At 40.1% G+C, this 62,630-nt stretch overlaps 1 protein-coding gene across 1 annotated transcript; it reads left to right on the top strand.

Moving 5' to 3' along the window:
- The first annotated feature begins 5,524 nt into the window (after positions 1 to 5,524).
- On the top strand, positions 5,525 to 48,887 carry EFNB2 (ephrin B2). Its single transcript, XM_033104579.1, has 5 exons — positions 5,525 to 6,302; positions 27,990 to 28,273; positions 44,403 to 44,495; positions 45,258 to 45,371; positions 46,846 to 48,887. Exons 1-5 carry the CDS (start codon positions 6,181 to 6,183, stop codon positions 47,232 to 47,234), a joined length of 1,002 nt encoding a protein of 333 aa, XP_032960470.1. The 5' UTR covers positions 5,525 to 6,180; the 3' UTR covers positions 47,235 to 48,887.
- Positions 48,888 to 62,630: the final 13,743 nt, after the last annotated feature.

Below are 62,630 nucleotides of genomic sequence, written 5' to 3'. Positions count from 1 at the left end.
ACACTTTTTTTAATGTAACTTTTTTGGTACAGATCCATTGTTCCTAAGTTGTGTATTTAAGTTTTGGGAAATGTTTATTTAAAATTGTTTTGCTATACAACTGTTCTAAACATTGTATCTAAGAGAGTAGCCTGGATTTAAAATATTTGAAATCAGCTTATGCGTGCCTTTTTTTAATTTCTTACTGCCACATATGGTGTGAAATCATAGTAAGTTGCTTAGTGACATATTGCAGTATCTGCTTGCTGTTGGAGACTCACATCAGATATTGAAATTGTTCCTGTGCCAGGCTGCAGGAAAGAGGATGTAATTGTTAATAAAATACACCCAATCTTTTCTGTGCTGCAACAATGTTTAATAATTTGTTTTCTTCATTTGTTTCACTGCCTTTGTGTACATATTATAAAAGTTCAAATTCTCTCCCAGTCTACTACTAGTTCAGATGTTTCCTAATTTATTAAATATGCCTTTATTTACAATTTGTTTTTTTAGATTATTTCTTTAATGCATTATAGAATTAACTAATGATGGTTTATTTTTATTACAGTATTTAAAATATGTAGTTACTGCCATTTATATTGTAGAGTTTGCAGAATTAAATCAGTTGTATAAACTAAAACTTTAAATTAGCTTGGTGTGAGGACTCTTTAATGGTTACAAAGAGGGGAAGGGGTTTGTATTTAAAGATTTACTGCTCCAGTTTCCCTTAAGATGTAGCAAATTAAGCTCTTTCTGTCCTCAGTTAAATACTGAGTTATTTAGTTGTGCTAGTATATGTACATAGCTTTTTTGTATGGTCATGAGTACCTTAAGAATTTACAGTGGTTTTGTACTTTTTAATTTTATGAAGTAAAATAAGCATAAAATCCTGGCTAATTGCACTCTGTCATTTCTAATGCATCATTTTATATTAAGGATCTTCCATTTGTCACTAAACTAAAATTTCTCCAAAGCTGTTACTATTAAGTAGAGATTCTGTTTTCACTTGTCTCGATTCTCTGCTCCTTTACACCCAGAACCATCCATCTGTTTTGTATTCCTGGCCATGAGAAATTCTGAAGACAGGATATCTTAATTTTTGAGACTTGCCACTCCCTCCAGGAGTCTTATGAACACTCAAATACCAGAGTGGTATTTAGTGAAAGGACCTAAAAGGATCACTGAAGATAAAACAATAGGGCCTCAATCTAGAAATCTAAAATGGGTCTTGAAAGCCTAAGCAGTTAGGCCCGGTGTTTTCATTTGTTGAATTGCCACTTAATGGTGGTCTTGATTCCTTCACCATTACCTTTGTTACTTGTAATGTTTTTTGTTTACTCATGTTTTTGTTTTTTTAAACATTTAGTTGTCCATAATCAGGGAGCTGCTAGTGGTGCAATCTAGAAGATTTACATTTACTGTTTTGCTGCACTTTACATTTTGTAGCATATTGTCCTTGATTTTCAGATAGATCACATTGCCTGATTACATAGTATGTATCTGTAGTTAGTAAAGTAACTGATTTTCAATTAGGAAACAATGGAAGGGGACACAGAAGACCCAGTATGAATGAAGATTGTGTGTGTGTGAGAGCGAGCGAGCAATCGAGAATGATTGAACTTCATAGGAAATACTTTGAGAAGAATACTGTTCTTTTCCTCAGGCTCCAGTGGTTGATCAGAGAATGTTGGAACAGTTGTCTTTTCTACGTATTTCTTTAGTCTTTCTATGCCTGAAGCCAGCAAGTTAAAAAGTAAAATCTTCAGTGACCCAGCAGTTTCAGTATCACTCAGGCAAAGGTGTATGTGTTTAACAGTGTCAGTATATATTCTAAGATTGGTACACTGTTGATGACTAAACCTGGCTCTATTAGGGTTAGAATATAATGGGTTTGTACTTTGTATACCTTTAGATAATGATTGTTTCCTAAGATTTCCAGGCTTTCACTGGGGATTACATCAATGACAAGTAACATAAGGGCTATATAATTGGAGTTGGTTCTAAGTGCTGTAGAATCTCATTGTAAAGTGGGTGCAAGAGGGAACAAAAAGGGCTTTATGGATCCATTATAAGAGATCTACCTCCTTATGACGGCTGTCTGTAATATCCCTTAGGGTTTAGAGCAGATTTTAACTTACACAGTATGTCTAAGTCCATAAAGCAGGAATACTGTTTATAGAAGTTAATTACAATTGAGTGATAAAATCAAAACTGCACAGCTAGTAGCTTTTATCTGCTTGTTTGTCTCCAAACTACCCAATCCAATTGGGAATGATGACTGGGGCTTGACTGGTCCCCTAAACCTGTTAGTTTGCAAATAAGGAAATGATGTTTCATGCCAGGTGCCCAAGCTAGTTGAAGCCATAACTATTTTTTCCACATGTGCTGCTTTTCATTAATAATGTTATAAAAGTAATGATAGATTATGAGCTAGAGATTTAAATGACTACTGTAGTGGAAAATAATGGTATTTTGGTTTCTTAAGGAATGTGTGGTCTATAAGGTATGAGTTGTCACTAAACTTCCCAAAGAGAAATTTTTTCTTTTGACCAACAGCCCAATGTAATAACTAATACTTATCCTGTTGAACTCACAAATTAGATTTAGGGTGCCTCAATGTGTAGTCTGAATTTTAGAAGCTGATAGAGGGGCAGGAGTGTATGACAAAGTTGATCTAAGGGTTTTAATGCTTGTTTCAAAAGGTCTTTCCCCGGTAAATGGAGCAAAATGTCATTTGCAGAAGAGTTCTTAAACCTTCAGTGACTTGTATGAAATAAACTGCATGCAGTGCCAGGAAACACAGGTTTAGTAGAGGCTTATGTTAAAGATGTCTTGAACTGCTTAACTAGAATTGATATATCAATGTTTAAGGAATGTGTAAGAAACAACCATAAGTTCTAAAGATCAACACATGGGAATTCAAAGGGGCAGAAACAGGTGAATTTACTTGGACAAAATTGATTTGCCCTCTTGTTTTTTAAAACTGGAATTAAACATATTTGCCACCTCATTTGACTTTTGATATGTAAATGTATGTCAATTTTTTATAATTGTCTCTGAAGCTCCAAAATTATTAATTGGACTTTTAGAAACCTCTTTAGAAACACTTTGAAGTATCTTCCTCTACTGAAACAAAATTTTATTTTTTGTTGTGGGGTTAAATTATGTGCTGGTGAAATTACAGATTTTAAAAAAATAATGTCTCCAACAATTTAATTGTAAAATGAAGTCCAAATACAAAGGAGTATTAAATCAAGGTGACTGATTCTTTTTGGTTTAGCATGCTTAAAAATTTTATTTGTCTTGTACATGACGATAGGACTTACTTTTTTGCCCGGCAGGATATATTTACAATAATAGATAAAAGTAGCTTGAGATGCTTTTAATTACTGAAATTACTATAAACAGCAGTGGACTGTTAGCATTTTGAAGTTGCTACTGTGGATGCTTTTCGCATAGTCTTTATAGCTAATTATTCCATGTTTACTGAAAGTAAGTTGAACGATAGTCACACCAAAACTATACAATAGGAATATTTTGTGTAGGATTTTACTTTTTGGTCAAATACATGCTGTTTAAAAAATGGAGACAATTTTTACACGTACGTTTACTTTTTTCCCAAGGTAAAATGCTGTGGATGTAAGAATATCTTACTAAAAATGGAAGCCAGGATTGTTTTCAGATAATGCAAATTTCCTTTATTTCCTCTGGTTTACTTGAAGAGGATGTAGGAGCTAAGAGGTCACAACTTAAGTTTCACAATATGTTTGCTAAATCTGAAATACGGTACTGAGATACTCAGTTCTTTTAAAAGATCTTTAAGTTAGCTTTAAATTTCAAATGAATTCCTGAAATGTTTTAAGCTTATTAAAATGGACTCCTTTTTGACCCTTGTGAAATTACGAATAATACTGCCTGCCCCTTTTTGTTTTGTCTTGTACATGTCTAGTCCTGGGAATCTGCCTAAGACTTCGAATCGGTTTACTGTTTTTTTCTAAAAAAATTATTTCGTAAAATTGGAGGCTTATTTAAAACTAGCAATTGCGGAATATAAAGTTGTTTTCTCTGTTCAAGATCAGCTTGGAATAATACAAATGTATTCGCCACCTCGCGTACCTTAAATAATGTTACCGATCTTAAACTAGTCTTTACAAATTTTTAACACACTCAGTGGAAATGTATTATTGTTTCAAAAAACGAGTACTTAATGCACCATAAAATCTTCAAGTTGTTATTAAAGAGTGAAAGGAAAACTAGTATCTAAACGAGATGTTTTTCACATATTCTCTCTTAAATTTAGCTTAGTGTATAATTTGGCTAAAGAAAAAATTGTAGGAATACTGCCCGCTTCGTTTAAAACATTAAATGCTGGCGTGGACAGGGTTTTTTGGTTTTTTTTAAGCATGTGGGTATACGGTATATCTTTTTTCCCCCCAAAACCAAATTATGCGTTTATACTGTGTCTTATTTCTGCTGTGTTCTCTTGGTCATTTAAGATTTTCCTTTGGACTTGGCGCGATTAGATTCGTGGGTTACTGGTTCTGGGTGGGAGACCATTGCGCTCTTGCACGCAGAAAAGTCAAGCTGGCCGCTAGTGGGCGCTGTGGGTCCATGGAAGCCGTGGACAAGGTGGCGCTTGTCCAAATCGTTCTTTGAGCAGGCACTTTACCGAGACCTCAAGTGAAGAATTCCTGCCACCTCTCCATTTGGGCGCTGTTTCTTACCGTCACCCCCAAATTCCTGGTCATCTTCGGAAGGCGTGTGTCCGGAGGCTAATTAAGGAGACGGTCCCGTGGCACGCGCGGCTGTGCCGGCGACATTTGCAACGAGAGGTGCTGCCTTCGTGGGAAGCGAGGCGCAGAGGACGCGAGGCCAGGACGTCTGCGCCCCAACGTCGTCTGCCTCGCCGGCGCCTCGTATCGGGAGTCGTTCTGCATCTCTCGGTCCTGTTGACTTAGGTCGGGTCCCTGCTGACGTTTGGTACCGAAATCAGATCTGTCTGAAACGTATCAGAGAGGCTTGGTGGGGGCAGCAAAGGGATGCGCGTGCGGGGTGTGAGCCAAACCACGAAGAGGGGCTACTTCATTTAAAGAAGGAAGACCCACGGAGAAACGCACTGCCTTGGACTCCACAGGGAAAGTTTCGCCCTTGACATTGTCCCTCTGTTGAAGTTAGGACACTTGCCGGGTGTGAAGTCGCGTGCTAAGCGCGGCAACAGCTGGCACCGTGCTGTCCCTGCTCCCCACTCGGTCGTCCCTATCAGCGTCCCCGACCCGCCGCTCGGGTGCTGCAAGGCTCTCATGCAGGCCCCTCTCCTTCGCAGACTTCCCCTACGTCGGCTCGCGCCGCCGCCAGGAGCCGGAGGCGGGGCTCACCTGTCAGCCGGCGCACCGCCTCGCCGGGCCCAATGCCGGACTGGGGCGGATGACAGATGGGCGGGGTGTCCAACCAGTGCGAGGCTGCTTCGCAGCGGACCAATAGGCTGGGCTTTGTGGGGCGGGGCCCCGCATTTATAGTGCTCTGACAGCGCGCTGGTCGCGCTGACTCTCCTCGGCAGGGGCAGCGGCGCCGGCTGGATCGAGGAGTCGCGCGCAGAGCGGGTCCGGGCGCCCTCCCCACACACAAAGGCTCGCGCGCGTCCGGCGCCCGCGGCTGAGACCTAGCCCCTCCTGCCTGCTCCGCAGGCGAGGAACCTCCAGGACTGAGGAGGCTCCCGCGCGCCTAGAGACACCCTTCGCCGCTCAGCCCTCCGGGACATGGAACCGCGCCGACGCGGCACTCGTGCGCTCGGGCCGCTGCCCGCCCCCCTGGATCTATAGTGTGAGGTGGCCCCGCTCGGAGCTCAGCGCCTGCCGCCCGCGCCTAGTCGTTTCTCCGCCTTTGTGTCTCAGCTGCGCGCCCTCCTTGCCGCCCCGCGCCCGGCATCCTGGAGCCGCACGGGAGCCGGCGGTTCGAACTGGGTCCGGCGCGGCGCCCCGGAGCCCCGAGCCCGCCGCGCCGCCGCGCCCCGCGTGTGCGCTCCCGCCTCTCGCCCTGAGGGCCCCGAGGGCAGCGCCCCCGGCCTCGGCGACCGCTGGAGCTGATCGACGCGCCCCAGAGTTGCCTGCGGTCTCCCCCTTTTCTGCCCAGTGGATTCTGGCAACCGGTCCGCACCCGGTCCCTCCGTCGCCCGGAGTGCGCGGAGCTGGGAGTGGCGTGGCCATGGCTGCGAGAAGGGACTCCGTGTGGAAGTACTGCTGGGGAGTTTTGATGGTTTTATGCAGAACTGCGATGTCCAGATCGATAGTTTTAGAGCCCATCTATTGGAATTCCTCGAACTCCAAGTAAGTGGCATCCGCGATCCCCCTCGCCACTCCGGGGTCTGCCGCGCCTCACGGTCCCTGCGGGAGGAAGGGTCGGACCGCGGAGCCTCAGCCTGTTTCTGGAACCTCGGTCCTCCTCTCCTCCCCCGCAGTTCCCCGTTCTCCGTCCCCGCCACATTTCAGTTGGTGGAGTCTCCTCGCTCGGCTTTCTAGCCGGAGCGCCAGCACTGAGGAGCCGCCTCCCCTTCTTCCCCCCATAAGCTCCCCGGCGCTAAAAAACCCTCTGGCGGCTCTGGTGCCACATCCGCAAAGGTGTCGGATGGCGATACCTGACCCTCACTTTTCGAGGACAGAAGACGGCCACAAACCGGGCTGGCCGACGCGCGGGGCTGGCGGGCTCCAGAGAGAGGCGGGGATGCTGCGCCCGGGAGCGCAGTCCGAGCCCGGTAGACGGGCGGGGGCGGCGGACCCCGGGCAGTGGGGCGCACCCCAGAGAAGGGAGCCTGTAGTCTCTGGGCCGCCTGTAGCGCCCCTGAGCCCGCGCGCCTTAGCAGAGCGCCGCCTGCCCGAGGGGGCGCGGGGAGCTCGCCAGCTCAGCCGGAGAACGGACACGGGCTCGTTCTTAGGATTCTCCGGGAGAATTCTTGCACGGCCGCCTCTCCCTTGGTTTCTAAACCTGTGCCCCCGAACTCTGTGCGGTCCCGATAGCTGACTTGGTTTTAAGGATGGTTTCTGCAAAAGCTTAAGGCCCTGCCCAGGCGACACAGCAGAAACCTTCGCGCCTGGGAAGCCTGGGCAGGAATGGGATCCTTAGATCCCATTTGCTTTTACGTATCAAATAGAGGAGCCGGGAGAAAGCCAGGCCTTCTGGAGATTAACTTCCAGTGTGAACTACCGGGGTACATTTAGAATTTAGAAAAGGCGATCCATCCCTAAAAAAGTCGTAATTAGTCGTCTGTGCACTCAGTGTTGCATATTACCTTATTTTCGGGATGAATTTTGAATCACGGCCGAAAATATTTCACAGAATAATGGAATTTTAGCCTTGGGAAACTTGGGCAAAGTATGGAGAGACATTGGCTGATTCCTGGAGTAAGCGTTGAGATCAGAAACAAAATCAATGGCCTAATTGATGTTGAGTAAGTTGGCCATGGATTTAGGAGTAAAGAGATGAGGGATTGATTTAGAAATCACATCTTAATTAAAGAATTATACCCACTCCTTTTAAAGTGGTCAGCTTCAGATTCACCAACATGCTGACCAAGAATTCCCTATTACATGGCAAGAAACGTGATAGCTGTAAATCGGATCAAACAGAAATTCAAGCACGGTGCTACTGGATGGCACTTCACAACATTGCTCATATTTAAAAGTTACTTACTGCAGCCTCCTTCCATGTAGTGTGATCTTGTATGGACATCTTTTCTTTCTTTCTTCCGTAATGTAATGATACTGTATTTGCCGAGAAAGTAGTGGCAGTGACATCTTTACACCTATACCGAATCGTGAGGCACCAGGTGGTGCCAGAAAGCGCCGGGTTCGGACCTGCTCGCAGCCGCGGGTGTCCGGGCGAGGGGGGGCGGGGAGCCTGGGCTTGGGGAGCCGGGATGAGGCCAGCCAGTGCTCTCTTTGTGCCTACAGAGGTCACTCTTCCATGCGCAATGCTCGCGGCGCTAGCGCTCACTTCTTCCCCTAGGCTGCCTGCTCTGTTCCACATTGCACTTTCACTGACGGACTGTCTTTGGAGGCTGATTTTTCCCCCATCAGTATTTAATATTTATATTTAAATCTAGTTTAAAGAAACCCCCATCAACCCCTCCAGCGTTCAGCTCTGTATATGTATCTGCATTATTAACCACTAGTTTGTGTGTATCCGAGGAACATTAGAAATACCTACTTGGAAAAAAAGGTAGAGGAATAATTCTTTCAATCTAAGGTTTCGATATTAATATCTTCTATTCCTAATGTGTTTGTGTCGTGGTGGGTGGGGAACGGGGGTGACTGATATTTACTCACCGTCCTGATGATTAGGATTAGTCTTAGAGACCTGCTGGAGGCCTGCTTTTTGAAGAAACCTGCCTCCTGTACTGCTGATGTCGCTGCTGGCAGGATTCCTTCCGTTCTCAAGAGCAGAATCTCTTTAATAGTTCTCATGATAATGACTTGCCTGGAGGACTGGATATTTGTTCCTGGAAAATGTCTACTTAAAAAAGTATGTAGCTGAATGCTAGCTTGTGATCAGAAAGATTTCTTCCCTGAGGAGTGAATAAAAACCCCTCCTGCCAAAGGGTCGCTTATTTGGGGAAGTTGGATGTTTATTTCCAGGGAAAAGTTTGTCAGTCAATGTGATATGGCAGGAAGGCAATCAAATGCATTGAAGTTTCTCATCAGTTCATATGAACTGGGGAACAATTCATTTGTAATGAAGCAACCATCAGTAATTAGATTTGTTTCATTCGGGGGGTCAGCTTTTTTAGCAGGTGGTCGACATAGGGAGCATGCAGCAGCTGTTTGGATACAGGGTCCAGAAAATCCTTTGTAAATTCACTTCTCCCTAACTACTTTAATCACACTGTCTGCTGCTCCCGTCCTTGAGGCTTATGTAGTAATTGAAAGAAGTTCTATGTACTAAAACATTAGCCCTGTTATCTTATTCACATTGCATCCGTACGCTCTCATAGATTTGGGTCAATTGTAGCCATTTAGGTTGTTTAAGCAATTTTTTTTTTTTTAACCTCTGGAGAGAATAGCAAAGTCTGGCTTTCATATGTAATTAACATTTCAGTAGAACAATTTTTTCCAAGCATGATGTTTTAGCCAAAATAAAATAGTTGTGTGTTTTTTTTTAAATATGGATTTCACTTTAGAGTGAGCGAGTTTGTATTGGTATGGTGTTCTAGAATGAATTACACAGACTTTGTTGAATATTTCAGTCAAGCATTAATTTCTTATGTCTAGAGGTGCCATTTGCTATGCACCACATACTAGTTAGTTAACAAAGCATTTTGCTTTTCCTATGTCATTTTTTCCTACATAATCCTGAATTCCTGATATTGATTGGCTTGATACAAAAGAATGGCTGGATAATATCCAGATAACCTATAACACATGGGCTTCAGCACAGTTAGACTCTGAATAAATACGGACCTGTCAGAGATTGATAAAATAAAGTACAATGGATAGTGCTGTTTAAACAGTCCATTCAATACCATATATAAGCCTGCCTGCCTTCCATTGTGTCTGAAATTCTTATTTTTGTAGGTAAACAAATGCACATTCACCACTGATTGAATAGCCCCTTGAACTATGCTCCACAGTTTGCGTTTGGGTTAATCTTGTCGGTTTTAATATAGAGAGCGAAAAAGCACAAAGCACCAGGGGTGGAATTGTTAGTGCTTTCACATCCACATTCCTCACATTTTGTCAGGATGATAAACTGTAGGTAATGGACTGTCGTTGTTCCACAGGACAACTGAGCCAGAGAGAGCACAAAGACGAGCTAAAGCAGTATCTCACAACAGCCTTCTTTCAGACGAGAAGAGAATTTATTTGGGAATCGTGTGTCAAGGGACTGCACTTTTTAACCTCAGCAATTACAGCTTCAAGCCTCAGAAATGGGAGCTGGAGGTTAAGATGATTTGTTAAGCACTTGGTTCTAAATCTTTCACAATGCGTAGCTGTTGACACTTGTCCAACCGATGCGAAAAATGCAAATGACTTCAACATTCCTAAATGTTTCTGACTCCTAGGCTAAAGTATGAGGACAGGTGAAGTAGCTGTCATCCTCAGATCAGCTTAAAAAAACAAAAAAACCCTACAGATTAGAATGGTTTCTCCATACGGAGTCAGCTGAAGAATAATGAGTATATTTTGATTAATTATCATAAAACCTCTTATCTGTAAATTTGCTGAGATAAATCCTTTGGTTGATGGATTATCATCAGCATGATCGTTACCTTCAGACGGACACTGCAATTGGAGCAACTAAATCTTTGCTACCTTGCCCTCCCCTGAAATGCTTCAGGTAGCTCCCAGGAGGTTGGGTATGACATCTACCTTTGAGCGATGTTCCCCGATGCATTCTCCTAATAGGAAACGATTTGAGATCCCAGCATGATTGTACTGACGCGTCATAGGAATGGGAGTGGCAGGGGAAAGGAAATACAGACTGTAGACCCTCATCAAGAAAGAAATATTTTTAAAGAAAGATATTTCTTTAACATTTTATGAAAACTTTATTCTTAAACTCTTCCATTGCAAATTAAACAAAAAGAAGCACTCTTCTAAGAAAAATAATGATTAAAATGGTACTCCTGGCTGCCTAATCTCTGCCTTCATTTGCTGCTGACATAAAGAGCCTGTTTTTCAGGTCACTTGTCATACATCTACATAGATTTGCTTATGAGCTCACTCTTTGTGTAGAGGAGTAGAGCCTTAAATAGGAGTGTTCAACTGTTTAAAATATTTTGATTAAAATATGCAGAACCCGTAGAACTATAAACTTCTACTTAGGAATTAGCTCTTTCAAGGAAGAGCTCCCCCCGCCACCTCACCCCTCCCGCACCACCACCTTTTTTAGGGGAGGAATTAGAATAGGGCTGGGAGAGGAATATAAGAAAAGCAAAGAAGGAACGATGGCAAATGGGACAGTGTTCCGAACAGCTTGGAAAAACTCCTGTGGCTTCATTGTCTCTCTAAAGCCAAAGAATACAAAGACATAAGCAATTCAGCCCTTCTCCCATGATGGAAAATGTAAACCGTTGACATGGCTCCCCTGTTTAACTTGTTTAATTCTCATTTTAAATTCAGCACTATACTAGCCGTGTGAACTCTGAAGATTTCTTTAGTAATCCATTTTGTAGTTCCGAATCAAAAACAAAGTGAAAGGGTCTGACACAATTTGCTTTTATTTTTAGGCAAATCAACCCTGGTCATAGTTAATAAGGGGATTACAACCCAGACTAGGTCTTTACAGATGTAATGTAAATCAAGGGCAGAGTATAAAGAAACTGATCCCTTTTGATTGAAGTATGGTAAAAAGGCATAGAGAAACTAGCAGCAGTAATCTGATTGTATGGCAATAAAACCACCATTTTCTGTCTTTCAGATAAAAATAATGTGGTAAATCCATGCAGTTCATAAGATGTAAAGGCAGATAAAGGGTGAAGCCATGGCAACATATAGATTAGCTTGATGTTGGAAATGACACGTCTCTGAAAAGGGTGTAGAAACGGAGGCCCTTGCTCCAGGCTGTTGGCTATTATGTGAGAGCCACACAGACTTAGAAACTCGGATTAGAAAGTATGAAAGCCCTACTTGTGGCCTCGGATGGTTGAAGCAGGAAAGAAAAGCTGCTCAGTTCTTGCTCATTGGTGGCGGATAATACGGCAAAGGTAGATTTCATTGACTGCCTTTTTTAGAGATTGAGATTGGGTCTGATTAAAACTTCAGATCACTGCAGTTGTTAAGGCCTGCAAGATTTTCCTTTTTAACTCCTGGCCTAACCACGGCAGCCATTCTGTAGGATTAACTGCACTTGGCGGTCCCTGCCTTAATCTATTTGGGCTTCAGGCAGGGACATGCTGGGAAGGAACAGAGACCAGAGGGAATAGGTAGGGCTGGAGTTATCCGAAAAGAAAACAGAGGCCTTTTGATTTCAGCCATCTTTCAGACCCCGAGCCATCTCACACAGAGTAGGAGAAGAAATGGTAAACATGTATTGTCCCTTTCTCTCATCCAGATAACTTTTCTCAGTTTTGTCATTCCTCCCCTGGAAAAAAATATAAAATAAAATAAATAAAAGGGGGGAATATAATTTTCATTCTAATCAGTAGTAATCCAATATGCCCAAACCAGTGGGTTCCATCTAGATAATATTTTACTCGTAAACGTGAGTCTTAGCCTTTGAGTTGAATGGGATAGGCACCCTTCATGTAAATGAAAGGATTATAAAAGTGCTGCCTAGCTTTAAAGTTAAAAACCACAACAAAATCGTCATGCTGTTGAATCTTATTGCCCCCTGTACTGAACAACCTTGTAAATAAGCTGTACTTTTGTTTTTGCCTTCCACACTTTCCATTTTAGTCATTAAACAAAATAAGCCATTGAAGCCATGATTGGATTACATGCAGAGTGACATCCAACATTGGGTCAAGCCAGAAAAGAAATATTTGCTTTATTTTTTGTTTAAGAAAAGTTTCGGCGTTTCTTTAGGAGAATCTGCACTCTTAAGACATTGACAACGCTGAAAGCTGCAAACACCCCAAGTGTCTTTCTTGATGGAGTGGCAGGCTCAAGGGGGTTCGGTCCTGTTTTCTTACTAAGAGCAACATGAGGCCTTTCTAGACTAACATTCTGTGAGTGTCTGAAGATCTTCATCAATCCTAAATATTCTATTTCAGACCCATTTCATTGACTTTATTCCTAATTCTCAAGAGAGCTGACTCGAACATCTGTTTTGGTCAGTAGATTTCTTTAATTTGTTGCCTGTTTTTCTGGACATTGTTATGTGGCTTTCATAGATGAAAAACATTTTTTAAATTATTGCACATAGACTTTTCATACCCACTGCCTGCTGCTTTACCTTCTTTTCTAACTTAATTCAGTAATCTATATCAAAAGATCCATTACACTTGTCTAGATTTATCAAAGAGAAGGGACACCCCATAATTTACAAGCTGGTCACATCCAAGCACCTTGCATTCTGCATTTGACAATGATTGCTAATGGCCCATTCAGCTAAAGTATTTGCTTGTTAACAGGGAACAGAGCATGATAAATGTCCAGCAAGCTTGCGGCCTCCTTCAGCTTTTCAAATGTAGACTGGTGCATATTTATGGCAGACAAATGACAAAAGAAGCTGCTGAATTGCCCTGGCCTCCAGCTTTCTATTCAGAACGGGGTTAAAGTGATTAAAGAAATGATGCAGGAAAGCCCTGCCAGTTGTTTACTAACCATCATCCAACGATTAGCTCTACGTTCTACCTGTGTGAACATATTTCAGAAGTGTTAGAGGTAAGGATGGTTGGATCCGGTGAACCAGTAAAAAGAATAGGTGATCAATTATGAAATGGTTTCTGTGCACGCTGAATGCCAGGTAAACACCCTGTTTCTGTTGCTCCTGCAGAAAATCAGCAGTGGGTCTTTATTTTCCTTTTCCTGTATAAATTCAGACATTTAATTCTAGTCCACACCATTTTGTGACAGGTGAGTATGTACTTGCTGATTTCAAATAAAAAACATAGTAGGAGATTGCTCCATTAAAGAAAAACAAGTTGTTTCTGCTCTTAGTAACTCTCTAAACAATATATGAAGGAAAATTGGCAGTAGTGAAGTATTAATAGCTTGCTGTTTCCTTTCTCCAGAGCATGGATGGGCAAACGTTCTAACTATACCCAGTGGTGGGCAGACATTCAGAACGCTGCGAATGGACCACCGGCGCTCTGCCTTGCTTTGAAAACGGCACAAATGCTATAGATTCTTCATGTTTTCCACATAAAATTATTAAACAATCCAGTTCATTTTTTCCATTCAAGTTCTGTTGCATCCAGTTTTGCCTCCAGTCCTTGTATCATTCGTCCAATACTTGGTAGTTAAGTCCCTTTTGTCCCCGAGGCGTTACTCTGCTTCTCATGTATGGATTACTCCTATATCACCCTAGAATAATTATGAGTGCTACCCACATTTTGAAACCAGTGTGTCAGTGTGTTTGTGTTGGAGGAAAACGCATGATTAAGACAGTCCTAAGGCTTAGGCTTGCTTGGTAGGGGTGTGTGTTTGGGGGAGTGGGTTGTAACTCCCTACTGTCTGCCCAGCCTACTGTTACTCCCCAGTCCACACGCCCCGCAGGACACCTAACCTCTGCGCACCTCAGAATGTCTGACCTGCAGAGCCAGAGTGTCTGAAATGCCCCGCTGCCAGCCTCTCTTCAGCCTCCTGTTCCAGCCTAGGAACTTGAGGCCCAGCGTGGTTCCACCACCTGATGAAGTGCTTCTGAATCTGGGTCCTTGCTCTTTCCAGCAGTTAAGCTGTGACCCGAAACATTTGCCCTGAATCAGAACTGCCTAATGAGCGATTGGGGCCAGGACAATTACACGTTTGTTCAAGGCCAGCTCAGAATGTGTCTACCTGCAGAAGAAATTTAAAAATGTCAGTTTTTACCTAACTACCAGAACTATATTTGGGGTGCATTTTAGATAAAAAGCACTCTTAACCCCTAATTCCCCCTTTGTCTATGGGAAAATGGATCTTTATTCTAATGGACTGTCTCATAAAGTTCACAGTTTCTCCTAGATGAATGCCCTCTCTTTATGACAGAGTAGATCAAACACAATTTCTTAAATGTTTTCTCTGCAAGCCTACAGCACTTTAGTTAAGTTCCTACGCCCTAGGAAGATCATTATACACTGCGCTGCCATGATTCATATGCAACTCTGAATCCCCTTTACCACTTTTTCTATCCCTAAAAGGCAGGGATGCAAATTGTTTCTTTTTGTCAGTTATTAGCTAGCATTGACATCCAGTAAGTATAAGTCAAGTGAACAGGCACAAGCCAGATGTGTATCTGTGGCTGCCCACGTTGTGTTACCATATCACCTGCTACTGGACATCTACCTTTAGACCCGCAGCTCGAGAATGTCAGGGTATCAGAATCACCTGGTGCGTTTGTTAAAACAGGATTGCTGGGCCAGACCCCAGGGCCCCAAGTCCTGAGGTCTGGGTGGGACTTGATGTTTCCATTTCTCACAAGCTCTCAGTTGACAGGCTGGTGCCTGGTCTGAGACCACACCTTGAGAACTGTTGCCCTAGGTCAACTTTTTTGGAAAACAATTCCACATTAAGTCATCATCCTCTTAAAGAGGGATATTTAAGAAATCTGTGGTCCTTGCCTCACTGCTCTGTAGCCTCCGTTCTTGCCTGTTTGGAGGCCATAAGGGAACATCTAGACCATTGATGGTGGATAATTCATTGATTTATTCAACAAGCATTTATGAACTGTGAGGTCTGTTGTTACTAGGCTCTGAGAATACAAAGAACAAGCTCTGCCCTCAAAAGATTTAAATCCTCAGGGCAGTAGAGGGAAGCCTGGTGGCAGCAAATGCATTTCATGCTGTGGTGCGTGGGAGCTGTGTGCAGTGGGAACACGGAGGAAGGGAGTGGCATTCATTCTGGAGGGATGTCCAGGAAAGCAGCCCAGGTGAGGGGAAGCCGAGTCTAAAGAGACAACAGGCATCTCTAAGCAAAGTCACGGTAGATCTCTGAAATAAAGAACACAGTCAGCAAGTCAAAGTAACAACATTTCAGCCAAGGACAGTGTGTGTCTCTCACGTGTGTATCTGGAAGCATCTGCAATTATTTCATCTGAGCAGAGCTCAAAGACAGACCCCACAAATGAAACACGTTGACTCTGTGGGACAGCTAACCCAGGGACTTCAGCCACCTTATTGATATGAGAATTAGCAGCCCTGCTTTTCAAAAGGCTTATGTTGTTAATGGAAAGGTCAGGCAATTCGATTTAGCAAAGACAGCCAGACAAACACTGTTTTAGTTTAGTTGTGAGTACATGCTTCGGAATCTGGCTGTATGAGCCCAATCCCAGGTTAGTTACTTTTTAGCTGTGTAATTTGGGGAGCAGTGTTTTCTATGTCTCTTAGTTGTCCTGTCTCTAAAATGGGGACAGTAATCTAATAGTGCTGAATAAAGCTGTAATAAAATTGTGGTCAGGATTTAAAGAGTTTTAGCTCTGTGCTTGGCACAATGAACCAATAAAGGTCAGGGATTGTTATTTAAAGTGAAGTGAATATCTGCTGTGTGCCTGGCTCCAGTTCAATTTTCCTTCTCCATACAAAAGCAAAATAAATAAAAATAAAATGTTAACAAAGATTATAAGATGGCACTTTCACCTTTCAAAGTCTCTAATGTTATATTGTAGCTTGTTTAGCTGCCAGACTTCTATCCATTCTTTAAGCCTTTTCTTCTGTGTGAAGCACCTTTTTAATTTCCCTTCTACTACCAAATTAGATACTCTCTTTGCTGCTCCCTACACCGATGCCTGGGCAGCACCGCTTTGTACATTCTATTACAGGTACAGTAAGAGATTGGGGTGTTGAATGAATACATGAATGTAACCTGTAGGGATGGGCAATGTAGCATTATTTTTTTTTTTTTGCATTAATATTACAAGATACTTCTTATTTAGAAACCTACTTACCTGGGGGACATGGTATGTTTTATTTAACAACAGTTGCGTATAGCACTTACCGTGTGCCAGATGCTATTCTAACTGCTTGACAAATGCTGACTCAGTCAACCTTCTTAGTAACCATCTGAGGGTGGTAACTTTTATGATCCCCCCATAACGCCAATGGGAAAACTAAGGCACAGACTGGTTAAATGTCTTGCCCAAAGTCCTATAGCTGTAAGTGGTGGTACAGTCTGTATTTGAATTTGATCACTCTGGTTCCAGGATCCCTCCTAATTCTCTGCCTCTCTTTCTTATGTTGTTGCATGGAATAATTAAAAATTATGTACATTAAGCATGTGTTTGCTCAAAGCAGTATATACAAGGTAGATAAAAAGAAAGTTTTGGATATAATTCTTCCCTTGTGCATCTTGATTTATAGTCTTTCCTCCAATGGGCATGCAATTCTAAATGGATCCTTTGAATCTTTCATATAGCAAGGTTCTACGCAATGGAGACAAGACAGTTGTGAAAGTATATACTATTAAGGCATGTAATAAGTTTTATTCCTTTATTAACATTTTCCTTTTCAAAATTTAAATATTTGATTGTTTCGTTGCTGGGTGAAAAAGTCAGATTTTTGAGGAGAGTTGCATTTGGTTAGATGCTGAGCGTGTGTCAAGCTAAGGAGATAGTATGACATCTTTTTTAGAGTCTAGTCACAATTAAATGCCATTTTATTTTGGATTTTGGGATCTGTGCCAGCTTCCAGCTTGTCAGAGCTGAGAAGACTCAAATCAAGTCCAGGCCTATTTCTACAGCAAACTGGGATTCTGGCTCCTTGCCTGTGGATTCATTCAGTATAGCCCATCTGGCTTTTGATGTTCTGCAAGTTTGGCGCAGTTTGTTTCAGGAAGCCGGGCGGCAAGTATTGGTGGGCCTGGGGTCCTCTTGACTCCAGAGTGAGCCTCTCCCATGGCGTTTCCCTGGGGCCGATCATCTGCTTCTACCTGGAGACCAAGCAGCCGGCTGGAGGTCTCAAACAACCACATCTTTATTCCTGTTAGAGGGCCCCAGGGCATCCTCTTATCTCCTGCTTTGTCCAGTTTTCCTTCACTTTTGTTCAGTAGCAGCCTGTTGGAATAACTTAGAATATTTAGCTTTCGGTGGGTTTTTGTTTTTGTGGGTCAAGGTAATTCCAGGCTGCTTGTGGTGACTGAGCAGGAAATAAATATATTGTCTACACAGTTACAATGGCATGCCATTCACATTTTTATAGGATACACGGTTTTGGGGTAATCTGAATCGAAGTCAGTAACACAATACGATTTTATTCCTTTTACGCATTAGCAGTGCAGACCTGGCTGTTGTGTGTAGGCTGCTTATTTCTCTTCCTTCTCTTTTCTCTGTACTCTCCGGGCTGTCACCAAGCTATGGAAGGTGCAGGATAATGTCTCCCGTCATACGCCCACCGCAGACCTATACCTGACCCTGCTCTGGAGTCCAGGAAGGAGGAAGTGTCCAGGAGGCAGCCGTTTAGGTGGTTGTAAAGTGATTACCCACAGCATTATAAATTGTGTTGCTCCACTTATTATGCTTGGCTGGCAAGAAGAATCACCTCTTACATCAAGAGAGAACTAAAATAATTTTATCTTTTCTTAAATCTTGCTTATTAAAATATTCATTCTTTATTTACACAGACACCTATTGACCAGCAATTCTGTGCAAGGCGCTAGGAGGACGGGAGCTGGGTTCCAGGGGCAAATGCCACAGGCTCGGTTCGAGAGTCACACTTCAGCTTGAGGAGCAAGCTTGGACCCTCTTGGTGTGCACCCCCTTTCTTTCAGGGCTGTTTGCCCCACCAAAGTTTCATTCACCCATAAAACATGGGTGAATTGTTTTTCTAAGTAGATAAAGTTCTTTGAAATTTAAAAAAAAAAGTGATGGGAATGAAAGGGATGGGAGGGGTTGATAGAAAAGATCCACCCAAACTCTATGTTGTGATACTGCTACTCGCTAAGATCTTAATTCCATTTCGTTGACTTGTTGAAATACCAGGCCATTCCCTGTATGAATTACGTGTGCCTTTCATCGCGGTGACTTTCCCACTCAGGTAGATGATCAAATACATCTCCACACTTATATCTAAAACAACAGAGAACCAGCTGGAAATGCCCTTTAAATTTCTTTCTATATGAAAGCCATTTTTCTTCCTGGTGCCTCACCTATAAATAACAAGAGTTCCACCTTCCTTTATAGACTCTTGCTAAAAGCATGGTTTGAAACAAGACCGTACAGGTGCAAACAAATTATAGTTGGGAAAGAAGCTTGCACTGTCTCTTGCCTCTGAGGCTTGTGAAATACTTGTTTCGATAATGGAGCCAGCATGGTCAAGCCAGCATGACAAAGGTCGGCCTTGGTGGTTCACTTTCCCACTGTGCATCACAGCATTCCAGTCTCACTGTTCACGCCCCCCAAGTTTGCTTTACCTAACTACAAAATGCATGGCATGACTTCTTTTTTTCCACAAAGTTTTCGGGGAGGGAGTGTTCAGATCAGCTAGTCTCTGTGAAAAGAAAACAATGATATCTGTGCATCACACACTTAAAATCTGACTTATGGATGAAGATACCTTGCAACTTCAGCTTGCTATAGGGTTTTTATTACAGTGACAATCATGGTGTGGATAAAAATTAAAGAATTACATGTGTTATTTTCCTGAAAGAAAAATTAAACTATGAGAATAGTACCTTTGAGCATTTAAAAATAAAGTTTTTAAATGTGTTTTGAGCATTGCCATGTTTCCCCAAAAATAAGATCTAGCCGGACAACCAGCTCTAATGCGTCTTTTGGAGCAAAAATTAGTATAAGATCCGGGTCTATAAGACTGGGTCTTATATAATATAATATAATATAAGACCTGGTCTTATATAATATAACATAATGTAAGACCGGGTCTTATATTAATTTTTGCTCCAAAGGATGCATTAGAGCTGGTTGTCCTGCTAGGTCTTATTTTCGGGGAAACACGGTATATCACAAATGAAAAAACAAGATTAACATCAAAAGGAGTCGGTTTTCATTCCATTGTGCAGCATTGTAGGCTGTGAAATTTAATATTATTTTGACTTGTATGGTAATTGTAGAGTGACAGAGGGAAATGGATTAAGTTTAAATGAAAGTGTACACAGCAGCACACACAGACTGTCACATGCAAGTTAAGGTCACTGGGCCAAGAATGGGTCCCTCTAGCTCTGTCATTGCAGTTTAGAATTTTATCAACAAAACTTTCCTTTAGACTAGTTTACTACTTTTTTCAAGTGTAGGCATAGATGAAGAGGCACAAATACTGTCTGTGGCACCTCTCCTTGAAGAGTTGTTAAACTGGTTTGTGCACCTACCTATAGGCTCACAGTGCATTTGAATTTCTGTCCTTCTCATCTTTCCCTTTCTTGAAAAGATTTTGCTTGTCATTGGTGTGAAGTTTGAAATGCACACCCCCTCCTTTTAGTTCTCGGATTTATAACACTTTAATGGTCCCAAATTCTGTAACCTGCTTTTATGCCCCTTTTCTTTTCCTTGAATAAATCAGGTTCATGTTGCAGATGATATTGGTTTTAGAAAAGTGTGAAAGAAGGGGCACCTGTGAAAACAGGCAATTGTTCCAGCACACATACACATTCGAATTAAAGCAGAAAATGTCAATTAAAGCCTCCAATTACTGCCTTATTTCTTGGAGGTGTAAAGCCACTGAGAAGATAGTGGAGCACTCACTTGAAGCTTTAAGGTAATTACTTGTTACTCCAAGCAGTGGTATTTGGTAACCTAATTCTGTATAAACTTGACACCCTATAGCTATACCCCATTATCTCTTCTGGTTTCAGAATAAGTTTGTGCAGAAACTTGTTCTGATGTGAAAGTGCAAAAGGGGGCAGTAAAGTGCTATCCACAAAAAAGGCAATTTTTTTCCCCAAGTATTTCTTAAGGCTGATATCACCGAAGTCTTTTTTGGGCCCTGCTTTTATTTATTCATTTTATAACAAACTCTTCTATTTGGGGGCATTTAGAAAATGTCTTATTAAGCTGTAGCAGCAATGTAGCATTAAATGAAAGTAATGCAAGACTGAATATCCTGCCTGTTTATGCAATGTGTCATCAAATTCACACACTCATGAATTTGTCATTCTTCCAGAGTATTTATATTCCCAAGTGCACAGAGCATTTCTGAAAGGAATCTTGGGCTTCTCTGTTAATGCCATTCTTGCTCCAGATAGATGTGGAAGGCCCAAGTGCATGGTGACGTTACGGGCCAAGGGTTTGGGCTTATCCAGAGCAATGTGCATCTTTTGTCAGGAGGTAACTGGAAAGACCAGCCAGTTCCAGCAAAGCAGCAGAGTGTTTTTCCTCATTCAGAATTTCAGACTACCACCATTTGTAAACTGACTGCTCTTCTTCCCCACAGACTTCGACATTTAATTAAAATTAAAAAGTAAAGCATTTTATGGGAAAAGTGCCTGTTTTCCAAAATGTGGCAAACTCAGAGTGTACTTAATACAGAATATTGGCTTGTGAGTAAACTGATTCTATGATATGATTTTGGTGTGTCAACTGCAAAGGTAAACTTAGTCCTAAAGCTGGGGCTCAGAACCCCTGAAATGTGAGCCGGCTCCCAGATTTGTGCGGGTCAGTGATTATGCTTAACTGTCTCCAGCTCATATTTTTCATGTGTTTGAGTGAACTCGATGTGCATTGCATACCAGTTGTTACTACAGCTTGGGTGGACTCAATGATTGATTTGTTAAATAGACCACAATTTCGACTATAATAACTTTATTTAGTTGCTTTTGAAGAAATTGCATCAAAACGTTAAAAAGTCTACCAGCTTTAAATATTTTGAGTGCTTATTGTTACAACCTGAGTTATAAAAGAATGCTCAAGAATATGATATACGAGTAGTTTGTTCTTTGAAACTGTATAAAAACAGTGTTCCAATCTGATCCCAAAAGCATTTAGTGTTTATTGCAGAAAATTCTGAAAAACACAGAAGCTAAAAATCACCTTAAGCCCACCTTCCAGTAGCCCAAAGCAGTCTCAGGTAAAGGCCTTTTGTTTGATCATCTGTGCATGTTTTCTGTGTCATCAGCAAAATAAGAAGAATTTAACATATCACATGTTGTGTATATTCTCAACTGAAATTAGCTATTTACATATAATAATCATGTACTCCAGTGATCTAATTTTGGAATGAAAGGAAAAATAAAAGCAGTTCTCCATGAGAAAAGTAATACCCATTTACTTATGAATCTGATTTTACTTGACAATTGGCTCTAGAGATAGAAGACTGGAGGGGCTTTGCCTGACCAAGTAATTTGTTTGGACACAGAAACTGGTCATTCTTGTGTTCATCTTTCTTTCTGATCTCTTTTATTCTGTGTCAGCTTGATATTTTTGCATTCGGTTTCAACATATTTATTTACCCTTGTTTATATGGTAGTTTGGCATATTTTTCAGTCATTTACTTTCGTGCATTGCTTTCCTCAGAAGAGCCAGGTCTTTCATATTTCACGTATAGTTTCACAGACTATATCAGCGTCAAGAGGCCATTCAGCAGTTTGGCTGTTCTGCTAGGATAACCTACATATTTTGGGCAACCGTGAAGAAAAATGAAAGAAATCATTGGATGTTTGTCCTGTGGTGCATGTGGTATGGTCAGGTGCAAATGCAGGAGTGGGTAGGGAAGAAAAGAGAAGCAGGGAACATGGGGCACCCACAGGGAGTGGGGCTGGGGAGTGCAATTATGGTTCCACTACACAGCTGTCCTTAAGCTTCCTATGGATCCTCTTGTTCCATCGTGATAGGTTCAGAAATCAGTGATTTACCCACCGTGAGACCTGGTCATGCAGTACTTACTGGTCAGTAGAAAAATTCAGACTTGAGATCACAGTGTGTGACGTTCTGTTCTATCAAAGAACGTTGTGTGTTATGACCACGGATCTCTTAAGTGGCTGGTTTATGCTTTAAATGCATTGTGCTATTATTTTAAACAAACATTGGTTCCTAGTGTGGGTTAAAACATTAAAGAATATAATGGCTGTGTTATAAAAATAGTTTCTGCAATGATGAATATGAACTTGAAATGTCTAATTTAGATTATTAGAGATCCAATTTAGATTATTAGATATTAATGTCTAATTTAGGTTATTAGATGGATTCAAAGTATTCCACATGGAAGTACTAGAGACTAGTTTGCAGAGTAACCTTTAAAAACTTGGGATTAAGTTCAATAGCTAATCAGAAGATAAAAATAGATCTGATATCGAATCATTTCAGGCAGGTTAACGTTGGAATCTTACTTAGGGTTTCCATTTTGTTCCACATTATACTGTCTCTATATTTGATTCAAAATCACCATGTCTATTATCATGCTTGGGAATGATTCATTGGGAAAAACCATAGGACTTGCCTGTTTCTGGTCAGCGTGCTCCACTCTAGTAACACTAGAAGGCCCTCCACTAAGAAGCACGAAGCCACCAATGTCCAGGAAGCAGTCCTGAGCCCCAGGTTCTGATGGGAGGGGAAGTTCGGCTTCCCCTTCCCAGGAAGGCAGCAGGGTGACTTCTCTGACCTTGCGTAGCCTGGCTCAGAGAGGAAACTGGTCTGGCAATGTTCTCTCTCCTGTCTAGGACATGAAGCGCTGTAAGTCTTCTTTGTTTTTTTGTTTTGTATTAAAAACCAGCAGACTTTATTAAATGACATCTCTAACCACTTTTTGTTTGGGATGTGCTTTAATAAAAACCGTCGCCTATGTGGTATGAGTTACATCTGTGGGGCTTTCCCTCTGTGCTCCTTTGGGTTACAAGATGAACATTATCTCATCACATGAAAGGAAATCTGTGTTTGACATTCACTGTGGTTAGCCAGTTTAGTAATTTAAAATTAGCCAGTTGTCACTACCATAGTTCTCCTCCTCCTTCTTCTTCCACTTCCTCTTCCTCTTCTTCTTCTTTTTTTTAACACTTCCTAGGTCAATATAGCATAAGGGTATTATTAAATATTACAAAAATATCCGAGGCCTTGATATGCTGTGTAGTCTGAACATATTAAATCTCTAAGTAATCTTGAGGTAACAAAATCCAAATGTAAATGGCCTAGCTTCAAAAATAGAACTTAAGGTTACTGACTTGATTTTAACATATGGGACACATTGGTTTCCATTTGAAAATGGTATTATTAAGAAATTCACCCTATTTTCTTTTCACTTATATTCTGCGATTCTCATAAAATGTCTGGAGTCCATCTGTAATAATTACATTGAAAACACAAGTTCGCGTAGTCAGTTTCTTTTGGTTCTTGGCCTCCTGGGGTTCACCTTTTGGTTCTTGGCCTCCTGTGGAAAGGTAGGGATACCAGATGTCCACCTCTGGGAGCTGTGGTCTCAGGTGATTACCTCGGAAGCAGCTTGATCTTTTGGGCACAACTAAGGTGCTTGGCATGAAGCTGCTACACTGTGTGATGCTCTCAAGCCTGTGTGTATATCGACTCTCTCTTGATTTTCCTTCAATTTATGGCTTATCTATGAAAAGCTCGATTTAGAAAAAAATTCATTTCACAAACCAGATTTATGCTTTAATGTAATGCAGTGAGAACTGAAAAGTGTGCAGAGAAAGACTCATGTTTGGCACAGGTGTGCCTCCGTCTGTTTTGCGTGTTATGTACGTGTGCAATGGTTAAATGAAGATAATGTGATGTGAGGTGCTTTGATCAGTGCTTAGCAAAAAATAAGTGCTCAAAAGCAGCAGTGTTTTTGTTATTAGTGGTTCTGGAGGTGGTTAATTGTCTTACATTTTTAATAGGAAGGGACTGGAGAAGACTGCCGATACTCATAAAGCTTTCCAGAGAGAACAGGCCTGAAACTCCTCTGCACTGCTCCTTGTTCTCCGGAAACACGGCCGTGCCTGGGGTGTCTGCTGGGAATCCTATCTCTGCTCTTAGCTCAGTCCTGTCCCAACTCTACGTGGTCCTAGCTTCGGAATTCTTTCCATGCCTGTACTCTGCAAATACTTGGGGGCACTTAATGGGACTTACATTAATTTGTGTATATCTTGGCTTCCATTTGTTCTTTCCTGTGTTTTCCTGTTAATACATTATTTATTGAGGACCCACCGTGTGTCAGCCCTAGGACATGCAGTATTGAATCCAGCGCACATGGCGTCTCCCTGCCCTCAGGGAGCTAGATAGTGAATTCCCAAGGATCGGTATCTTTTACTTTTTTGTCACTCAGAATCTGGCACATAATATGTGGCTTTAGTTGTTGTACTCACATTACTCTTGTTTGCTCCCATGTTGCCTTAGAAACTGTGAGTGTTCCTCGGAGGCAAAGAGGCTTCTGGGGCTCAACTGCACATAGTGGTAACAGAGGCAAGAAATCTGTGATTGAGGCTCAAAGCTCAACAGCACACTTTGTCTACTAAAAAGCCGTGCTCTCATCAATTGTGCTGACTCACCGGTGTGCTGACTGGTTTATGTCCATATGTCCATATGTGCTTCAAAAGTGAACCTCTAAAACACTCACGTACTGGGTATTTTTGTATGGATTTAAATAAAGAAGGAATAATTTTCTAAGGGACTCTTGAAACAATTACTTTTTCAGGGAAAAGGGTCAAATCCTTGCCTTACTTTTTGCCATAACATATTCTGAAAAGTCAACTGACTCTTTTCAAGCATTAGGAATGATGGGTTTTAGCGGGATTTACTTTTCATGAGCATATCAAATCCGCGTATGGAAAGTTGAGATTCTTCCCCTTCCCTTCCATTTTGATAAGCCATCCCTTGGGGTGCCGCTCCCCATACATTGCTCCCCAGTCGCTGACCCTTACCACTTTTGATGTGATTTGTGCCTTCTGAAAATATGGTCTGAAGAGATACGGTCTAAGGAGATCCTTGTAGCCACACCAGCCCATGTGTCATATGTTCTTGACCTGATTTCGTCACCCCAGCAAAAGCTATAACTCAGAGTTGGTGAGTGAAGAGCGCGTCATGAGGACTTACTTCCATGGGTGGGGAGGAAATCTCTGCTGAGTCTTTGCTTAAGCAGGAAAAAAATATATTTCATGAAGGAAACCGGATCTGGGGAGCATTTTGAATGAAGAAAGAGCTTCATGAGCCAAACTGTAGACACAGGGTGTGAAGTGGCAGAGTTCTAAGATGTGCAGAGATGATAGCTTGGGGGGGGGGGGTCAGAGACCCGACGCATGTTCTTAAAAGCAGTGACTGGATGGACAGGAAAACGGGGCTATCTGTCCGCTAAGGATTCTGATCTCTGAAACCTGGACGAACCCTTGGGACATTTGTTTGTGGTAAAAGATGATGGGTGTGAACATCAGAGCTTTGAGAGGAGGCAGGTACAGGCATCCGGGCTGCAGAGCTGGGTTGTGATTTAGGAACACTTCTAACAACAGCTAACATGTGAAGATCCTCTGTGCCAGTTATGAAAGGAGCAGATTTAGGATCGCAAATGTTTGGAGGAGTGTGGGAACCACAGGCAGGAACGGGCCTCTGGTTGTTGGATGCAGTAAAGATTTCCCAAGAAGGTTTAGGAATAAAGCCTGAGAAAGGGGATGTGTCAGGAAGGTGAGTGATGTAATTGCTGCTCACCGTATTTCATTGGTACGGACTGCCGGGCATCCTGCCCCTGCTCCTTAACCACAGAGACGCATCAGGATCACTGTTGGGGGACAGGGGTCAAGGCTGAAAAGCCTCATCCACACACATGGGGGTTCAGTCCTTCAGGCCCTCCCCCGCAGTCCTGTCTGCTCCACAAGGAAGATAGAACTGCCTGGAGAGACTGCACTCAGGAGCCGGAGGGAAGGCCTAGGGAGCCCTCTCGTCCCCTGCTGTTGAATTTTCAAAGTGTCCCCTCAGAAAACAGCAGAAATGGCCAAGAAGGTCAGAGAGAGGCTCTTACTAAGTGGTGATACTCATTTATCAAAAGTTCTGGAGAATTCTTCAAGGGTGCACACAATGTTTGTATGACATTTGTCATTGTTATTTAAAAAATAACTCATTTTGAGAAAGACTGTCAGGTGGTTCTTTTCCTTCTTCCCTTCCTTCCTCTGTTTTTGAAAGAATAAATGTCATATGTCCTTGCTAAAGAAACTCAATAAAAAAAGGAGTGGGGGGACCTCTCTCTTTGGGATTGTAAAATAACATATTCCCAAGGAAGATGACAAACCACTGTCTGCAACATGCATTTTTCCTGCCATAAAGAGTATTGTTTTTTTAATAAAAATTTATAATGAAATTTGTTATGTTCTGCGATGCTTCCTAACCAGTCTCATGCACTTTTCAGGGAACTAATACCATTCATTAGCGTAAAGTCATAACCTGGTTCCTCAGTATGGATTTGAAATTGGGGTGCCCCATTACTCTGGCTTTCTCTCAGTGAATTATGACCCATTAATCGTCATGGCTGGTGGGCTTCCCTGGTTAAATAAAGGGTTGGATTGGAAGGATTCAGACTTGATGCTTTGTTCTCTGGCTTTAATATTTTAATGAGCCTGCAAGCTTGGCTGCTTTCGGAAGAACGAGCTGGGATTTCTAAGTGTGTTGTTAGTGTTAGCACTTGTAGAAGGATGTTCATTAGGAAGCTCTTGTTTCAGTTTCTCAGAGAAACTCCCCCATTAAGAAAGATCTTTCAGCAGCGTGGCTAGAAAGAAGGAGGAAAGGGGCGGGGGGAAGCTTTTAGCTGTAAGCATTAAGGGGATATTGTATCAGTAGTCTTAGTTCTAAAGCTTTGCTTCTAAGAATTAATTGGAGCAAATACATCTCAAGGGAGGGGGGAAAAGGTTTGTGGAGCAAGGACAGTAGTTGCTGTCCTTGCAAGTCAGGGACTCTGCATCCTGCAGCTGAATCAATACTACAACTAATTATTTCTAGTTATCTTTTATGGGTTTGTAAGACATTTCTTTTGTTCACTGTAATAAAAAACCCATTGTTTGATCAGTGACTGACTAATTATGATAAGTAATTTGAAACATTCTTGATGAAACTTGTCTGTTAATTAACATCAACAGCCAATGGAAACTACCAGGACAACAAAGTATTAGTGCACCCACTGTTCCCTGGCCTTGATGCCATCTTTCTGTGGCATGCCCAATAACAAAGGCTGCCAATGGTTAAAAAATAACAAACAGGTGGGGAGGTCTGACTCACCACGGAGGAAAAGTTATTGTAAAGTTACACAAAGGAGTACTGAAATATTACAAGTGAGGGGGTGGTAAAGAAATGTCAGCAGTTTGACTGATCCTGTTGCATAGAGTAAGGAGAGTGGTTCTTTCCTTTAAAGCTTAATTCGTAAATACATCCGTCCAGTGCTGATCTGAACTAGGGCAGATTTAGTAAATAGAAGTGTGGATCTATGAAATTGTAATTTGGAATCATTGACAATGTCTGGATGTATTGTGATTATTATTCATACTGTTAACATTTATCAACTCATTGTTTTGTGATTTTTTTTTTTATGCTTTTAGATTTCTACCTGGACAAGGCCTGGTACTATACCCACAGATAGGAGACAAACTGGATATTATTTGCCCCAAAGTGGACTCTAAAACTGTTGGCCAGTATGAATATTATAAAGTTTATATGGTTGATAAAGACCAAGCAGACAGATGCACTATTAAGAAAGAAAATACCCCTCTCCTCAACTGTGCCAGACCAGATCAAGATGTAAAATTCACTATCAAGTTTCAAGAATTCAGCCCAAACCTCTGGGGTTTGGAATTTCAGAAGAACAAAGATTATTACATTATATGTAAGTATAATTCTATACATTTATTTTGTACAAAGTAGGATAAGCTACATAGGTTTGTATCAGTTTTTTCTTCCTTAATGTTATTGTGGCAAATATTTGAGAATCTTTGCTGACAATCGGTTTTTTTTTTTTTTGAAGAAACCTTAATTGAATGTGGGACCCTTTATAATAGTACTCATTAAATATAAATGTCTAAAGAGAAAAACCCTCCTAGAGTTTTTATAGTATTGAAATAAATGGATATGTATGAATTTACTCAGCATCTTTACTGACAAAAAACATTTTTAAGGACCATTGGTGAGATTTTGATGGGTAAATCTTGTGCTGTGACTTTTCTCTCCATCCATTGATCCATCTATTCATTCACTCACTCATTTAGTGTTTACTCTGTGCCAGAAACTGCCGAAGCACTAGGGATTCAACAGTAACGAGATGGTATAATGGTATCCTTTCCTTAGGAAGGCATCGGTGAAATGCGCTCCTAGGCTGGGAGGACGGGGGTTGCAGGCAAAGCACAGTTATACACGGGCACATCAAAACCAGATTTAGAAGATTAGACAAAACTTGGGTTTGCTCAGTTAATTGATTGTTTAACTTTTAAAACAATCTATATAATAATTTGATACACTATTTCAGGAACAGATATTATATATCCTTTGAGTCACCTCTGACCTGGTGTTCACTCAGGAGGCTGTAAAGTCAAATGATGCACCCCCCCTGGAGCACATGCCTACTAAGTGCAAATCACGTGCTAGCGCAAAGCCAGGGTCCTTCCAGTGCAGGCTTTTGTCACAGTGCAGTCTGGGTGACTGAGACAGTTGTTCACATCACTCAAGGAATCAAATGTTTTTTTCTTTATTTCTTTGGTTTAAAATGTTGCTCATTGCTGGGTTGGAGTCTCCAGCACTCCTCTGTTACTGTAGACTTTAGTTTGTTAGGGAATGCTGAGCTGCTGTCTGTTGACGGAGCCCTCCCGTCACTTGGGGACCAGATTGAAACTCTGGCCTCCTCAACCTACTTGCTGTTCTTTAGAGCACAGAATCAATAATTCACTGAATACTGACTTAGTGCTCCATAACATACTATTTTTTTTACTACATCAGTAATGAAAACCAAGGTGGTCATAGCCGTCTCATTATCTTGCTGTCTTGTGCTGCAAACCTGAAATGCCACAGAGATTGAAAACCTTTTTATAAGTCAATTTGATGCACTGAGAGTGGCTTAGCAAGAATAAGTAACAAAGAAAAAGGGAAAGTGGTAAATTATATATTTAAGGAATAATTATAAAACGAAAATAAAAGCATTCTGAGGGGTGAACAAGCAGATGGAGTGGCAAAGTGTACAGAGTAATAGAGGAATCTTGGAAAATATAAAATAGTTATTAGGTAAAATAAATGGAAACCTTAAACTTTAGGAAGCCTAGCAGTTTTTTTTGTGGTTTTTTTTTAAAAGACTTTTAAAGTAAGAATGTTTACCAAGGGCGCTAATATTTAGCATACCACTTATAGAGAACTGAAAGTGACTTCAGATGAATTCATTAAGAGGTTAATGCCCCAGGGTAGGGTGGGAGAAAGAAAGAATATGGGGGTTACCTGACGAGGGGATGCCCTAGAGTATCATGTGTTTCTACAGTGTTAAATGTATGTCACTAGAACTGGGGGTGCAGCCTGACTCCCCTGATTGGCTGTTCCATGAAGATCAGCCAACAGACCCAGATTCTGTCCTTTAACTTTAGTTTATGACTTCATAAAAATGGCTTTATCAATTCAAAGTTCCTACTAAGTGCCAGTGGGATTTCAGCAAACATTATGGGTTTAACCTTCAGTCTGAAGAAGTATGCAGGGAATGCAAATAAACACATTGTTCAGCAACATCTTTCTCTTTAAGGTAGTGAGCATTTAATCATAAATGATTTGGTATCAATACATGACAGGTTTGTATTTAGAAGCACAATTTAATTTGTAATTGTAATATCAATCTACACAATAATGACATTCTTATTTGTCTTTTTCTAAAAACTCATTATTAGGTCCATTAGCAGGTAGCTGGGCTGCATTGGCCTCCAGAACTCTCCTTAGAGTTTTGGTTTACCATGCAAAAATATGTGGTAGCCTGGGTAAAAGAATTTTTCTTAAAATAGCGTTAAAGGTTTCACAGTTGAACAAAATGAGAGGCTATTTAAATGCTGCCGGTTGGGTGATTGTCACAGGGCTAGGTAAAGGGCCCAGAGGTCAGAAGTGTGCTGGGAAGTCCAAGCAGACTCTCCAAAGTGAAAGACTTCCGCAACATCACAGACAACAGACATAGGAAGACATTTCAGATACTTGGGAAAATGCCGAAGCCAATTTCTCACTCACTTTACAACAAAGCTCATTGATACACAGCTTACCCTGAAAAGGAAATGAATAATGAGAAGAATGAATCTTAAAATAGTTTAAAAACTTAATGTTGACTTTCTTTGCTTCTTTAGGAATCCCAAGGCACCAAAACAAGAGATTTTAAAAAGTAACTACTTTCCACATCAAACAAACACGTTCTCTCTCTCTCTCTCTCTTTCTCTCTCTCTCTCTCACTTACACACACACACACACACACACACACACACTCACACACACACACACATGCACAGTCACATTCTACTTAAAATAGTACTATATAGGTAGTAGCATGATGAAAAGTACTCAAATTTACAAGTATATTTTTAACACTTCAAATCATCCATTCACTCTGAGGCAGTTAACAAGACTGGTATTTTTCAGTCACTACAATGTATACTACAAAGGCCTAATTTCCAATCTTACTGTCTACTTAGTGAACACCTTCATAACTGAGAGTACTAGTATGAAACTCCTCATTATTGTGTGGTGGTTTCTTTTCATGGGGAGAAAAAAGAGACATGATACTTGGGAGTAGTATTCTGTTAACCCCAGAAGGGAAGAGTTCAAATTGCCAAGGGACGGACTGACTGGTGCTGGGTCATTTCCTAGATGAGCTGATTCCAGCAGCACGGGGCCCGGAGATGGGGGATCGAGTCCCGCGGCCTGAGCTTAGCAGGGAAGTCACTTTATCTCCTCAAGTTTTAACTTCGTCTTCAGAAACTGCTCTTGTTAGTGTTGTTCGGGCTAACAGTGGAAATCTCCGGTTTCCAGCCGTGTTATATTTAGATGTATGTACACATCACCGGCTCTCTTGTTAGTGTGGCTCCTTTCCAATGGAAGTGGACAGGATCTGGTGGAAATTCTTTAAAGACATTTAATTTGATTTGTAGTGTTACCAGATTTAAAATAGAGACATCATACATTTCTGTTTTAGAAGTAAATATTAATTTTTAATTGAAAGTGTGTTTTTAAACCTAATGAGTAGCCACTGAATTTCCTTAGGAGATGACATGATAAAATGCAATGTATCCTCATTAATTCTTCTCAGAGACGGTTATTTGCTTTGACATGTGGCAAAATGATGTCTGTGGGTTTTCTGGATGTTTAGAATTGACTTTTTCAAGTGACCTTTTTTCAATGATTAGCCTTGGGCCTGATTTGCACAATAAAATGTCCTAATCTTCAATGATCCAAAGGTGGGAATGGTACAATCATTTGGTCTGAAAAAGCCCCGTTTTTTATTACATTTAGAATCTGAATTACTTTAACATCATAGTAAACATTTCACATAAATAGAGCTATTGTTATTATATCTTTAAAGTTTAAAAAGAGTTTCTGAAATAACTACCCTGTTTCCCCCAAAATAAGACCTAGCCGGACAATCAGCTCTAATGCGTCTTTTGGAGCAAAAATTAATGTAAGACCGCGTCTTATTTTACTATAAGACTGGGTCTTATATAATATAATATAATATAATATAATATAATATAATATAATATAATATAATATAATAGTATAATACCGGTCTTATATTAATTTTTGCTCCAAAAGACGCATTAGAGCTGATTGTCCGGCTAGGTCTTATTTACTGGGAAACAGTATCTGTTTTGCAGTTGCCCCTTGTCAAGGGAAGTTCTGTCTTAGTAAACACTTCAATTAATATTAGGAAGTCATTCTAAACTGTGTCTCAGCCACCATCCATATTTGTGTCATAAAATTTTCTTGTAAACACTTTCTGGGCTTGGTTTACAATTTCTTTTTAGAGGTGGTAGAGTTGAATGAGTAATTTTGGTGTGTTGGTCTTTACAACATCCACCCTTATAAAGGTTCTGCAGGTTGATTAACCAACCTTAGCATAAAGTCTTACAAAATACCTACAAAGAGGTTTTCATCACACTACCAAAATTATGTGAGTCAGAGATGGGTGAAAATGAATGCCATTGTGTTCATACTTTTGAAGTGAACAGTGGCCGTGGAGAATTGCTAGACAAAGAATGCCGCATGCTCAGAGCACCTCCTGATTTCGCTTTGTGTGGCTTTTATGTTATTTTACTTCAAATCTGCAGCCAGACATGGATTTGTGGAAAACAGTCTAAAAGTCAGCACTTCTAATGATTGTTTGATTAAAAATTGCTTTATAATGTACATGCTGCCATGTTCACAGACATGCTTCTAAAAGACATCCCTCACTTACCATGCCTCGGGACACTCTTCCTTGAGACACCACTAAATGAGTTACCATTCCTTAGGCCCTTCGTTGGTTTAATTCTCCAAAGCAATTTTTTTTTTCTTTCAGTCAGAGCATATAAAATTGGAAGGCTCCACAGTCAGCTTTGCTATTTTTCAGGCATAAATTCCACTGCTGAGCAAAATTGCAAAATAAATTAAAGCACTTGCACACAATTATAATGAAACACTATTTTTAAAGAATCAAAACAGAAGAACAGATTCCATTTCTGTATTTCTGTTGAGTGTGTCTATATATTTGTTTTCCTTTTTTCTTTCCTGTTTTTGATTTACTTATATCTGGGGAGTAGGTATGGCAAGTGGCACTAAAATATACTGAATGTACTGTAATCTCTTTCTCTAGCAAAATAGTTATGGGAGCTTTCAAATGTACTTTTGAAGTACATTTGAAGTAGACATCTTTGAGAATAAATAAGAATGTGTGGCCTCTGCAAAATGATTATATGCTTTAGTTGATTAATTATTTATATGATAAATGTCACAAAAGCTACATTTTCATCAAGTGTATTGCTATGGCTACATCAGCCTGTCACTTATGTCTTCTGACTTTGGGATGAAAATTTATGTTTGATACCTTGCATATAATTGCTGAATTCAAGCATGTAAATACATTTTTATTTTTAACCTACAACTGTCATCCTTGTAATAGAATATTCATCAGAATCTTGCTGTTTGGGGGATATACACACACACACCACTTAGAGCTACAGATTTCCGTAGTACTTGCGGAGTCTGGAGGCGGATAGACCTGGGTTCTCAAATGCCCTTTCAACAAGTTACTTTACCAGTCTTTTCCTCAATCTTTTCATCTGTAAACTGGGATGATGACGGTACCTGCCCTCTCGAGGTAGTATGCATTGAAACGGGGTACTTACACATAAAGTGCTTACTTCCATGGTTGGCACCAAATGAGTACAACTGAGGAGCTCTTTGGAGTGGGGGAGGATGTGTGAGACTGAAGATTGAAGGCAGCCTGTGCTTTCCTGCAAGCTGGGGGCGGGGAAGATGGGCTCAGAAAGTATCATTTATTTGAAAACCATCCATAAAATGAAACTCGAGAGTTTACAAGTTTCAGTAATGCTGTGTAACTTAATTATAAGATCTTCACTCTTTGTCTTCCTGGAGTGTTAATAAAAGGTCTTTTGTCCCTGGACTTCCCTTACCAAGAAACATGCATTTAAGTAGCTTTTTGTTGGTGCAGTTGCCCAAGCTTGTTAGCAGATCCTCGGTAAGACCCAAAAGAGACAGCAGCGGGAGGCGTCTTCCAAATGCATAATCATTTCTCTGTTTGCTCTTTAACTAACTGTGCTGGGGCTTTTTCTCAGTTCCCTATTACAGAAAAGAAATGCTGTTTTTATTGATAATTTCAGCAGCATCCGAATGTAGTAGAAATATTCTTCTAGAAGAAAAAAAATGTTTCCGACTTGCCTTGTCACCGAGACTAGCTGGGAAAGTACATCATTTCATTAGTCTGATAATTAGAAGCGTCATTTCTACTATTTAACATAATGTGAAATCCTTTTCTGACTCTACTGAAGGCTCTCCTGGAGTGTATCAGTAAGACTCCTTGTTGTATTTAATGTGAATAAAGCTTAAACTCTTTGCACTTAAGGAATAAAGTCTTGGCTTCTGCTTAATGGAGGTTGTGCTGAGAAACATCTGGCTCACGGGTCTGATGGAGTCGAGGCCACTGGGATATTTATCCCAGATTACTCGGGTTTAGGAGGAGAAGGCTACTGTAGAGTGAGACTCAGTTCACATTTCATGGCGTCACCTAGGCAGTAGTGACAGCTTATGTCATTTAGAGCTAGACAGAGTCCTGTGAACACTATTCCCAATTCGCAAAATAACCAACAAAAGAATGAGATGAATCTGATTCTTAAAGAGATGGGAGAGACTAAAACTTCATATGCAAAATAAGAGCAAAGCAAGAGCAGATCAGAAATGAAGATTATTTAGGGGAAAAAAAGGAATTATTTAGGGATTGCTCAGAACAAAACTGCCTTTACTGTTTCATAAAATACATCTTAATATCTCTAGCACCTCTATTTATAACTTTTTAAAAGTTCACTTACAGACTTAAATAATTGAATACTGGAGACCTACTACAAGCATGAGAGAGAACAAGTTTCTTAGTAGCCTTTAAATATTCATCTTGAAGATGAAAATTTAAAGCAAAATAAAGCACTTTAAGAAATAACCAAGAGGCATAGACAGACAAAAGATTACTTTGGGGAAAAAACCCACTTATTTATATAGCTCTTAAGAGTCACACGTTTATTTCTGTTGTTCGGAAATCTCAGGGTGGGTGTTTGATCACTTGGGGAAGTGTGGCCTCACCTCCTCTGTGTCACTTTGGAGTCTTGAAACACAGGTGATAGAGAAATTTTTATCACTGTGAGAAAACTGAAACTTAGGAAGTGTGAGTTGTTCAGTACAGTTCTCACAGCCATGAAATATCGAGGGTAAAACTCCCCCGGGGTGTCAGACCATTAGACCTGTCATTAGTTGATGACAGTGCCTCCTGGTCACCAAGCATATAAGTTCATACACGGTGAGAGGACAGTTAGTATGTATCACATCCCATACAGAGCTACACTGAAGAGAGTATATGGACATACAGTAACACACCCACAGCAATAGAGGAGAAGCTCATAGGATACTGATACCTAATGAAGCCTATGCTTGTATCAAGCATGTTGGGCCTGATGCCCTGTCCCACATTGTGTAACCAACTTCAGTAATAACTCACTTCAATCATGTGCCCCCAAGTTGACTGAAGAACATCCTACAGAGCAGGTAGAAAGGAGTAAAGGCCATTCGGAAAAGATGGTTGTAATAGCAATTTGTCAGATCTTCTGAATTTTCTTTTTCTTTTTAGATCTACTATCAATCAGTTCCATTTCCTCAATAAGACTATGTTATTTTGTTTTTTAAAAATGTTATCAAGTACTTGGAGGTCCACAATGGAAAGTTGTGGACCTAATTTAAGATAAATAGTTAAATTAGAAAAAGCAACAACAAAAAACTCCCAAATACACAAATACTGGGATTAAGAGACTGAAAATTTCATTAGCCAAGTGTAAATGCTGTGGTGTAGGTAGGTGGGTGGGTAGCTGGATGGATGGATGGGTGGATGGATGATGGATGGATAGATGGATGGATCGGCAAAACCTCTAGCAGGGGCATAATTGGTCACTTCACAGAGGAGCCTGGCTGTAAGTTGCTAAAAGACAGATGTGCATCATAAATGGCTTTTTGCGTTAGTGAGATAACCTAGTTTCATTGTTCCTGATATTAAACCAGGAGATGAAGGTATTCTTTTATTGAAGCAAACATGTGGAAAATTGCTCTGGATTCCTAGCATAGAGAACATGTCCCCTGAACGGAATAAGGTTCATGTGTAGGGCAAATTCAGACAGAGCCCTTTTTTGGGGTTCCCACTGGTGTGTAGGTGGTCAAAGCGAATAACTTCATGTCCACCTAAACTATTATGCCACGAGAGTGGCACATTTTCTCATCAGCAGTGTTGTATTCTAAACTGTCAGCAAACATTAATTCAGCCACTGGTGAAGTCCTACCACCCAGAGCTGAACTCTGCTTCAGGTGGACGTTTTCCACTTCAGTGCTGCTGTCTTGCAATTACTGCGTCATTAATATCATTGCATGCGATTAGTGACAGGAGAATGAGCAAGAGGTTCGTGGGATGTGCGCCCCCCCCACCCTGAACTTTTTACTCTGACCCTTTGCTATCTAGACATTTCCATATCTCCACAAAGATATTTTAATGACTAAGACTTAAAAACGCAGGAGTGGGCAACAGATTGTGTGCTAGAAATAATAAGCCACTCAAACACTTGCTTCTTCATATTTCGGAATATTTTCATTAGATCTTATCACTATTTGTTGACTAGGAAGTCTCATTTTTAAACATCTGAATACTTAACATTATGCTAATACAGACAGTGGAGAATTATGTTCTATCTTTAGAACTCTTACATCATTTTTCTTTTTTAATATGAGTGTGGTCATTTTATTGAAGTGGTCATCTGGCAAATATTTTTGAAACACAGTTCCTCTACTTCAGTCAGTTTTGGCCCATGTTAGCGTTGACTCTCATGCATAAAGGTAGTTATTCTTTTACTGTTGATTGTCACATTCTTACAATGTTAATTTTGTCTGAATCACTATGACAATAAGATAAACTCCCTTAAAGCATATTAAATGAAAAGCTCTTTTTGGGTTCATGTTGAATTTTTTTTTTAACCTAATGGGATATTCCACCTGCATAAAATAAATCATCATAATTTTTAGCAATAAAATCTTAAACTTAGCAGGAGATGTATTTCCTCAAGAGAATTAATTTAAAAATCAAGACAAAGTATTTCAAGCAACATTTTGAGGGGAAATAAAGTAAACCCCTCATAAATAATCTCATGTATTTAATCATGCCTCTAGTAAAAAAAAAAAAAAAAAAAAAAAAAAAAAAAAAAAAAAAAAGAGTGACAGGTAATTTATTGCCAGAACTGTTTGATCTTTCTCAGAAAAGTGTCAGGGCACTGAGCTGAGCTTGGAGGGTGCTTTTCTCAGTGATACATGTCACATAGGTGTGCACACACGTATATCTCACACACACATACACTCAACACGCATTCACTACTTCCCATCTTTTTCACTCCGGTTATATGTAATCAGTGACTTTGCAGGACTATACTATCAAAGATAAGTATGACTCGTGGCATGTTCAGTGATTGTCACTTACTTGATCTTTGTATACAGTTCTTAATGGTTAAAAGATTTTATGAGTAAGCTATGACAGAATTTCTTACGTTCTAGATGTGGTGTTTATTACTTTATATTGTTACTATTCTCTCAATAGGTTGACTTCTCTCAATGTCCAAGTCTCATATGATGTATAAGATATGAGCTATAAAATATATGAGTATATATTATATTGGTACCTTCAAGACTAGTTCTACATAGTATCCTCCTATCTCCTGTCTTTCTTAAAAGTAAAGTGGCAAAATCATGTATGTCATTAAATCTTTTAAGGAATACACAAGCACAGTTTACTATACTGATTCAAGGTTGTTACATTTTCTAAAACCCCTCTTTTTTTGCTGAACTGTCAATATAACATCCTATCATTGTTCATGATGAACGTTTGAAATTGAAGAAATAAAATTACACCGTTTTATTCAAGAACATCCATTTATATTTGATACCTGGTATCTTTAGTCATATTTTATGCTAGAATACAGGAAGGAAGGTCTAAACTGTGACTTCCTTTTTAAATTCACTTTTCCAAATTGTTCTGTCTAGTGGAGAAACTAATTGTGGGGTATAGAAGTCACTGGGCTAAGCCAGTTATTACTTCTTAATGCCTGATGTACTGCTTTAAAATTTCAAAACACAGCCATAGTGGTGTGGTTTTTAATTCAAATGATTCTTCCTATCATACTGGAGCAATGTTTCCTTAGGTAAGAAACAAACACATCCCACCTCATGAGTAGCTTTTCCAGTGTTTTGACTATGAATGCCACTAAGAGCTATCTTATCAAGTAGAAAGGTTTTGAAAAAAAATGGTTTTGTGGATATATATTTCTTTTTGAAAACATCCTTTGTGTTTTTCTTTCTTCTACGAGGCCATTGAAGTATGTGTAAAACTTTTACTCTAAAATCAGATATTATGGGATGAAATGCCATGTGATTTGAAATAATGCTGAACTTTTTTTGTTTTTTTATTTTATTACACTAAGCAAAAATAACAAGGCCCTTGGAAAGTCATGGTATATTGGTGTATTCCTCATTTCTTTCACTGTAAATCCACAGAGAAAAACACATAAAAAGGAAGAAATTAGAAGTGAATTATTCTCCTTTCTTTTGGCATGTTATACAGATGTTTCTGTTTGAGAAGTTTTTATTAGTTATAAAAAGGCATTTACTTTTTGGCATTCAGTGAACATTATCATTTCCATGTTTAGAATTTTTCTCTCTAAGTTGATATCTTTAAAGGAGAGCCATGATGCCCAAGGCATTAAATTACATTAACTTGAGTTCTAGAAATTGAATTCCTTTTTCTGTAGTACATATTTTGAATTTGCATCACACATTTGAATTTGAACTGATGTCAGGGTGCTAAGCAGATCGATCTTAGCTTCCTGGATTGTATGTTCACATTAAGTAATTATATTTTTATCAGCCTCCTTGTTTTTCAACTTACATATCTCATTCCATTCTTTTTTTCTTTTTTTAGATACTCAAAGAGTTCTTAGCACTAATAGAAAAAAACAGTAGCCTAATTTTAAAGTCCTGGCTTGACCTTCCATATTTCTCACTTGATTTTGCTTCTTTTAATTCCTAAGTTTGCCAGGTAATAGGCTTCCGGTTTTCAAGAAGACTGTATTGAGCTTAAGGAGACTGATGTACAGGGAGCTGGCCTAAGGAATCACAATAAGCAGGGCCAGCGTATGGTATAATGATGGAAAAGACTCTCACACAGAGGATGTTATTCATAGAGAATTTTCATAAAATGCTATTTGTCTCATAATCAAGAGCAAGTATGTCATGTACAGCTTTATATAAAGACCAGATTGTCATTCTTACTAGAAAACTGAACTCAGGTAGACTTCCTCACCCTGTAGACTTATTATCTGTCTCTTTCTGGTGCACTTCTTTGATGGAATTGATAAAAATACTTGCTTTTGAGTGTCCATCAACCCCCCACCGCATCTCAGCCCATCCCAATAAGCTACATTTTAAAATACTTTGAAATATCCCCCAAAGTATCAGTGTATGTTGATGTTTCATTCTTTCCATCATGACCTAAGAAGATTTCATTCTATAGATTTTGTGTATGTGTGCTGCCCTCATTGCTAACCCATATTTCAGCCCCAATGCAGGGTTGGAGTCTCCATCTGCTTAGTATATGTTATTGATATGATAGACTAAAATCCACCAAAATCCAGTGCAGCAGCTTAGCTTCCGGCGGTGCAGAGAACAACAATCAAATAAAGACATGTTAAAATGCAGTATTACTTCCTCTCCCTGGACACGGTCTAAAAAACACAGCCCAGAAATATTCTTGCCCTTTTAGTCTGCTTTACCACTGGTTCTTCTTTTCCTACTCAGATAACCAGCGTGTCACTATTCCCAGTGAGTAAGAACTGCAGATAAGTTCGTGTGCAAACTAGACTAATGGAAAACCAAAGGTGATGGCTATGTAGCTTTCAGATGTGAAGAGAACTTTTTAGCCATTGTGAACTCAAGGTACTTTTTTGCTGAGCAATGATCTCCACCCACTGGAAATCAGGCCCTAGGGGAACAATATAGTGATTTCAGTATACTCACTACATGCAATTCGATTCCCTGAAGCAAAAGCTTTTAAAAGCAGGCTATAAAACACCTGTGCATTTTTTATTCAACTTGTTTTCTAACTAGATGGAGAAACTTTTCTTGTAATTTTTAATTTTGTAAAGTTTATTTTTTCCCAGGGCCAAGGGAAAAAAAAAAAAAGTCTGGTCACTAAAAGCTTAGGTATAGCAATGTTATTTTTTTCTGTTTCTGAATCATGAAATGCTGTGTCTTCCATTTAGTAATACTGATTGTGGCAGGATTAGATAATGCTGGTAGAGAGATACAAAGAAAAACAAAGTATAATGAGATAACAATTTATTTTTCCTCTTTCTCTGTGTTAAAAATTCCCAATCCATTCCAATCAACAATAAAAATAATTGCAAAATTGTCTCCTGAAATGGAAATAAATTTTATTCTCCAGCATTAGCAATTTCTTGTTTCCCAAAGTCAGCCACTAAACCTTTTAAAGCTTCTTGGAGACTGGCTATTGCAGCAGAAATCGGAATATTAGTCTTGTGGCTTTATTTCAGAGTTCTGCTAGTAAAGAGGCACAGTCAGGACAGGACACTTTTGACTGCCGTTTCTCGAGGTTGGGGCAGGGAGACCTCTAGCATTAGAACCACAGGCCCTTCCCTCCCTGATGAGGAAGTAGGGAAGAGAGAGGTTAATTTTTACTGTGGGATCAAACATAAGTTGAAGTTACTCCAAATCATTTTATGCTAGCTATAAAGTTTACCTTCGGAAGTTTCAGTTGCTAGTAATATCTTAAAACAGGGGTTTCCATGACAACTTAGATCATTCCTAACTTAGGGCAAAAATCTTTCGTGGTGGAACATCTAACCATATTTTAAAATGTAGCCCCTTTTTATTTAATTTAATTTAATTAATTTATTTATTTGAAATGAGAAGCAAATGAATCCCTCTTTTTTTTTAAGTTTTATTAAATTTATTCGGTGACATTGGTTAGTAAAATTGTATAGGTTTCAAGTGTACATTTCTGTAATACATCATCTATATATTGCATGGTGTGTTCACCATCCAGAGTAGTTTTCCTTCCATCACCATATATTTGACCCCTTTTCCCCTCATCTACCACCACCCTCTCCCCTTACCCTCTGGTAACCACTAAACTATTGTCTGTAGCTATGAGTTTTTGTTTGTCTTGTTCGTTTGTTGCTTTCAGTTTTATATGTCACATATGAGTGAAGTCATGGTTCTCGACTTTTTCTGTCTAACTTATTTTGCTTAGCACAATAATCTCAAGATCCATCCATGTTGTCACAAATAAAATGTAGCCCCTTTTTAAATAGTCAAGTATTTGGGTAGCTGTTTTAATGATAGCAATGAATCTGTCAATATCTTCCAATAACCTTTGCAACTTCCAAGCTGACTTAAAGGGAAAAGAAACATAGTCCAGGAATGTACGGGGAAACTGTCCTCACTCACAGAGTTCTGTCCCTTGGCCTGCTCTCCCCGACACCCTCACCCTGCCCCAACGGCAGTGTCTACTGTCTAAGACCTCTACAAAGTGGCATCTATGGATTTCCCTCTATGTAATACCAGGGCTTGAAGGCTTTTTGACTCCCCAAGGAAGAAACAAAATTTCAGTTCTTAAAGATACAATGTAGTGTCATTCTCACAATTTTTCTCCTACCATCTAATAGTCTGTAGATGTTATAGATTGCAATTTAATTATGAATACTTTTAGAGTTCTTCACATTTGGGGGTTATCCAGACATCATTTTGGGTAAACCAAAGGGAATTCTGCACAAAAGTGTTGGTATTCAGAACAGGAATTGACCTACAAATTGAAATCAAAAGAAAAAGTCACTCAACTTATGTGCATTTCTTGTGCTTCCAAACTGACAAAATAGAAGTAGTCAGTCCCTCTGCAGGTGCTATTTTTAATTATATTTGCCAGTGACTCTTCTCTGCCCTGTCTTGTCTTACTCTTTCTGTTATTCCTTTATTTTTTTTCTTTCAGACTTAAATCTTTGATCTTTTTCCATCAAGATTAAAATAAATCTACATTTTTCCCTTTTTTTTGTGTGTGTGTAACACCATTCAGATCTTATTTTTATCTTATTTGTTAGCTTAGTGTTAAGCCTTTAGCAAGAAAAAGTTAGTCATTTAACTTTGAGTTTGGTACACTTTTGCATGTGGGTGCATTTCTATGTATATGAATTAGAAAATGTTAAGAATTCACTTGAATTAAGTAAACTGAAACTTTGAAACCAGCAACCAAAAAAGACATCAGTTTTCTAGTTTTTCCTGTATGAAAACACATTTTAATTTTTGGGAAAGATCAAATGAGAAAACTCAAAATAATTAAGTGCAGATTATAGTGCTGCTCTATAATTGTCCAGAAATCATGTCTGCTTATAAATATCCATACTGTTCTAAGCCTTTAAGAGAAAAGGATACTTTGGAATTTAGGCACATATTTGGAAGAGGGAAACGGGAAAGAGAAGGGTGTAGAAATGGGGAAAAGAGATGATTTTTTTTAGATTCACACTTTTTAGTATTTAAGTATTTAACTTACCTGCCAAACATTTTCTCAACAACCGGTAAGAGGATACCATCTACTTTCTACACCTCCCCCCCAACCCCCACCCCCGCCAAATTATTATGGCAACTTTCACCCAGTTTCCCAGGAGAAGTTCAGTGTCAGCAATAGCAGAAGAGTGAAATACGATTGTGAGACTGTGAACTTTAAGGAAACACGCAGATAAGCAAAGAGATATTTATACACACAAGAGGCAGCCATTGTTTTCAAGGAAAACAGTGAAAGTAAAAGTCAGTAACTCAAGAACACAAAGTCAAGTAAATAAGTGCCTTATTTCCAGCTCATGTAATTATCCATGGCATGCATATTTCTATATATGCATTGAGAATTTGTTTGTTGACCCATCAATGGAAAACAAACAGCCCGGTGAAAGAATGTCTTTCGGATTTATTTTTACCAGAAAGTCTGTCCCTTTTTCACTGCCTTTAAAAGTATAATGTTAGTAGATAAGACTCTGATAATGAAAGTAGGGGATGATTTACATTGCAGAAATGCATTATGAAACACTTCTTTCTGTTCCTTGCCCCTTGAACTTGGGAGGAATGAAGATGTCTAGCACTCTTCACCTTCTTTTCTCTTCTGGAACTTGACCTGTAATTTAAATCCTGTTCCTCAGCAAAGTACCTGGCCACCTATCTTTTTACAGCCTTAGTTACGAAGTAATTCAGAGAACTCACTATCCTAAAAGGACGGGACAATAATGTGTTTAAGTGGAGTAGAGCATAGACTGTTTAAAAAAAAAAAAATACGGAGAGTGGTCAAACGTTCTTCCTTGCTCCTTCTGTTCCTCCTGAAGTGGAAAGGGAATGAAGCTGCTGAACATGAAGAACCCTACCTTATATCCCAGTTTGCCACAGGGCCCTCACAGAGCAGTGGGATGTGTGGGTCTCCCTCTGTCCATCCAGAGTTGTCCTAAAACAGGGAGTTTGACTGAAGAGTTTGACTAAGATTGAGGTTGGTGGTAATAACACACTCCTTTCTGGTTGAGTACAAAATAAGAGGAACAAACTTCAGAATTTGAAGACCTAAATTCTAATATACTTCTTAAGCTCGAATAAGGCTGGGAAAAGAAGAAAAGGGATGTGGGAGTCTCTCTTTTAGTGTTTACAGAACTTGGATGCTTGACAAACAGGGCGCATCAAGCTAATTGTTCTTGAAGCAGGAAATCTGTAGTAGAGGAAGCAGGTGTTGTGTGATGATTACCACGTTTTGAAATTACTATATTAACTATTTTGCTCTTTTCAGTTTGACCCCAAAATAGTAAGCTTTTTGGAAGATGCTGTCCCTTTTATCTATATAGTAAGACTAAATTAGTTGATTATGAAAGAAGGCGAAAGTGCTTAAGTAAATTTGGAACCAGGTAGCATACATGCGGCAGTGTCTACAGTATCCATTTTTCTTTATTTCTTTATTTTTTTTTTTATTTTTGACTTTCAGCATCCCATACTTTCAGAAAACGTGACTAAGAGTGAATTCTTATTTTTCAAATTGTTTTCAGACATTTCATGTTCATGTAAAGTTGGCTTATTGATTTCCTGATTTTTCTTTATTTTTTTGTTTTGTCCATTTTATTTTTAATCAGCTACATCAAATGGGTCTTTGGAGGGCCTGGATAACCAGGAGGGAGGGGTGTGCCAGACAAGAGCCATGAAGATCCTCATGAAAGTTGGACAAGGTAAAGACCATCTGCTGCTTCATGAAGCCACTGTAATCTGGTTGAACCCCCCAGCTAGTGTCAGTATTGCTAACACCGCTTTCAGGCACTCTTCAGTTTAGTGTTGAAAGCAAAGCTTTTTCTGCACCTTGAGCCACTGAGATTTCGTCAAGTCAATGTGACAAACTTCTTTTATTGGAGATAGAAGTTAATGTCAGCCAGGTAGAATGTCTATTGCCATATATGTATATATATATGTGCATATATATATATATATATATATATATATATATATATATATATATATATATTCTTCTTAAAAGCAAAACACCTCTTTGGTTCAAAATTAAAATATCCAGAATGACAACTAAGATTTTTGCCATTTTGCCCATTTCTGCATCTTGACTACAGAAGACTTTTGTTTGTTGAACCTTTACACTTATAGATAACCTATTGTGCAGGAAGAACTATTCTTCTAATTAGAAATTGGTATAGCAGTCAATCAACTTGCTCAATTAAATTGAAATGTCATCTGCAATGCTCTGCCTGCCAAATGCAAGAATCCCTATAGTTTCCACAGATGGCCTCACAATCTAAACCTTTGAAATTACTAGAATAACCATTTTGTTTCAAAAGGAACATTATATTCTTGTATCTTGTAGTACTTTGCATAAAGAATCTTATGTTCGTTGCTATTCATGCCTCTTAAGATATATAGCCAGCTTCTAAAGCTAGATCTTATCAGACGTCTGTGCTGTAAGTAACCATTTGTTTTTCATATAGATTCGAGTTCTGCTGGGTCAACCAGGCATAATGATCCAACAAGACGTCCAGAACTAGAAGCTGGTACAAATGGAAGAAGCTCAACAACAAGTCCTTTTGTCAAACCAAATCCAGGTACAGCAGCATGACCTGTGTGTGTAGGTCTGTGTGCACTGTGTGTATGCTCCGCATTCCAAGAGGTAAAACGGAGTTGAAGTACTTCTACACCAGTAGGATTAGCTTGTAGTTACCGAAGTCAGGAATCATTGCTCTCAGTTAGCTGTCATCAATTACTCAGTTAGAACAAAATAATGTATTTCCACAAAAGTCCTACCTTCAAAAGGGTAGAATTCATCAGTTGTAAGTGCCAATTATTAGCACAAGTCTCTCAGACCAAAGTTATTTTCATTGGCTGACACTTTATCGTGCTGGTTGCAACACTTGCTTCAAGTCGATGTTAATGTATATGTAATTAATGTTCTAATCCCTCATGTAATTATATCTAATCCACAAAGAGCCCGATTGATCCTCTTGTACACTTTAGATGGTAACATCTTAAAGTACCGCATAGTGCCATGTGTTTCAGGTGGTTATTGTCGAAAAATCGTTTTTTTCTTTTACATTTTCAGTATAAGAGAAAATATTAAATAGATCCCTGGCAAAAGTTGAGAACGTTAGATAAAATTGGCTGTCATTTAACTTCATTTTCTTAACAGCCTTTGCACAAATAGCTGTGTATTCCTTACCATGCTAATGAATTTTTTCCATGGTAGTTGTTGAGCAGACGTCAGCAGTTTTGTATTGGGGATCTGTATGCCTGTTTGGTAGTCATGTGAAGTTAGCATCTGTAGCAAGATTCTCTCTTTCCAAGCGTCAAGGAGGGAAGTTGTTATTTCTAACTTTCAATGACAAGATGTGTCAAATTCTTGTGACAAACTGATAAATGGATAATATAATGATGCCAGGCAATTTTCTAGTGCTTAACATTTGGGTTGGCAGTCTGTTCAGCATGAGAGTTTCTACTGCCTTCCAAATACATTTTAAGTGTAAATCAAATAATACAGACGAGTTACGAGTTGAACATTTCCCCAGGCCCCACCACTCCTTTGGCGTACTTGTGCCTTTCTGCCAGTAGGCAGGGCTTGTCTTAAGAAGGCAGGCTGTTTGGGTTCCCAGGAAGCCACCAGCTCCAGAGGAAAGCAGGAGAGCAGCACAACATGTCAGCAAACATTGAGACCTAGAGAATCGGCTAGTTCCTTTTCTTCTCTCTGCTGTGGCCACAGGCCGGCTGCCATGGGTTAAAACATGAGGCAAGATCAAGGGCTGGCTGTCGCAGCCCATCCACGAGGTTGATGGATGATGATATATGAAAGGGAAACAATGTGGTTTGGGAGCAGCATGAAAATCCGACCGAGAGTCACATCTCCTTTCATATCGATTGCTGACTTCTGCCTTTAACGTTTAGCTATTAAATGAGGTAATTGGTTTGCCAAAGTCTAGCTGCCAGTTAAATCTTGGGCCGCGCTTTATTTTTCACATTTTGAAGGGCCCTAAAAGCAGCTCGTCAGCACTCAGAGCGGCGATAACTGTTCTTTCTCAACCGGTGCAGGTTCCAGCACAGACGGCAACAGTGCCGGACATTCTGGGAACAATATCCTTGGTTCCGAAGTGGCCTTATTCGCAGGGATTGCTTCAGGATGCATCATCTTCATCGTCATCATCATCACGCTGGTGGTCCTCTTGCTCAAGTACCGGCGGAGACACCGGAAGCACTCGCCGCAGCACACGGCCACCCTGTCCCTTAGCACGCTGGCCACGCCTAAGCGCAGCGGCAACAACAACGGCTCGGAGCCCAGCGACATTATCATCCCGCTGAGGACTGCAGACAGTGTCTTCTGCCCGCACTACGAGAAGGTCAGCGGGGACTATGGGCACCCGGTGTACATAGTCCAGGAGATGCCTCCGCAGAGCCCGGCGAACATTTACTACAAGGTCTGAGACTCGGCGGTGCCTTCGCTTTCCCGGAGGAAACTTACTGTCCCGCTGCCGCCAGCCCGCGGAGGGTTTGATGACCCCCTGTGTCTCGAGTGGACTGAAGCACAGCACGGGAGAGGGAACACTCCTTCTCGGAAGAGCCCTGTGGAGTTGGACAGCTTACTAGTCTGGAGCGTTTCGGCCGAGGTGAACACAGATACTCACCAACCGCTGGGAGACTCGTGTAGAAGGTGCCCGCGGGGGCTGCGGCGCTCGCCTCACACCTCTCATCCCCGAAGCCATGTGCCGCAGCCACTCAGGCCTACACCGCAGCCAGGGGGAGACAGAGTGGCTGCTGGAGGAGAGGGAGCCCGGAGCCTCCTGGGCAGGTGCCGGCTCCTGTCTCGGGTGTGTGCCCCTCGACTTGTCGCACAGACCTCTGGCTAAGTGGGGCTTTTAAGAGCTCTCGCTTTTAGTCCTCACTGTTGCACACTCCTCCTGTTATCCAGGGCTCTACAGTACTTCACATGAGATTTCCTCACGCCACACTCTGCATCACTAATGGAACATTAATGTTTGGGGTCTCCTACTCCATCCATTTGCAACAACAGCTACAGTTGAATGGGTAACACATTTATAGAAATTACGTTTGCTAATAAGGAGCCTTCCAGCCAGACGCTAGGCTGTCAGCTGAGGAAGACTAGGAGTTGGCGGAAGCGGGTGGGACGCGGGAAAGGGCTGTCTGCAAATGTGGTTCCATGCTGCTGCCTCTGAAACAGAAAGTTGGGAAGGGACAAAGAGAACCGGCTGAGGTGGCGCAGCGCTTCGGTTTTGCTAAGATTTTAAGAGGCAAGTAGGAGACACAACAGCACACAGTGGATCAGGGTGCATTTGAAGGAATTCAATCTTATTAAATAGCAACGTGCAGGAAAAAACGCAGTCCCTCTTCGCTGGGTGGAACAAAGGGGCATTGTTCGTAAAGGAACGGGCTTGGAGAGGGACGGGAGAAAGCAGGCCGCTGGGGGTAGGTTCCGGCAGGACTGTTGTGGTACTGGCAATAAGATGTACAGCTCCCAAACTGGAGGGAAGTCGGGCTGCTTTGGATGATGTTTAAAGCAGACTCAGCTGCTATACTTATCACATTTTATTAAACACAGGGAAAGCATTTAGGAGAATAGCAGAGAGCCAAATCTGACCTAGAAGTTTAAAAGCCAAAGGTCAAACAGGCTGTAATTCCATCATCATTGATGTTATTAATGAATTCTCATATATAAAAGGTAGGTCAGATTCCCCTGTCCCCCAATGCCCCTTTCCCGCCCTCCTCCCCAATCGAGCCTTACGACACTTTGGTTTATGGTGGTGCTGTCCCGGCCGAGGGCCGCGGGGTAGGTACTGAGCGAGGCCGCCGCGCGTGCGCCGGTGCTCCGTGTCAAGGTGAAGCACATATGGCAAACCCCTTAGATCCTTAAGATGGAGATAAATTATGATGTCGAGGGGGAAGAAGGAGGATAGGACGTATTTATAATAGGTATATAGAACACAAGGGATATAAAGTGAAAGATTTTTACTAATATATATTTTAAGATTGCACACAATACACACCAGAAGATGTGAAATTCATTTGTGGCAATTAAGTGGTCCCAACGCTCAGTGCTTTGAGAAAAAAAAAAAAGAAAAAGAAATTGGACAGCTACTTCTGGGAAAAACAACATCACTCCAAAAATAACAATAAGGAGAGCAAATACAAAAATAACCAAGTCCTCTGAAGGCATCTCACGTAACTGTAGACTAGGAAATGCAAGCCCCAAATACCAGGAAATCGATGTTACTGCATCATATAGTTAACAATGACAAGATGTTCCGGCATGTATTTTCTGTGTTGTGTTTTCCCTTGCCTTACGGCTGAAGTGTTCGCTAGAATCCACCGGGTCACACGGAGGGGGTTTCAGCTGAGAGTTGGGCTTGAGCTCCCTCCTCCTCCCTCCCCGCTCCCCAGCCCCTCCCTTTTGGGAAACTAAACGAGTAAACAGGAAACCTACTTTTTATGTGCTATGCAAAATAGACATCTTTAACATAGTCCTGTTACTATGGTAACACTTTGCTTTCTGAATTGGGAGAAAAAAATGTAGCAACAGCATTTTAAGGTTCTCGAACCTCTAATGAATACCTGCAAAAATGAGTTGCAACAGAAATTATTCTTCTCTATTTCCTGAACCTGAAAATGATGTTGGTCCAAAGTGCGTGTGTGTATGTGTGAGTGGGTGTGTGGTATACATGTGTACATATATGTATAATATATATCTACAATATATATTATATATATCTATATCATATTTCTGTGGAGGGTTGCCATGGTGACCAGCCACAGTACATATGTAATTCTTTCCATCACCCCAACCTTCTCCTTTATGTGCATTCAGACAAGATTTTCTTGTAAGCCATCAAAAATTACCTTTAGGATGGGGGAGAGGGGTGAGAGGGGAAAAATGGGAAACAGTCTGATTTTAATGAAATCAAATGTGTGTATCATTGGTTGGCTACATTTTGGTTATATGCTAAACTGTGAAAAATCAGATGAATTGATGAAGAGTTACCTGCAACCAATCGAAAAGTGTTCTGTGCGTCTGTTTTGTGTCTGGTGCAGAATATGACAATCTACCAACTGTCCCTTTATTTGAAGTTGGTTCAGCTTTGGAAAGTTACTGTAAATGCCTTGCTTGTGTTATCATCCCTAGTCACCTGACTTTGGAATTTGCACCATAATGTTTAAGTGAAGATGCTGTAAATAGGTTCAGATTTTACTGTATATGGATTTGGGGTGTTACAGTAGCCTTATTCACCTTTTTAATAAAAATACACATGAAAACAAGACAGAAATGGCTTTTCTTACCCAGATTGTGTACATAGAGCAATGTTGGTTTTTTATAAAGTCTAAGCAAGATGTTTTGTATAAAATCTGAATTTTGCAATGTATTTAGCTACAGCTTGTTAAACGGCAGTGTCATTCCCCTTTGCACTGTAATGAGGAAAAAAATGGTATAAAAGGTTGCCAAATTGCTGCATATTTGTGCCGTAATTATGTACCATGAATATTTATTTAAAATTTCGTTGTCCAATTTGTAAGTAACACAGTATTATGCTTGAGTTATAAATATTTTTCTTTCTTTGTTTTATTTTCATAGCCTGTCATAGGTTTTCGATCTGCTTTAGTTCCACATTGCAGTTAGCCCCCAGAAAATGAAATCCGTGAAGTCACATTCCACGTCTGTTTCCAACTGAATTTGTTCTTAAAAAAATAAAATATTTTTTTCCTATGGAAAAAATGCCTTCAAAGTATTTTCCTTTTCTTCTTCTTTCCTTTTGTTTTTCTTTTCTTTTCGTTTGTTACTTTAAGTTGCCTTCTCCTTCCCTAATTCTCTATCATTAGTCATGCACCGCCTTCTTCCCGTGGGCATTTCTGTGCCCATTTTCCAAATCAGGACATGTACATAACGTGAGTGCTAGTCTTGCAAAGAGTCGTGATCCCATTGGTTTCCTCATAAAACTGTTGAACTCACATTTCACAAAGAATGCTTTACCATAAAGTTTTAGAAAGTCCTAATCATCCTGAACAGAAAATGTCTCTGGTTTCACCAGGATTGCACGGTCTGAATAGTGACCTGCAAAGTGAGCTGTGAGAGGAAAAGGATGGAAACACACCTTTGTTATCTCAACACTTGATCCAGATCTATCTAGTTTCCATTCAAGCAAAGCATTTTGCTATCAACAGCTTCATTTTTCTTCACGAAATAATCCCAAGAGGAAGGAAAAAGTCAAATGTTCTTTGTGAGAATGTAACATTGATAAAAGCATGTTTTGTGAAACTGGATTGAGGCAAGCCAGAGGCCAGCCGTGAATTTAACCACACTTTCAATGCTGGCCTTCCTGGGAAAGGTGACTGGACACTTGGAGGGCTGCGAGTGGTTTCCCTTGCTCTCGTGGGCTTTGAGGTCTTAAGACTGAGGTCACAAGACTTCCCTCCCTCAGGGAAGATCTTGCCTGCAGGACTGGAGGGTAGCAAACTAATCATGGCAGAGGCAGCTACTAGTTACAAGAAAGTATTCAGATCTCTATCTACATTCTTTCAGGTTAATCCTTACCACAAGGAGTGAGGTATTTTAGGAAGGGTAAGAAAGGCCCCTGAAGTGAAGAAGCGATCCAGAAAGATTTCTGGGCCCGAATGACTTGCCCAAGATCTTAGTTCTAGGAAGAATTTATACGTTTCAAAAGCTCCCCAGGAGATTCTCATAAAAGGCTGGTTTTGGAAGCAGGGATCTCTGCTGCATTTGCTTAGCACACTATTTGTACCAAAGAAAAGTTTGTCAAATAAATGCTCTCAAAAAAAAAAAAAAAAAATCCTCCAGAGGTCCACAGTTGTAGTTGATGCTAGAATAGTACTTTACTCCAGCTTTTTATTCCGCTGCATCCAACTAACTGCCCCTCCACTGCAAGTTCAAGTGTAGTGGCACAATTTATAGCCACGTCATTAAGCTGAATGCTCTACCCCGTATACCAAGATCACTAATGATTAGTCTGGCTAAAAGAAAAGAACAACTGCCAGGTATTGCATTTTCAGCTTTTACGTTGTGGCCTCTATTACTATTTTAGTTATCAAATACAGTGTCATTTTTTTCCACTTTGTTTTTGAAACCATGTTTTCCAAAATCAAGTAAGCCAAACTCAATGAAAAGACAACAAACAGGAAAATAGGCGCAGCTGTTCTTTCCAACTGGCGAAAAGGAATCTCACATGCAGAGAGATGACCAGATGCTCTTTGCTTTGCCTGAAAGGTGTGGCGACATCACTGCACTGCGTCACAGAGTGTTGTCTGGCCAGCGGGCCACACTTCAGAACAGCCCTCCGTATTGTCAGTTCCCTTTTTGGTAAAACAAGTGCGGTTTAAACACTGTGATAAAGGTTCGAGATGGAAATGAGAAAAAAAAAGTCAGTAAACTATCACTCACTGGACTGTGCAGCTTGCTGTCAGTCTCTGGACCCAACCCAGAGAAGAATCAGCAAAGAAGGAAAAAAATAAAACCCAGAGGAGTAAAATTCAATTTCCTTATGTATGTTGGAAAGGATGATTCCACTCCTGTTTGGTTGGGTAGCCGGTAGGTCTTCAGGTGGCTCAGAAGGATACAGAATTGCTATTGTCGCACAAAGGACACTGACCTGGATGGTCTGCGGCTTTTGTTTTTGTTTTCAGTGCATCTGAGTTTATGCTTCTGATATTTTCACTGCAGACATACTTAACAGCAAATTTTCCGTGTTGTAATGGGAAAGAGTATGTTTTCCCCCTCATTTAGGTACAGAGACATTTATCAACGGTTGGAGGGGTATTAAAATACTGTATTTATTTAAAATAAAATAAAGTATAGCATGCCGGGTAGTTGAATCGATTTTTAGTGATTAAACTGTATGCCAAAAGCTAAAGATACATTCATTCATCTCAAGATTTTTATACTGCGATCAATTGATAAATAGAATCTCCTAAAAAGAATTCTTCATGTGAATTTAATTATATTTTAAAATATAACCAACTCTCTCGTTAAGAAAAAAAAAAATCTCTCTCTATATAAAGTGCACAGCATGAGGGAACTAACAATGCCAATACAGTTTATGGCCCAGCACAGATAGCTGATAAATGTGTTGAATGAATCGAAGGTGAGGCCTGGCTTCCAGCTCTAGTTCTGCTACTGATTGCTCCACGGCCTTTCAGCAAATCCCTTCGTCTTTTGTGCTTCACTAGCCTCACCCATAAAGTGAGAGAAGGTGGGACTGATACATTGAAGGTCGCTTTTAACTTTTGAAGGGACTTAAAGCATTTTCAGCTGTACCAAGGTATCGTGAGGCAAGCTTCTATGTGTCCTGTCATGCCCCAGGAAAAGCTCTGAAGAACACTGCAGTGGTTCAGTTCAACACCACACCCTCCCATTGGCTGCCCTTGACCTTTGACCTACCGCCTCCATCTCAGGGCTCAGGGCTCAGAGCTCTGCTGTCACTTCTGCACCCTTCCTAGTCTGGAACTCAAACACATCCAATGACTAACAATTTATGCATGCTGATTAAACGGTGAGCCATGCTCTTGTGCTTTCAGCCGTTTAGGCATAATTGTTAAGTAGATCTTTCTTCTTTACTTAAAAGCATATTCAGCTCACTGCAAGCAGGCGTCCAGCTTCTATTTAAATATTTCATAAGGGTCCACCGTGGGCCAGGCAGCATGTTAGGTGTTGGTAGTGCTCTCTTCTCCTAGCTAACTTAGCTCAGCTACACTTGGCCTTCCTTGTAGACTTGAGTTTTAATTTACTTAGTAGTTCATTCTTTTCATTCTGGTATCTGGAACACATCCTCGTTATTGATACTTCCTTTATTATTTATACTTCTGATTCTGTGTTCTGTGGCAAAGAACTGGATAACTAAAAAACATCTTTAAGTTGATAATAGTGCTATTATTTCCTAAGTGCCATTCATGCTTAATAAAGAGATGAGAGTTTTTCTGTGTGTGTTTTGTTTTTAAAGCCATGGTGACTATCTTAAAAAGTCCAAGAACAGTAGGGGAGATAAACGCCATCAAAGAAATTTGCTTAAAATCAATTGAAGTCAAACACTACAAGATTCCTCTTCAGGAATATCATTTTTGTACTGTGGCTTCATGAATACAACATTAAAAGACCAAAAAATTGATAGACATTAGCATCTAGCTCTAAGATCCTTCATGTGGAGAAAGGGGGGAAAAGCTACGGGAGCTGCTGGAGGCTTACTACATCTTTCATTTCAGTCTGTAAGTATTTGGTTTCTTAGTTCGTTATCATCAGGATAATCTGCATATTACTCAAGATGCTGAGAAAGATGTGAGAGGTTTCTATAAACATAATTCCAAATTTCTTTGTTTTACATATGTAATTTAGCGTAGTTTAGGTTCCTTTCCATTCTTTGGACGAAGTATCATTTGACTCTGAGAGAAAGCATACAACCCACGACACCAGGACACCTCTGTCTGAAATTCTGGCTCCTCTGTGACCCCAAGAAAACTGTATAGCTGCTCTTCCACCTAGGTCAGCCATCTCCATGTGGGTTCTGTTGTATATTCATGGAGACGTTCTAAGGTTTAACTTGATTACATGCATCGAGTTCTGAAGTGTAGCTCATGAAACGCGACCAATCCAAAAATGTTATCGCAGTAGCTGACCAGCAGTGAACACTTAGAGCTTAGTAGTGAGCAAATACAGAGGCCGAAACACTGGCTTCAGCCATTCTCAACTAGAGCCTTGTAATTAGACTGGTCCACGACACTAACAACGAGCCCACCCAAGCAGACTCATGCTTATCTACAAGGCTAGAAGCTCCTGTACAGTGAACACACACACACACTAATTTGTTCACTTATCCAACATGTGTCTATGTAGTACTTAACAGATGCCAGGCAGTATACTAAACATTGGAGATGACATGAAAGACAGAATTCTTCCTAGGGAAGTTCACAGTCCAGTCAACAATTCAAAAACTTTCATGAATAACAATTAAGCATCTCAGATGCATGTATGAAAGGAAGTAACAATGATTATAACCGCTCTGTTTTATTCCTGGTGAATCTTTCTTTAAAAAGTATTTGTCTGTTAGCAGCCTTGTTTTCATCCACCTATATCCTCTGTTACCGTGGGTTGAGTTTTTTTCCTTTTAAATCTTTCATTACACATATGCCAACTGGCTGGTTAGATGCTAAATTTAGTATAACTGTTCTTCAAAACATCCTAGGAGTTTGCCTTAAGTGCCTGCCTCTGGCCTTAAAGGGCAAATCAAAATGTTTCCAGTTGGTTTCCAGCCCACATTACAATGTGTGTGTGTATTTGAAAGACTGTTTCTTGGCTATAATTGGTAGTTTTCTTGTAGCTAGTTCTGAGGAAAGAATTGCAGAGCATTATGTCTGCTAACAGTAGTTAGCACTGAGCTCAAAAGCAGCAGGGAAAAAAATGATTGAGCATCTGGGATGTTTGCCAGAGTGACCTAGAAGTTACGGCAGCATAAGCATTTCAGCCAAGCAGGCCAGACGCAGGGCTCCTCCTGCAGAAACCCAGGTCTCTCTCCCTTTTAACTTCCCTCCTTGTAAAAAGAGAGAGAAAAGATAAGGGGCTCCTACCAACTCCCTTAAATATTTCAGATAAAAGTAATGACTGTGTTAATCTCACTTTTAACTTACGTGAATTTATTCCTCCATACTGTTGGCTGAGTGTCAGGAAAAGATTGGAGCGCACCGTTTTCCAGAAGCACAAGTGTCAGAAGTTCATACTGTATGTAGCAGTCACATACAGGTTTATAAAAAATGTCTCCTGGACGTGGTAGAAGCACCATTCACCATTTCCAAAGAGGAAGCTATGGTTTACTTTGTCAAACAATGAAAAATACACCTTGATGGTTCCTTTTCTCAAACTGCCTCACCACACACCACGGGGACAGGGTTTTGGCTGCAAAGAATTGCCAAACGTGGGAAACATCAGAGTTTATAACCCAATGAGCAGGACGCATGAACTGTGCACTGATTGTCAGAGACACAGGGAGAGGCAGGTGTCGTCTGGAATGGCAGCATACCTCACCTCCTAAAGAATGACCTGGAAAGATATACTTTCCTTCTTGAGTCACGACCACTGTAAGGGTGTGCGAGAGAATGGATTCAAATCATCTATCTGGCTTTTCATCCCTCTGTGCATTTTATTTTAAGAGTCTCATTTATGCTAACTTGAAGAACAGATTCCAGGAAAGTGTTTGAAATGTGGCTACAGATTTTTTTAAACAGCATCCCCAGCCAAGCAGTTACCGTGATTACGACAGTGATTAAGCAGTTTGAAGAGTCTGGTTCCTCTTAATAAATTTGCCCTAGCCTTTTACAGGCCCGAACAGAAATCCTTTCAGAGAACTTGTTCTGTAGACTGGGATCACCAGTGCTTTCTGTGATGTGTCTGGATTTCAGATTGTAATGTCTATTTCTGACATTTTAATATGGCGACCTCTGAACTCTATCTACATCAATCCTGAGGTGGAAAGATGGGAGATTTATGAAGCTCTCTGTTTTTAAATGGGATGCTTTTTATCATTTTGTTTCATTTTTTATTCCTTAGCTTCTGACTGAAAATTTTCAGATATACAGAAAAGTTGAAAGACTAGAAAAATGCACTCCCATATACCATATTTCCCCGAAAATAAGACCTAGCCGGACCATCAGCTCTAATGCGTCTTTTGGAGCAAAAATTAATTTAAGACCCCGTCTTATTTTAATATAATATAAGACTGGGTCTTATATAATTAATATAATATAATATAATATAATATAATATAATATAATATAATATAATATAATACCAGGTCTTATATTAATTTTTTCTCCAAAAGACACATTAGAGCTGATGGTCCGGCTAGGTGTTATTTTCGGGGAAACACAGTATCTACCATGTAGATTCAACAATTAACATTTTTGCACATATGTGCATGTTCTGTGCTTGTATACACACACACGTGCACACACGCATCCTTTGGCTGAAACACTTGAAAGTAGTTACAGACATCATGAAACTTCCTTCCCACATCTATCTCAGCATCTAAGAAGGAATTCCCCTCAAATAACCATAATGCCATTATCGATCTTGAGAAAATTAATGAGAATTTCATGCTATAATCAACTATTCTGTTAAATGTATCTTTTTATCTTTTAAAATTTTTGATAAAAATACTATTATAGTTGCACTGCTAAACGAATGATACGTTTCCTTTCCCATCCCCTTCTCCATCCCTCGAAATAATCTTCATAAGCAGAATCTTATCTATTGGTTCAGAAAAATATTGTATGCATAGACGTGCATATACATATATGTTTTGTTAACAAATGGTCTCTAATAGGGATCACCCTATATTCATTATTCTGTGTTATCCTTTTCTGGAAAGATTTCTTGAAAATCTTTCCTCATTGGTACATTCAGATCTGTTTTTTTAAACAACCACATAATATACCAGAGTTTATTTAAATCATCACCCACTAGCAAAATTTGTTTTTTAAGCTCCTAAACACAGCATCTCATGGTTAGTGGCAGAGACAGAGGGGCTCCTCGGATAATCTATGTACTCCCTTAATTCTCCCAGCCTCACTTGCAATTAAGTGATGGCAGGGGGCCAGAATGAGAATGATGCATGAAGGATAAAAGGGCAGGTACGGGCTCCCCAAGCTCCCTTCCTCCCCTGCTGTTGTGACTCAGGATGTCACAAATGCCAGAGGGAGCAGCTCAAAGATGGTGGAGGCTCCGGCAGCCTCGGTCCTCAGGTGACTGTGTATGGCAGAGCCTGCTGCTAACTGACCTGTGTTATTAGGAGAAATCCAATTTACATGTTAAGCCACAAGATTTGGAGGATTGTTGGTTACAACAGCATACACCTGCCTCTCCTAACTTATACATGTTTAACATATTGAGGTACTTTTCCAACTATATCCTTAGGGTAAATTCCTAGTTGTGGGTTGCTATACTACAGGGAATGCACATTTGAAGTTTCAGTGTATACTGCCAGATTGCCTTTCAATTTCATTCTTTTTTAAAAAAAATTTATTAAATGTATTGGCGTGACATTGGTTAGTAAAATTATATAGGTTTCAAGTGTACATTTCTTTTTTAAAAAAGATTTTTGTTAAAAATATAGCTAACACATATTAAATAAGTTTCAGGGGTACATCATCACTGTTCCACATTTATATACCTAAAGAAGTGATCGCCATGATAAGTCCAGCAACCATCTGACACTGTACCACGTTGTCACAATATTATTGACTATATTCCTCATGCTGTACATGACATCCCCATGATATATTTGTCTTATACCTAGAAATTTGGACCTCTTATTGCCCTTCACCTTTCCCCCCTCCCATTTAAATTTTTCAGTTACAGTTGACATTCAGTATTATTTTATATTAATTTCAGGGGTCTAGCATAGTGGTTAGACATTTACATAATTTAAGAAGTGATCCCCCTGACTAATCTAGTACCCACTTGACACTATACATAGTTATTGCCATATCATTGACTATATTCCCTGTACTTTACATCCACATGACTATTTAGTAACTACCAATTTGTACATCTTAGTCCCTTCACCTTTTCACCCTTCTCCCCATCTATCTATCCCTCCCATCTATCACCCCAATAAATCTAGTACCCACCTGACACCATACATAGTTATTACAATATTATTGACTATATTTCTTGTGCTATACCCTACATGCCCATAACTACTTTGTAACAATCAATTTGTCACATTGCATCTGTCTTTCTCTGTCTGACCCGCTTCACTCAGCACAATACCCTCCAGGTCCATCCATGCCACTGCAGATGGCAAAAACCCATTCCCTTCCATGGCCAAGCAACATTCCACTGTGTATATGTACCGCTTCCCTTTCATCCATTATTCCATTCACAGACACCCAGGCTGCCCCCACATCTTGGCCATTGCAAACAATGCTGCAATGAACATATGGATGCACATGTCCCCTCAAAGTAGCATTTTGAAATTCAAAGCGGTTTTTTTCGGATAAATACCCAGAAATGGAATTACTGGGTCCTTCTTTGTCTCTTCTTATAGTCTTTGTTTTAGAGTCTATTTTGTCTCAGTCTATTTTGTCTGGTATAAGTATGGCTGCTCCAGTTTTTTTGTTTGTTTCTTTATTTTGTTTGTTTCCATTTTCATGAAATACCTTTCTCCATCTCTTTATTTTCCATCTGTGTGTGTATCTTTCAATCTGACATGATTCTCTCATAGGCAGCATATATAAGGGTTTCGTTCTCTTATCCATTCACCCCTCTTTTGCCTTTTGATTGGAACATTTAATCCATTTACATTGAAAGTAATTGTTGATAGACATATAGCTATTGCCATTTTATTATTCATAATTTTAATCTTTTCTTTTTTTCATCTTAAACCCAGGGCACCCACGGCTGTGACCAGCTGGGGACTATCTGGTAGGAGCTACAAAGCAATCTTGGGTTTTTTGCTGCCTGTGCTAAACCTGGAGGCATGTGGAAGAGGCCACACTGTGAACTGAGGATATTTTGCCATCAGTACCAGACCTGGGGGAGCTCTGCAAAAAGCCAGGACACCCTGAGTCCTGTTGCCATCTGCAGCCTCCCTTACATTTCAGCCCCTGATAAAGCCTCGAGCGGTATGCAAGTTGGATGGTGCAGGGTCTCAGAGACTCACTAGAGTGGAAAGTGTTGTGGTCACCAGGTTAATGTAGACTCTGGTTTGGTGCCAGTGCTGAGCCTGGAGATACTCAGCAAAAGTCTCAGAGCACACCGAGGCCAGTTGTTGCCTGCCTAGGGCTCATGGACTCTGATAGTTTTCCAAGAAAGAGTGCAATGCAGGCCAGGCTGGCTGCTCTTGGAGAAAATGCCTTAGGTGTTCGGGGAGATGTGTGGGGCGGAGCCCCAGTGAATCAGCAGGGTGGAGCCCGGGAGCGCACCAGACCAATCAGATTCAGATTTGGCCTGTGGGGGCGGGCTTAACATATTAAAGATGGCCTCTGACTGCCAGCTGCATGGGAAAAGGACCCCTCACAGGGAAAGTGGGACTGTCTTCCAGCCCTGGCCTCAAAGCCACACCACCTCAGACTGCTCTCTGTATGCTTCTGATGTCTCCCGAGTCACTCTCCTGCTGGAGCCCAAGGTGAGTGCCTGTGAGCAAGTGAGACTGTGCATGAGAGCTTTAAGAGGACCTCTGGGTTTCCCCGCAGGCTTCTGTCCCACCTGTATGGATGCAATCCCCACTGTTCTTCACAACTAGATGTGGGAGTTCCTCTTCCCAGTACCAGAACTCTGGGCTGAGGAGCCTGGAATAGGGCTGGGGTCCTTCGCTCCTCTGGGGGGATCCTCTGCAGCCAAGATATCCCTCCCAATTTTCATCTGCTACATGGAAGTTTGGGACCAGGCCATTTTGCATCTCCACCCCTCCTACCAGTGGCTTCTTTATATCCTTAGTAATAAAACTTCTGTTCAGCCAGACTTTAGGTGATTGTCCAGGTTGATTGTTTTATAATTTAGTTGCACTTTAGTGTGTTAACGGAAGGAAGCAGGCATGGTGCTTATCTACTTCGCCATCTTGGATCTCCTCAAGTGTACGTTTCTGTAATACGTCACCTATATTTGCAGAGTGTGTTCACCACCCAGAGTCAGTTCTCTTTCCATCACAATATATTTGACCCCCTTTACCTTTTTCTACCACCCTCCCTCCCCCTTACCCTCTGGTAACCACTAAACTGTTCTCTGTGTCTATGAGTTTTTGTTTCATTGTTTGTTTGTCTTATTCCTTTGTTGCTTTCCGTTTTATATACCACATGAGTGAGGTCATATGGTTCTTGACTTTTTCTGTTTGACTTATTTCGCTTAGCATGATAATCTCAAGATATATCCATGTTGTTGCAAATGGAAATATTTCATCGTTTCTTATGACAGTGTAGTATTCCATTGTGTATATATGTACCACATCTTCTTTACCCAATTATCTTTTGAAGGACATTTTGGTTTTTTCCATGTCTTAGCCACTGTGAATAATGCTGCAATGAACATAGGGGTACATATATCTTTATGGATAAATGTTTTCAGATTTTTTTGGATAGATACCCAGAAAAAGGATTGCTGGGTCATATGGTAATTATATTCTTAATTTTTTGAGGAACTTCCATACTGTTTTCCATATGGCTATACCAATTTACATTCCCACCAGCAGTGTATGAGGGTTCCTTTTTCTCCACAGCCTCTCCAACACTTGTTATTACTTGTCTTGTTCATAATAGCCATTCTAACAGGTGTGAGGTGATATCTCATTGTGGTTTTGATTTGCATTTCCCTAATAGCAAGTGAATTTGAGCATGTTTTCATATATCTGTTGGCCATTTGTCTGTCTTCTTGGGAGAAGTGTGTGTTCAGGACCTCTGCCTATTTTTTAATTGGATTTTTGTTGTTGTTGTTGAGTTATGTCAGTTTTTTATATATTTTGGATATTATCCCCTTATCAGAGGTGTTGTTTGCAAATATTTTCTCCCATTCGGTTGGTTGCCTCTTTGTTTTGTTGTTGGTTTCTTTTGCTGTGCAGAAGCTTTTAACTTGATATATTCTCATTTATTTATTTTGCTTTTACTTCCCTTGCCTTTGAGGTCAAATTCATAAAATCCTCTCCGAACCCGAGGTCCATAAGTTTAGTAACTGTACTTTCTTCTATGCAATTTATTGTTTCAGGTCTTTAATCCATTTTGAGTTAATTTTGGCATATGGTGACAGATAGCAGCCTAGCTTTATTCAAAGATGATTTAATACCTGTCCTCAAACTCTTCCACAAAATTGATGAAAAGGTAATACTTCCTAACTCATTTTATGAGTCAACATTACCCTGATACCAAAACCTGGTAAAGAAAACGCAAAAAAAGAAAATTACAGACCAATATCTTTGATGAATACAGACACAAAAATCCTAAACAAAATGCTAGCAAATTGAATAAATATGTTAAAAAGATTATATGGCACGATCAACTGGGGTTCATTCCAGGGACACAACGATGGTCCAACATATGCAAATTGATCAATATTATACACCTCATAAGCAAAATAAAGGATACAAATCATATGATTGTATTAATAGATGCAGCAAAAGCGTTTGACAAAATACAACATCCATTTATGATTAAAACACTTAATAAAATGGGTATAGAGGGAAAGTACCACAATATAATAAAGGCCATATATGCCAAACCCTTAGCTAATATCATCCTTAATGATGAAAAACTGAAAGATTTTCCTCTAACATCAGGAACAAGACAGGGATGTCCCCTTGTACCACTGTTATACAACATATTACTGGAATTCCTAGCCAGAGCAATCAGGCAAGAGAAAGAAATAAAAGACATCTAGATTGTGAATGAAGACATTAAATTGTCACTTTTTGCAGATGACATGATTCTTTATATAGAAAGGACTCCATCCCACCCCCCCAAAAAAAACTATTAGAAATAATAAACAATACAGTAAAGTCGCAGGATACAAAATCAATGTACAAAAATCCATTGCATTCTTATATACTAACAATGAAATTTCAGAAAAATAAATGAGAAAAACAATTCCTTTTGAAATTGCAATTTCCCTTTTTTTTTTTTCTGGTTTAAATATATAATTTTTGCTCCACTTCATTGATTTCCATTTTTAGTTTGTTTACATTTTTACTCCTGTGATATGTTTTTAAATCTATAAGAGGCAAACAGGATGAAAAAGATTAATACTAATGAGCTTTTTTACATGAGTGTTGTATTTAAAGTACCACCTCTTTGAGTAGCAGTTGTTAAGACAGGTATCACTTTGATGCCAA

Source organism: Rhinolophus ferrumequinum, chromosome 4, assembly GCF_004115265.2.
Source record: "Rhinolophus ferrumequinum isolate MPI-CBG mRhiFer1 chromosome 4, mRhiFer1_v1.p, whole genome shotgun sequence".
Classification (NCBI taxonomy): domain Eukaryota; kingdom Metazoa; phylum Chordata; class Mammalia; order Chiroptera; family Rhinolophidae; genus Rhinolophus; species Rhinolophus ferrumequinum.
Note: the sequence above shows the minus strand (reverse complement) of the source record. Positions and strands in the feature narration are given on the sequence as shown.

What these genes read in the sequence shown, in the direction of transcription:
- EFNB2 (XM_033104579.1), top strand. Translation starts at nt 6,181, where the DNA reads ATGGCTGCGAGAAGGGACTCCGTGTGGAAGTACTGCTGGGGAGTTTTG. An exon ending in CAAAGATTATTACATTATAT is followed by an intron (nt 28,274 to 44,402) that starts GTAAGTATAATT and finishes ATTTTTAATCAG; the next exon opens with CTACATCAAATGGGTCTTTG. An exon ending in TTTTGTCAAACCAAATCCAG is followed by an intron (nt 45,372 to 46,845) that starts GTACAGCAGCAT and finishes CAACCGGTGCAG; the next exon opens with GTTCCAGCACAGACGGCAAC.